General features: G+C 40.2%; 2 long non-coding RNA genes across 2 annotated transcripts in view; both read left to right on the forward strand.

Annotated features, from left to right (window-relative positions):
• LOC309853723 overlaps window positions 1-6293 on the forward strand; it is a 10553-nt gene extending 4260 nt beyond the window's left edge. Inside the window, exons 2-3 of the long non-coding RNA XR_014305896.1 lie at window positions 1265-1330; window positions 6021-6293. This is a non-coding gene — a long non-coding RNA (uncharacterized lncRNA). The remainder of the gene's footprint in view (window positions 1-1264; window positions 1331-6020) is intronic.
• A 12460-nt stretch (window positions 6294-18753) lies between these two features.
• LOC309853726 lies at window positions 18754-24560 on the forward strand. The gene is made up of 2 exons (XR_014305900.1): window positions 18754-18845; window positions 24123-24560. It is a non-coding gene; the product is annotated as an uncharacterized lncRNA (long non-coding RNA).
• The last annotated feature ends 47529 nt before the right edge of the window (window positions 24561-72089 follow it).

Raw genomic sequence — 72089 nt, forward strand, 5'->3', positions numbered from 1 at the left:
CTTTGATTATTAAAATTTTACTAAATGCATTAAACAAAAGTTCAGTGAATAGAAAAAATTCTGATTCATGGAAATTTACGTAACAATTTTTAATGATATCTTTGGATGGTGAAATTTGTAAACTCAGTGCTTTCCATAAAAGTCAAGACTGAGGTTATATTTTATAGAAATGGAGTTACTACTTAAAGGAAATAAGCTGTTTATGCCAAATCACAGGTTTTGATTATTTTTCATTACCCAGTTCTTTCAAAAATTAATTTAATTGGAGGATCAGTTCCAGGCAGGGGTACCAAACTCTTTTAATGACAAAGGGTATACAGGTGTGTGTAAAGCTTGTCATTTCTCATCAGAATAGGAACTGCTGAATATAAGCAGAGGAGAAAAAATTATTTTGTGGAGTATTCGTGTTGTCTATTGGGGAGAGCAAGGAACTGGGTTTAGTGATAGAGAATATTTTGAGGTAAAGAAGATGGTTGTATGACCGAAGGAAAAAAGGCTAACTGAAACAGAAGGCAGCTCTAGTTAGTACAGCCTGCGGTAGAGGAAATGCTTCTCTGTAAACTTTCAAAGGGCTGAAAGTGATTTTTAACATAAAGATGAAATTATATATAATTGTTTTTAAATAACACACTTGTGTTTCCCTGTCACTGATTGGGTCTTATGGAGACAGGGTTTCCTGTGTGACTTGAAGCTGGTGCCTTACAGCTAGTTAGAAAATACATGACAGAAATTGAAGGAAAATGTGAAGCAGTGAGCAGTCTGATTCCTCCCCGTATGCCTTTAAGCTTCATCTTTGTTGTTGTTGTTTTTAACCACGTGTAAAGTTGTTGAATTTAAAGGACAGAGGATTGGGTGCCTCTCCAGCAAGGAAAAATAGAGGAAAAATCTAAACATATGTGCAAATTGGTTTTGTCTTATATCTGTTGTCAACCAAAATTTATTATTAAGGTTTATAATTCATGTATATTAATGATACTCAAATGTATTAAAACTAGTGCTCCTTTTATATAAAATAGGTGGGAGGGTCCCCTATTTAAAAAAAAATATGAAGAAAACATGTCCTTTCAACAGTAATGGGTTATGGTTGATTAATTGAGAAGGTTGTACTAAATGTTCTCTAGTGGAAGTAGCTAGAGTATGCTTTTTGAGAAATGTGTCATTCAGGAATAAGATCAATTGAAGTATTGATAATTAAATTGTAATTCCATGAAGGAAGGAAGTGCAAGGGAAGATGAAGCTAACTATTGCTGTTTTTCTTTTTAAGAATCTACAGTTCATAATGGAGCTACTGTACTGGCTATCGGAAGGAGGAGATTCAGAAGATAGGGAGGTAATACTATCTCTTTTAAAAGAATACTTTCCTCTGTAATCCTGAGCCTTTATTACATATAAGAACTTTATCTACCAGCCAGCAATTTCTTTAACTGTGGGGTATGAAATGATCTGACTTTCCCGTGCTGAGTTTTGAGCTGCTTCTCCTAGGGCTGTGGGCTGTGCTGGGAGAGCGGAGAAACCTCATCTAGGCCTACTCAGCACCCTTAAAATAGCTTCTTTCTGAGAAGTAGACCTGTGACAGTGGCCTCCCCGGGCCTAGTAGACGTCATTTTAGTTGGTGGCTCCTGTGCATGCATTCAGCATGTTGCTTGCCTGTCCTCGTTCACCTCCCAGTCTTTGTTGTCTTCTCTGGGAGCGGACTCTGCGCAGGGCGATCTCCTGCCAGCCTCAGCCAGACTCTGGGTGGGAGCCTCGGTGCTTGACAAGGGGCTCCAGAGCTCTGCCGGGGAGTGAGCCGGGCCCAGCCGGGGCTGCTGTGACGGCAGGGCCTACCACACGTGGGGGTCCTTTTCCTTGTTCACCCCTTGAGCTCCCTTGCCATTTTCCTGGCATTCCTGGGCCAGGGGTAGTGCTTTCCTTTTCCTCTCACTCGGCTGGCTTGCTGCTGCCTCTGCAGCTGTTGCAGGGATTCACATGGAATGGAGGACTCTGTTTTCCTCTGGAAGATGTCTTTGATCATTTACCCGGGTGCTTTTGCATTTTCAAAAATCTAATGTTAGTGTTAAAGAATGACTCTGAGAGTCTCGAAGGACGAAATTCATGCCCAGTTGGTATCCGTACGAAAAGCTGCTGTCTCCTCAATGCTGTGTTGCCACATTGAATATGCAGGTGAAATTAAAAACACAGTAAAACCCTTTTATGAAGGACCAATGCCTGAGAATGTGTATATAGGCTTAAGTAGTGGAATGGTATTTATAGCTATTTTTTTTTCCTTTTTAAGAAAAAGATATACTTTTCTAGTCACCCAAAACATCTGCATCCTGAACTATACCTATGGAGGGGTATATTTATATATTTATGGTGATATATATTTAATAGGACAATAAAGGGTTTCATGGTGTCCAGTGATGACAATTCAGAAATCAGTAAGCAGGGTGGTAGCTAAAAGCAAGTTCTTCCAATTAAAAGGACTAATATACATTTAAAAAACAAAACCTGCAGAAAGAAGACTCTTTGATCTTTAAATAAACTGATTTTTTTGGTGAACAGAACAAAAAGGTGCAGTATACCGATCTCAGATTCTCGTATTGATGCCGAGACAGAGACTGTAAGCCGAGGGAGCAATGTAAATGTAGCCTGGAAAAAATGGTGGTATCGGCGATTACTTAGAAAGCAGTTTACATTCACAAAACAATTCCATATTATGACCTTGACCAACTTTTACACTTCAGATACTTGGGTTATTACTTCAGTTTTTAAAGTATCAGTCTGTAGCTTGGGTGTAGAATGCAAGGGTATTTTTGAATTGACTGGGTCTTGCTGGTCATCTTAAAATAGGCTACAATATTACAAAGTTGAAATGTAATATGTATTAATAGAAGGAAAATATAAAATCCAATATCCGGGCAACTGAGACCTTTAAACCTACTTTAAAAGTATAATCGTGACATCTATGACACTATTTTTTGTCTTTGTTGTATGGGCAGAATTATGGGTATTCTACAATCCAGATGTCTTATTTATTAATTCCAAATTTCATTCTCTATAACGGACATTGAAAATAAAAGATGTATGTAGGAGAGTCAAGTTTTGAGTCAGAGGCTAATTTATTAAGCATTTGTACACGTACGTAGACCAGCAGCCTTGATTAATGTAGGACTGTGAAAGGGGACAGGTAAAACAGTTTTCAGTTGAAATTTACTAATGCAGCAGCCATTAAAATTAAATGTTTGTTAACATAATAGCGATGGCGTTTTCTCCTCCTCCTCCTTGTGGTTTTGTCCAACTAGATGTTACAGTGGCAGTTGCACTGACTGTTGAGTGTTTAAATGATGACACCATTATGTGAAGTGATTTTGAAATGAGAGATTTCAGCCAAGAATTACATCTGCTCCCATCTCCCTCAAATCATACTCTCTGGCAGTGCGGATTATGATTGATTTGTTTGTGACAGATTGCAGGAAACAGTCATTGATTTTTCAATATTTTACCTTAAAATTATTTACAGTTGTAACCATGGGGAGGTATTTCCATGGGCTGTCAGCCCCTGAAAGACTAGGATAATATTCCCTGCTCTCTGACAAGACAAATTACCTGTAATGAGTGCAGTAGCTGAAGGGTATACTTTTATTTTAAAATATGTCAATAACCCCAGTGACTAAACGAATATTGATTTAGCATAATGAAGCCTGAGTAATGTGAAAATGAGCTTTTTCAAGGAGCCTGGTAAAGACTTTCTTTTTAGCTGGTTGTGAGAAGCTTTTCATTCTTTTCAACTAGCTAGTGGAGATAAGGAGTTTTATATGCAAACCATCAGGAGTGATAGTGTTGTTTGTGATAACAACCAGGGTCCAAATATTTTGCCTTTACTTTTGTCGATTCTTTTTCCAGATCTTATTTTGAGTCTTACTTTCAGTTACAGAATTTGATTTGCTTGATCTTATCTTTAACAGATTGAGGATTTTCACAATTTCAACATATTTTGCATTAGAACCTCCAGTAATGAATATTAAAATATAACTATATGTACGATCATTTGTAGATGACATAATCATTATCTTAGGACATTTCAAATGGGCTATTGTAGTATTTAATGTGCTATATTTTATGGTAGAGTAATTCCCAGTCCCTGGACATCAGATTACTTTCAGTGGGAATGAAGATTAATTTACTTAGGCATCAGTGCATGTTTTCATTTTTGTCTGACTTCCCTTCCCTTTTTTGAATGTAATTCTCAACTTCTGATGGATTAAGATCCCAATACATAAGGGCCTTCAAATAAGAATAATAGTAGAGAAGTATATAGCTGTATTTTACAATCTATCAAGGAGCCTGAAGACTTTGTGCCTGAATATGTATCTTCATATCTAACTTGGTTAGGAGAAAGCAGGGTAAACATGGCTGGTAGTAGATAGAAGAAAAGTAAGTATTTAAACAAGACGTCAAACTGATACTTCATGGGAATCCAGCGTATTTTATGATAACTAACAGTAATGGCATCTAATTAAAGAAGTTGTAGGTGAAGTTCCTTTAAAAATTCACAGTGAGTTCCGATTGAAAGAAATTCAGATGGCTTTTTGTGAGTGCTAGTTCTCTTGTAGGATGGCATTGGAAATGTTGCAATAAAATGAAAAATATAAACCTGTCTTTTAATGGAAAAAAGGATAGACTCTAGAACAAAATATTACCATTTTTTTCTTCCTCAGGATTTTGCCTAAGGGTGTGACACAGATGATCTCTGTCACTCGTCTTAGTTGTGTTCTGCAGTAGATTGGATGCTTTATAAAATATTGGTCCCATGGTTTCAAATGCTGTAAGGTTTCATTTCTCCGTCACCCCCTCCCCAGATTCTTTCCCTTTCTCTATTAATGGATCTTTGAAAATAGAACTGTGACGAATACACCATCATCATATATAAAACTGGTAGCCCACAAATTCTTTGATCATTGATTTGCTTTATAGTTTTTTTGTTGTTGTTAAGTTGATGTAGTATCTGTACAACTCATCCATGGATAAGGTGATATCTGGAGATATGCTTTTCAGAAAAAGAAATAATATAGGTTTTCTTCCTCAATAGTTTTTTAAATAAAACGTTTTTTTTTTTTTTCAGACAAATCTGGGCTAATGAAAAATTTATATTGTTGTTTAGTTTATTTTGGAGTTAAATAATACATGTATTATACTCAGCATCTCTTGACCCCATCATAGAGTTAAAACCTGTGTGTTCATTTTTTTTACAGTGCATGGGTACAACTACTTAGGTAAAGCAAGTTTTAATAAATATGTATTTAAAGGCAAGTTTTTTGGGGGGAAATTATTCTCTTTTGGATACGATGCCCTTCTCCATTTTCTCACCCCTTAGGGGGGAAAAATACTCTGCCCCTGTTCTTCTTTAGGGAAAAATTATTTATATAGAGTGTTTTCAGATTATGCAAGTCATTGCCTGGGGTTAGTTAAAACATTTATTTTTTGAAAAGGAGAAAATGCCTGTATTTTAAAAAAATCTTTCTTGTATTTGTATCTATTAAGATAAACAGTTTACTTTGATACGGTACATACCAATCTACTTAGTTAATTTTTTTTTCCAGAATTCATTTTGCTGTGTTTGGTCTGACCTTCTATGATAACTTAATATAGGAACAAATTAGCATATAATTCTATTTTCCATGTGACCTCAACCAGTTGTAGAATCGTACCACTACTTTCGGAGGGCAATTCGATAGTGTACGTAGACTGTAGCATTAAGTGTTTGCAAATGTTCAGTGCATCCTGGCTAATGTGACATCGAAAAGGTTTCAAAGTCAGTGGCAAGAGGAAATACTCACCCCATTACTAAGGTATGAAAACACCTCCTAAAGGTAGCATTTTTAATTAGTGTACATAATTGATTAGTTAGTGATTTATCTTCCCCCAAGCTGAAAGCAGCATGGGGAAGTTGAGTGCGGCCAGGGAAGTCTGAGATATTAGGGATTGACGGTGACAATGATCATGACAGCTAAATGGATCTTTTTTTTTTTTCCTTTTAGATTCAGCTGTTGGGGTTTGAAACTTCCTGTGGTCTGTTCAATCTACACGCAAAGGACCTGAAACAGTCAAGTGCTCAAGAGGTTTAAATTGTTTTGGATATTCCTATTTATAGACAAAAATATTTTTCCAATTCAGATCCTCAGTTGTTTTGCAGAAGAAGGTCATACTCTTCTTGATCATCCATTTTATTTGAAATGATTAGTATTGTAGAGTATTACCACTTTCTGTTTGAATCTAAGTATAGAAAAAATAAAATTGTTTCTATATATTGACTTTTTTTCTAAAATGTCTTTATTGGATCAAATGAATGTTTATACTTGAAAAAGAGGGGTCCCAAAAAATCCCTCCCTCTGTCATAGTGATTCTTCTAGCAGTCCAGCGTCACTGATACAACTATTACGTTTATGGGAGAAGAAAGACTTGAAAGGAATCCAGACATATATTTTACTTCTCTATATTAGTCCCCCTGGAATAGAACATTTCTGCTCACAAAATCTGTTTGCTCAACTCGGTTACCAGAAAATGTTGCCTTAACCGGCAGATCATTTGTTATGTGTTTGAATATTTGACTTATGTAAAGGAGGTGACATCCCGTTCTCTCACAGAGTTCTTTTATTTGTGTAGACCAACTAATAATGGGTTGCCTTGCCATTGGGAAATGCCTTGTTGTGACCTGTGGCAGCTGTAGGAAAACAGAAGGATGCCTCTGGCCTGTGCAGTGTGAACACTGCGAGGGGGCCTATCTGATCAGAGACAGTCCTCTGTGAGGGAACTGGGGAGATTCACAGATGCTGGTGACACCTGTAGAAACGGCTGTGGGTCCCTATTTTGTTCTTGACCCAGTTTGTACTCTAGCCACTTCTGTAGTTTCTACAAAGCATCAAAGGGGCTGTGATGTATTCTCAAGCTCGTATCTCAATATGGCCAAGTAAATTTATTAGACTAGAATATTGCTTCTTCTGAAATTTTTAACTAAACTTTGTATTTCGAGATAAGTAAAGGTTTCACATGCAGTTGTACTAACTAATGGAGGAATCCCTTGTACTTTTTACCCAGTTTTGCCTAATCGTGACACTTGTAATATGTAGTGTCATAGTATCACAGCCTGGGCGTTAACACTGATACTCTCAAGATTCAGAACATTCCCTTCACCACAGGGATTCTTCCTGCTACCCTTTCATATCCATACTTGCTTCTCCCCTGCTCTTCTCCTTAATCCCAGCAGTCACTTGCCTGTTCTCCATCTCTATCATTTGGTCTTTGCCAGAGTGATCTATAAGTGGGATTCTATTGTGTGTTACCGTGGGGGGATTGGCCTTTCTTGCTCAGCATATTTTTTCTGGAGATTTGACTTGCCCTTCTCAGGAATTTATTCTTTTTATCATTGGGTAGTAGTCCAGGGTATGAAGGTCTGCAGATTGTCTAACCATCACCAGTCGGGACTAAAGGCTTGTTTCCGGTTCCTGACTGTTATGAACAAAACTGCTATAAACATTTGTGTACAGGTTTTTGTGTGAACATAAGTTTTCATTTTTCCTGGGAAAAATGCCCAGGAGTGCAATTGTGGGTCATATGATAATTACACGGAGTCTTTCTTTTTATGACTAGACTTGATTTTGTGTGTGTGGAAGGGGAGACAAGGCGGACATAGACATTTTTGCGGTGTCTTTGCTTTAACTGGATTTGTTTCTGATTTTAAAATATGCAGACTCTCTCGAATAACTTGTAGCCAGCTATCAAAAACAGTTCTCCACAATCTAGGTTTTGTTCTTATTTTTAGAGAAATACTTTTGAAAAAAATTGCTTTTTTTTCCTTTTTTTTGATAAATAATTTGTTTGTAAAGGTAGACATATACGGTAGGAAGGATGGTGCAGAGCTGATGGGTTACTTGGATAAATATAGGGGGAATTTTCTAAGTGTTAGTTGAGACTTGGTATTCGAGGATATATTGTAGTAGCTTCTGATTGGATAGACTCGTGCTTTAGTCACTAACCTCTTGCTGGCAGTTTTTATTTGTAGAATTAATTCATTATCTTAACAGTTGTTTTTCAGTAGTGTTGCATTTCATGCTCATTTGATTCGACCACAAGACTTGTGTTTGTAAGAAAAAGAAGGAAATAAAAACCAAAAAGCGTCTTTTCCTAGTACACGAGCCTTAAAAATGCAATGATGCTTACCAGAAGAAACCGCTCTGTTCCCAGCCCTAGTGGAAATCATACTGTTTTATTGTATTTACCTCAGCACAATGAGACATGTACAAAACCATGTATGCTATATTTGCGGGGAGACCCAGTGGAAAGATTTTTCAAGGACCATTTTTACTCTGATTTTCACCATTACATATTTTGACTTTAGAACTCTTACCAAAGACTGAACTCCATTTGTTTTTAGAAGCATCGATGTCATTTACTGGTTAAAATGGTCCTGCTAACAAAAGTCAATATTATAAATCTTTAACTTTTTCAAGTGAGGCACTAGGCTCAGGGGACCCCAATCTTTCAGTGCTTCTAAATATAGTTTCTATCTCTAGCCTGTTATGTTTATGAGCACAGTGATAGAAATGACCTAAGACAATAAAATGGTCCTTGCCCTTAAAAAGGACCTGGATTAAAGATAGCATGTTATGTATGCACATGGTATCTTTTAATACCACTAAGTCACTCATCATTAAGCAGCTACTGAAGCACCCCACGTTCCAGGCACTTTTAGGTGCTGGGAACCGAACAGGAAAGAAGGCAATAATACAGCCCCCCCACCCCCCAACCTTCCCTTAGCCTGGTCTTCATAGGGCATAGATTAGGGAGTGAGGACAGGGAAGAAAAAGAAACTGAGAGACCAACATGACTGCTCATGACTAGAAATCCAGAACCTTCAGAACTCAGGAGAAAGCCCAGGCCAGATGGAACTGGCAGAGCAGGCCTCACGGAAGATGGCAGAGTGGAATTTGAAGGAGAACATACATAATATGGAGGGTATCAGCAAAGAGACGGAAATGAGCTCGTGTGTGGTTTGTTAAAAGTGGAGTGGAATCTGGTCTGGCTAGAATGTCCTGGGGCATTGAAGGGGTGCGACACTTGCCCAAAAATCTTCCTGTTTTAGGAGCTCACCACAAATGAGGCATGCTGTTTAAAAGAGTAATACTTGATTTTAAATACATGGGTTTGAGTGAAAAAACAAATGGATACTCTTCCTCCTAAAACTAGGGCTTGGAAGTATGTTTCAGCTTTTAAGCCTCCATCTGTGTGTGTGTAAAACAAAATATTTTATTTCCCTCCTTTTATGTTTGATAAGGAATAAGAGGTTTTATACTATTCTGGTGTCTTAAATGCGTAATCTACTAAGACTATCATACTAATTAAGATTTTTGTTTATTTTGGGCTTTAAATAGCAAAAGAACTTAAAGTTCTTAAAGCTCCAAAATGAAAAGTGCAAGATCACATATAGATAAAAGTTTATATCAAGAGATTTGTAACCCATAGAGAGAGCTGATGGCTTTACTAAGGAACTATTTTGAGTAAGCTAAGAAAACAAGCATTGCTGCTCATTTTTTTTTTAAGTGCACGAAGTGGTAAGACTGTTAAGGGCCTTTTCTAAATATGTGCCTTATTTTAGGAAAGTAAAGAAAGTTAATAAACTAGGAAGTTAATATCACCAAGGCCCCTTGAATTTGAGAACTTGGAAAAGACCTAAGGGTCTATTAGAGTTTCTTTACATTTGTAAAAATCATAGATTTGATCAAACCAATTTTAAAATCAATCACCAAAATTACGGTACTCAGGGTTTTATATGTTGTAATATTGATGCCAATATACCTGACTTTATGGCATCGCCAACACAAATCATGTTTTGTGGAAGGGCTACACTAGGTCGGTGACCTAAAAGTTTTGAGTATATATGAAGAGGAAGCATTGCAGAATCATCTTGTAATATTGTTCAGCAGTTTAAAAAATAAAACAGTGCAGTTTTAGTTTTTTAAATTTTTTTTACAAATACTGCAAATCATAGGTTGGTTACCACTAGACTTCCTGACTCTGCCATGATTGCTGTATTCTCTGTATATTCTTTTAAAATACCAGACACTTTATAATTTTGTCTATAATTGTTTATATATATATTCTCCACAAATTGTTTTTAGAACAACTTATTGCTAAATTACCTTAACCCACTTGCCATCTTTAAACTTTTCTGTATGAACACTGAAGTGTGAGTTGCAAGATACACTGGTAGAGTATTTTAGTTTTTCCAGGAGCCTTCTTATTCAAAATAACTTTCAAACTCAGTGTGTAAAAATAGCAGCCACTTCCTCCTGCAGGCCTTTGAAGCTGGAAAAGATTCATGTGATATATGAAGAAACTGAGTCCCAGCAAGATGAAATGACTAGCTACTAAGTAATAACGAGGATCATTAGAATCAAAAGCAAAAAGCAAATGCATGGAGATGGCCTGTCCCCAGTTCTGGGAATTCGCTTTAGGGTTGCTTGTATCACATCCCTATCCTTGGTGTATCTTATCCTATGTATGTCAGAAACAAATGTCTGCTTGCCATCTGTACATGTCATACTGACATTTGGGCACCAAATAGGGGTCTAAGTACCAAGTTCAAAGGTGTTAATCTCAGAACTGCATTTCAGCCAAGAGAATATTGCATTCGTTCACTACTTTTTACGCCTCCTTGCTGTACCCAAGGACTGTGATAAATCCGGAAACCAAATATGAATCCGATATGTTCCCTGAGTTCAGTAAAGTGAGAATAGAGCTCAGGCCTGGAGGAGAAATGGTGAACAGCACACAGTGCTTGCTTGTCGAGTGTAGGGCTGAACCTCTACTGATGAGATGGGCGTCAACAGACCGTTTCACCCTTTCAACCCAGCACAGTAAGAGGGAGAGCCAGATGCTGTGGGACCACAGGGTTGCAACTCCTAAAACCAAGCCTTACAGATGGCAGACAATGTCAAGGAAGGCTTCCCAGAGGAGAGAGGCATTAGGATTGAGCCCTGAAGGAAGAGGGCTCCAGGCAGGGAGAAGGAAAGACCAAAGAGCGGGAGAGCCTGATGCATTTGGGAGTCTGAGAAGTTTGAGCAGAGCAGCAGGGGTGTGGGCAGAGATGGGGAAGTTTGAGGAGAGGCAGCAGGGCCAGGCTGCGGAGGGCTTTCATCTGCCTGGCCAGGAGCTTGGACTTCATCTTAGGTCCGCCTGATCAGGTGTGCATTTTACAGATACCTCTTTGGTGGTGGCGGGGCGGGAAAACACTGGAGACCAGCAAGATCAGGTGGAGAGAGACCAGTTGGCTGATGGTTGCTGGTAAGTGCTCAAGAGGGAAGGAATAGTTGTCTGAGTAGGGGAGAGGCCAGGGAGGAGAGGTGTTGAAGGATTGATGGGAAACACCAAGATGCTAGAAATAAAAGGGCTTGGTGACCGGTTTCACATGAAGGTAAAGGAAAAAATAAGACCACAAGGGTGTCCACAGGACTTAAGCAATCAGGTCGTGGTGTCAGTGTTCTGGGACCAAGGTGAGAAGGTCTGATGGGAAGAAAAGACACCGTGTGGGCCAAAGAGTTGGGTTTGACATGGTGGTAGAATAGCCAAGGAGTTTGGAACTCACCATCTAGTAAGCAGGCAGGGACCAAATCTCTTCTTCCACAGTGATGCAATTTGTTTCTTCTCTTAATGGGAAAATTTCTCCAAAAATGTGTTTTCTCTCCTTATTAAGCGTTCTTTATCATGTGATACAGCTGTGAAAAGCAAGTCTGAGATGGAACGGTTCAATATTACTAGGCAATGTTTGTTTTGAAAAAGATGGGTTCAAAAGTATGTAAAGAGAGTAAAGTGAGTGTTCCCAGCCACAGCTGTCCCCCAAACATGAAGTGTACTAAGTTTCAGTTGTGCATAAAAAAAAATTTTTTATGATTTTATTTATTTATTTGTTAGAGGGAAAGAGAGTCAGAGGCAGACAGAGGGAGAAGCAGGCTCCCTGCTGAGCAAGTAGCCTGATTTGGGACTCAATCCCAGGACCCTGGGATCATGACTTGAGCTGAAGGCAGACACTTAACACCCTGAGCCACACAGACATCCCATGCATAGAAATTTTAAGATAGAGAGTGGCAAAAAATTTCCAAGGCAAAAAAAAAAAAAAAAAAAAAACACTGGAGAATATTTTTGTTTTGGGAAATTGATGACTTTGGATTATAGTGTAAATTTAAGTGATTAGTACGTAGTGTTATCTGGATCTTAATACCTCAGACATTCATTCCACAAGTACTTACCAAACACCTACTAGGTACAGGATACCGGACAGCATTGGTCATAAAGTAGAGACCACAGTGGGCATGGTCCTTCCCTCACAGAGTTTATAGTCTAGCTGATGGATTGTTAATTGTAAAGGTAGATTTTTATGATATTCCTGCCTGTATCTGCTTGATGTAACTGACATACTTCCTGAGGAAAACTTGGGACTCTCAAATCCATGATGTTGAACCAACCTTGCTCACGTGACATAAATCCCATTTATACAGCTATGGTGAATAATCTGCACTTGTGTTATGTAATTCTTTTTATACATTGTTAGATTCAATTTGCCAGTATTTCGTTGAGGTTTTTTTTGCATCTCTGTTCATGAGAGATATTGGATTTTAGTTTTCTTTCTTCTATAATTTCTAAACAGCTTTTTTCTGGTTTATTTATTTATTTATTTATTTTTTGGTACTATGGTAATTCTGACCTCATAGAATGAGTCAGGAAGTTTTCCCTCTTCTTCTGTCTTCCAAGAGACTGAAGAGAATTTGTAGAATTTATTTCTTAAATGTTTGATAGAATTCACCAGTGAACCCATCTGGGCCTAGTATTTTCTGTTTTGGGAGATTATTGATTATCGAGAATCAGTTTCTTGAATAGTTAGAGTTAGGCCTATTCAGATTGTTTGTTTATTCTTGGGTAACTTTTGGCAAATAGTGTGTTTTAAGGTATTGGTGTACTTTATGTTAACTTTGTGTGCTTGGGTTAACTTTGTGAGCATGGTGTTCATAGTATCCCTTTACTATCCTTTTAGTGTCCATTGGATCTGTACTGATGTCCCCCTTTCACTTATATTAATGATTTGTTTTCTCTCTCCTTTTCTCTTAATTAGCTTGGCTAGAGGATTATCAGTTTCATTAATCTCTTTCAAAGAAATAGTTTTGGTTTCATTGATTTTTCTCTATTGATTTCTTGGTTTCTGCTATATAATTGGGTTCTGCTCCAATTTTTATTATTTTTCTTCTGATTATTTTGGATTTAACTTGCTTTTCTCTCTCTAATTTCCTAAGGTGGAAACTTAGATTATTGTTTTTAGAACTTTCTTTTTTTCTAATATATGCATTCAAAAGCTATGAATTCTCCTCTAAGTTCTGCTTTCCTTCATCCCACAGATTTAGCTAAGTTATATTTTCATTTTCATTTAGTTAAAAATGTTTTGAAATTTCTCTTGAGATTTCTTCTTTGACCCATGTGTTATTAAATTTTCAAATACTTTGATTCTTTCAACTATCTTAATTAGTTTCACTAAATGTAATTCCAGTATAGTTTGGGACCATATATGGTAGGAGACCTATTCTTTTAAATTTGTTAAGGTGTGTTTTATGGCCCAGAATGTGGTCTGCCTTAGTGAATGTTCCATGTGAACTTGAGAAGAATGTGTATTCTGCTGTCATTGGATGAAATAATCAACAGATGTCTATTATATATCTAGTTTATTGATGGTGCTGTTGAGTTCAACTATGTCCTGACTGATTTTCTAACTGCTGGGTCTGTTCATTTATGATAGAAGGGTGTTAAAGTCTTCAACTATTAATAGTGGATTCATTTATTTCTCCTTGTAGTTCTATCTGTGAATATCCACCCATCCATCAGTGAATTCTTAGGTTCTCTCCATGTCTTGGCTATTATAAATAATGCTGCTATGAACATGGGGGTGCAGTTATCTTTTTAAGTTAGTGTCTGGTTTCCTTTGGGTATATTCCCAGCAAGTGCATTGATGGATTATTGGTAGTTTTATTTTTAATTTTTTGAGGAAACTGCTATTTTCCGTAATGGCTATACTATGTTGTAATCCCACCAACAGGGCTCAAGGGTTCCTTTTTCCTCGCATCCATGCCAGCATGCGTTATCTCTTGTCTTTTTGGTGATAGTTATTCTAACAGGTGTGATGTGAAATCTCACTGTGATTTTCATTTGCATTCCCTAATAGCTAGTGATGGTGAGCATCTTTTCATGTATCCGTTGGGCATTCCTATATCTTCTTTAGTAAAAGGTCTATTCTAGTTTTTGGCCATTTTATAATTGGATTATTTGTTTATCTTAGATTTTGCGTATCTGTTTTGTTTTGCTATTGAGTTGTATGAAATCTTTATATATTTTATGTATATTAGATATTAACTTCTTATCAGATATATAGACATTTCAGATATATGAAAATACTTTTCCCCATTCCATAGGTCATCTTTTCATTTTGTTGATGGTTTCTTTTGCTGTGCAGAAGCTTTTTAGTTTGATATAGTCCAATTGCTTGTTTTTTATTTTATTGCTTATGCTTAGGTGTGATTTTTAAAAATTTTTTACCAAGACCCAAGTCAAGGAGCTTTTATCCTGTGTTTTCCCCTAGGAGTTTCATGGTTTATATTTAAGTCTTTAATCTATTTTGAAGTAATTTTTGTGAGTGGTGAAAGATAGGAGTTTCACTCTTTTACACTGAATTTCCAACTTGCCCAGCACCATTTATTGAAGAGACTACTTTTCTCCAGTAGTTATTCTTGCCTCCCTTATTAAATATTCATTGCCCATATATGTTTGGGTTTATTTCTGGGCTCTAAGTTCTGCTCCACTGGTCTATTTGTTTTTTAACAAGTACCATACTGTTTAATTACTGTGGTTTTATAATATAGCTTAAAATTAGAAACTGTGATGCCTCCTGCTTTGGTCTTTCTGAGGATTAATTTTGGTATGCAGGAGATCTTTTGTGGTTTCATAGAAATCGTAGGAATGTTGTTGTTTTTTTTTTTTTTAAGATTTTATTTATTTATTTGACAGAGAGAGATCACAAGTAGGCAGAGAGAGAGAGAGGAGGAAGCAGGCTCCCCGCTGAGCAGAGAGCCCAATGCGGGACTCAATCCCAGGACCCTGAGATCATGACCTGAGCCGAAGGCAGCGGCTTAAACCACTGAGCCACCCAGGCGCCCCAGGAATGATTTTTTTATTTCTGCAAAAAATGCTGTGAGAGTTTTGCTAGTGATTGCAACTGCATTTAATCTTTTGGTAGTATTGACATTTTAACAATATTAACTTTTTCAATCCATGAACATAGGATACCTTTCCATTTATTTGTGTCTTTTTCAATTTCTTTCATCATTTTCTTATATTTTCATCAATGTCTTTGGCTAAATTTATTCATCAGTATTTTTTTGTATTTGGCGCTGTTAAAAATGGGATTGATTTTTTTAATTTCTTTTTCAGAAAATCTGTTGTTAGTGTATGGAAATACCACTGATTTTTTTATATTAATTTTGTATCCTGCAATTTACTGAATTCATTGACACAGATGTTTATTATCAGCTTGTGACAAGACAAACACTAAAGATTAGGAAAAAGACTGGAGACACTTATAGCAATTTGACATTGCCCTGAAATCTGAGGGCATGATTTTGTATTTTACAAAAATTCCAATCTACAGAAGAGTAGAGTTAGAAATAAAATCAAATAAAAACAAACTGTTGGTCCATCACTACAGATAGATGGGAAAGCATGGGACAAAGAAACAGTTGAGAAAATGGTGATTTGGGGTAGAAACAATAGACTTTTGCAGGTGTCTGGAAAGTGCCCTGAGTGCCCAGGGAAGAAGCTGGAATAGCTGGAATACAAATACAGAGAGAAGGATGATTAGGGAATTTCAGAGCAGACATGATAGGAAGGGTAGAGAGCATATGGGAGAGCAGAGGCACCCCCCCATCTTCCTTCTACCTCACCTCTGCTGTCAGAGTGATCTTTCTGAAATGGAGATCTGATTTTATCACACCCTTGTTTAAACCCTTCAGGTAGAAGGGCGCCTGGTTGGCTCAGTGTGTTAAGCCTCTGCCTTTACCTCAGGTCATGATCTCAGGGTCCTGGGATCGAACTCCGCATCGGGCTCTTTGCTCAGCAGGGAGCCTGCTTCCTCCTCTCTCTCCACCTGCCCCTCTTCCTACTTGTGATCTCTCTTTGTCAAATTTAAAAAAAAAAAAAATCCTTCAGGTAGATACCCTTCTGCTTAACACTCCTTTGCCCCTCAGCACCATTTGCAAGGCTGCTCAGCACCGGACCAGGGGACCCCCTTAGCATTGTTGTCCACCGTCCCAGCCAAACATCCTCCCCGCTCAGCGGCTGCTTGCCGGGAACAGACCCCAGCAGGCATTGCTACCTCCTCACTAAATAACTCTGAAACCAGCATTGGGAGAGCTCAGGGATGGGGCAGAGCAGGGAAGAAGCTCACTGAGGTTAGCCCACAGGCTGTAGTTTGTCAACCCTTGCTCAAAGGAGAGAGAGTCTCCCCATTCTCCTGCCCTGTCTCTAAACAACCTTCCAGAGACCTCGCTGGCTTTACCTTCCCTGAATCTCCCCCCTGTAACCCCCAAATAGTACAAACAGTGTGTCATCTGCTTCTCCTTGTCTCTCAGTAGCAGAAGCTTGAAATGTCCTTTACCCGTAAAGTGAAAGATGCATGGCAGGCACTGAACACCGTGGGAGTGTTTGTAAGTTTAATCCTTAACCTGGGTCTTCATGAGAGATGGCTGAGATTCCCACAACGGAACTGTTTGGGAAGGAAATGTTGCCATGAACCGATTCTGGAATGACAGTCTCACTCTACTCAGGTTCAGCTGGGCTGTGTAAATGTTGGAGCCGGAGAGTCAAGTTAAACTTTTCCTAAACTGGGGTACCACTGGGACTTCAAGGAGATGCATGGCCATGGTCTAGATAGACTGTCTAGAATTCGCAGCTGTGTGGAAAACGGCATGGTTTACTAATGTCTTTGAGTTAATAGAGCAGTAGTCGGTAGTACCTTAAGGCAGTAGACGTTGAAGGCAAGCACGCTCATTTCCATGGTTATATACTCTAGAAAATACTCAAACCAAAGAGTCACGTCAATTAAAATCCAAAATGATGGGGTTACTAAAACTGTGACATAACCAACACCAAACAAGGGGGTAAAGGAAGATACAGACTTTGTCACCTGCCTCAGTCCCCAAGCGGCCCTGTGGAGGTCACCTTGCCTCCCTATCTCCTTGATGTCACAATTCAGGACGTCCTCTGTCATCGTGACCAGATAGGACCAGCTAGTAATGATGCTACAGCCCAGGGAGGGGTGAAGCTGTAACCCTGACTTGGTCCTCATCATCTCCTCATGCTATTTGGAGACTGGCCACAGTCCCCTACTCACAAAGCAAACCAGCATTTCCTGCTCTTAGTTGCAGTCCTTGTCAGTGCATCCTTTGTAGCTGGCAGTGAAGCAATGTCCTTGAAGCTTTCCCACTCTTTCTCTTTCATTGTGTGTTCAATATCTAAACATTCCCAGGAAGCACTGATGATATTCCTGATATTTCCCGCTTTTAATTTATAGGACCTTCAAACCACTTAGAAATTATATTTCTGGGCCACATCAATTTAGTGAGCACCTACCAAGTCTCTATCATGTAGTATCAAATCAGAATAGTGTAGAATATTATTTTGTTGTAATACAGATGCATAGGCTAGCTTGGTTTTCCTATAGGCTCTTCTCATGAGTGTGACATGTAGCTATTTAGACTTTACCAGAAGGATATAAGCTAGTGACTTTAATACCTCCTTTCTCACCTTTTATCTTTGGACATTTCTTTTTGCCGCCGAAGTCCATTTTGAATAAATGTATCCAGTCTGAAGAGGATGGGTTTTAGTTTATTCTGATGTTGTGTGCTTTTATGCTTGAATTATTTACTACGGGTTTGGTTATTGACCTATTTTATTTGTCATTTTATGACATACATATTTTCAGTGGAGACGCTTAGGCTAAGCTATATTTATTTATACCACAGTACATTAACCATAAAACTATCTAACTACAGTAAAACCACGGTAATCTGGAACCCTCTAGGGAGTGAGTTATACAAGACAGCCAAGTTTTAAGAATTAACTTTAACTATTTGTGATGGAAGCCTTTTTAAAAATGGATCATGCATTTCCCTCTTACCTTGGAAACTGAGTCTCATTGAACTTTGATAGTAACTCGTGGTCATTGGTGAGAATTATCCTGTATAACAGCTCTCATTTAAGGAGTTTTGTTTTATTTTATTTATTTTTTAGTCTTTATTTTTCTCAGTTCTTTTTCTCATTTGTTAACATTGTCCTGTTTCTTCAGTTGCTGTCAGCTGTATTCCTTACCCGCCCAACCCATAATCTTTCTTCTGCCCTTCACATTGCTGTTTTTATGCTTCTGTGCACTTGGGGACCAGCGATGGCACTCGTTAGAATACAGGCAGCCCCGAGAAAAGATGGGGCTGTATAGTATATAGTATACACATACTATAGTGTATACACATACTATAGTGGCGTATTAACTGGAAGCTGCTCTTGTCCCTCCAGAAACCCCTGTTCCCTCACATGTCTGTGCTCTGTATATTTTAGCCAACAGGATATTTAATTGAGGGGCAGCTGCTCTAACTCCTCCCCTCAACATCTTCTCTGCTTGGCAGGACTCTGCAGAAGTCCCCTACAGGAGAAGGGAGCTCTGGGCCTCGTGTCTGCGACCGAAGGCAGCTAGTTGAACACTCCTTAGAAGAGAAAATCAGGTTTAAAATAGACCTCATTTTAGTTCAGAGTTTATTAAGTGATGACTATATTGTGATAATATCCTGATAGTTTCCTTTTCTTCTTTATCCTATTGCTTCTTCTTCCTTTTTTATAAAATGCCTAAGCTAAAACCTTAATTCTAAAAGAATCTCTGGTCAAAACTGTGGAGTCCTTAATTATTCTGATTTTTTTACAAGGTTTTATTGATTTATTTGAGAAAGAGTGAGAGCATGATTGGGGGGAGGAGGGGGAGAAGAAGAGAGAGAAGTAGACTCCCCGTTCAGTCCCAGGACCCCAGGGATCACGGCCTGAGCCGAAGGCAGATGCTTAACAGACTAAGCCACCCTGGGTCCCCAGTTATTCTAATTTTTTAAATGCACATGATTATGGATGCATTATATACATCTTTAACTTCACATTCTTTGCACAATAACAGAATGAAAAATGCATTGTTAAAGGTCCCAATAGGTGAATGTTAGACAAGAAGTCTTGGTTCTTAACGTTTCCATGATGCTTTGCCACTTCTCCAGTGTTTTCATCATGTTTTCTTATCGAGTCGTTGAAACAACGCAAGGATTATATTGTCCCACATGTCAGTACCTGGAGATCAGAGGTGTGGGGGCACCTAGTGACCTGCCCAAGGTCATACCACAGTGAGTGCCTTCAAAACTGGGCCCAGATCCTCTGCTTCCCCCGCCAGTGAGCTCCCTCCCGCACACTCCCAGCTCCTACGTAATTGGTAATAGGTGCAACTTAGTTCCCAATGTGCAGACTGGAGCTACCGGCCTCTCTGAATAGATCAAGCATGAGATCATCCAAAGTGAGAGGAGGGAAATTCGATGAGTATATAGATCCTGAGGGGAAAAAGTCTGTTGTCCTGTTGTCTTCAACCAGCCCTGATCTGCTCCTGCCTTTCTGGGATCTGAAGGACCTGCTGGTCAATAATTTAAGGATCCTGGGACAAAACACAGATGCTTTGGTTATTATGTGAATAACTGTCCAGGATTTTAGGGAGCCTTGTATTGTTTTACTTAGTTGTGTTTGGACATAGATTAGTACTGTTAATGAAATCCTTATTTTTCAGAACTAAGTAATAAATTATTTTGGACTCATTTCCTACCCATTCCTTAATACAAACAATATCTTCACCACTTGTGTCTTTATTTTTAGATCTTAAAATTTGAGCTCTTCTTTGGGCTGGAAATAAGATAATTGGCAATGCTGGATTTAATCTGTCATTTACAAATTCTGTGGCTTTTTGTTTTAAGAGTTGTTAATGATTTAAAAAAAAAAAAGAATTGTTAATGATAGGCCATATTAAGCCTATGGCCGGTAGTTTTGAAGGTCCGATAAGATGCTGTCTTTATTGAAATAAACCTTAAGCAGATGTATATTTTTCTTTTCATTTTTATGTGTAGGTGTGTATTTGCGAGCAGACTGGAAATGCTTCCCAAGGAGTCTCCCCAACCTCCCAAATTCTAAAATACTCTCATTATCTACTTTAGTTCTCAAAAAATCAGAAATTTAGGTTGATCTATTTATATTAACAGACGGGTACTATCAAGTTAATCCAGTAATAAAGTTCATTTCTCAAAGATGTTACTAAAATCTTCAAAATATTAAAGACTTAAACCCTAAAAATTGGTATGGAAATGATTACACGTTCCCTATTATTTTCCCCCTCTCTCCCAGAGTGATTAATTTCACTTTCCGTGTCTTATTCCATGAGCTGTAATGCTTTTGCTGAGGTTCCTAATTCAGTGAAACCTGTTTAGGGGATCATCTCTGTTAGAAAGACAGCTGCCGAAAAGGCATTCACTTTCCGAGCATGGATTTTAGATTATGCCCAATCAAGACTCGGAACTGGCAGAACACCTGTCAGAGACGTTTTTCTACAAGGAGATGGTCTCTTTAATCAGATTTCATTGCACTTCAGAAAAAGGTTCATTTAAAAATGTGGGTAAAACAGCATCTGCTTTTATGATTCATCCTCACCATACTTTTAAAGCTGAGAAACCAATTTAGAACTTATTTATGACATTGTTCTGCAGTAGAAGGAGAAAGTGCAACAGCGTGTTGAAAAGGAAGAACTTTCCCAGACGTTTGGTTTGGAACTTTCTCTTGTGACAGAAATGTCAGAATTTATTTTGAGGGTTTTGTGTGTGTGTGACTATAATTAACGACAGGAATTCTTACGGGTAAACTTTTTAAATGGCTAAGCTAAATTGTGAATACCCGGAATGAAATCCGGGGAGCCTTCCTCTGTTGAAATCCGTTGCATTTATCTGGGAACAATGCAAAGCATTATTGATACTGACTGGTGTTTAGAGAAGCTACGCTTGACTTTCAACTCTGCTCTAATTAGAGGCACCGTTAAGTACATAAAATGTAGGTACTTCCTCACATCTGCACACTCTACTGAGTGTAACTATTAGAAGACAAACTTCATTCTGCAGACCGGAGTTTAATGGTATAACTGTGCAGACCAGAATATCAGTTAATTTTCAAAACATTTTATTCTACACCAATTAGCTCAGGTCCTGGAGGGCAAAATGACAAGAGGTTACTCGTTCACTATGTATTTAATTAATTGAAAAATGCTCAAATTGCTTTTACAGTTGTTATTAAAAAGTAGAATCAGTGTTGCCAGTGCTCAACCATAATTGGAACCCCAGGGAATTAAATATTTAGCATTAGTAATGTAACAGCACTTAGGACACAAATTTCTATTTTCGTAATGAAAGCTATACACTGTGAGTACGAGTGGCTAAGACGACAGCCATGACAAGTGAACCGGCCTGGGATATTTCAATAAGACACCTCATTGGACAGCAAGTCTTACCACATTACTCGTTTGTAAGAGATCTGCAAGTTTAATTCCCAGTAGAAACCCGTTACCCAAGTATTTAGATTCCTAATTGCATGCAGGATGAACAGTTGGGCAAATGTCTTGCCATAAGTGGCTGAAATGTATAGTACTTTCTAAATAATCCTTTATAAGTTCATGCCTTTGTCAATTTAAAAATAGCAGGACTGTCAGGGAATAAAGATCTTGTTTGTTTTAAGTTTAATTACATTTTAAGCGTAAATGCTTTCAATGTTACAATGAGAAAAGTTGGATACTGGGCTCTAATGAGCCGCGCTGGTAGACGGCTGAAGGCCCTAAGGGATTCCTTCCGTAAATTAACTGGATAAAAGTACTTGGTTAGGATATAGTTGATGGCTGAGCCGTTCTTAAAACCCAGTTATAGAGCTGTCTCTCCCTCCTGTTTTCATTCTAAACAGGCCCTGTAGAGACTTTAACAGCTGCCTGTTACAACTGTTCAACTTGTCAAAATGTATTATATTACTCCACTAATAAATAGCATTAAAGGGTATTTGACTTCATTTCTCATTTTCAGAGGGGATCAGGTTGATAAACACAACTGGCTTAGGCTGGCCTTATTTTAATTTGTTTATGTCATCTAAGTAATATTGAAGGCCCGTTGTTTGAATTTTGCAAACATTTTCCAGGGGACGTGAAACTCACAAAATAGTATGGACATTGGAAACAATTAATGGAGGCTATTTGTTGTAGTCTTTGTCCTTGAAAGACGTAGGACTTTGACATTTTTAGCCCACATTCAAAGTGTTTGCAAAACCATAACTAAACTGACACCCTTTGAAACACAACTAGACCAATTCCCTTGCCACTCATTCCATCTTTTCTTGGGGGTGGTGAGCTGCAGGATGACTCGATCTCCTAATTTTCTCTCACTTGCCATTGTCTCTATATCAGTGTTTTGAGAATGTATCCAAACTGACCGTGATTTTCTTCTATTTTATGTTTTGTAATTTTTAGAAAAGTACATGCTTATTTTAAAACAAAAAGTTGAGGGGACCCCTGGGTGGCTCAGTCGATAAAGTGTCCAACTCCTGATTTCATGGTCTCAGGGTTGTAGGATTGAGCCCCAGTTGGGCTCTACACTGAGAGGGGAGTCTGTTTCTCTCTTTCTCCCTCTCCCTCTGCCTCTCCCTCTGCTCACGCCCTCTTCTCTCTCTCTCAAATGAATAAATCTTTAAAAAAATAAATAAATAAAACAAAAAGAGAAAAGAAAAATGTAAGAGTTTATTGGATAAGTTCTCCCTTTCTCCTTCACCCCTGACCCAACTTACCTCTGTGGTAGTCACTTTTGCGAACAGTTTGATAACATGTCAAGCATTAATGACAATTTCTGTGCATATATACATGCTCACATGCAGGTATGTATGCATGTGTATATATTATATATAATATATTTAAAGAACAGAATTTGTAGATGTCTATGACTTGTTTTTTCCCCACCTAATTTGTCATAGACATTGTCCTATACTGGTGCATAGACATCGTCCTATACTGGTGCATAGATCTTCTTCCTTTTAATAGCTAATTGCCATTCCAAATTTTGGAGATATGAAATTTATTTATCTACTGCCTATTGATGTCATGTAAAATCATCTCCAGTTTTTTGTTAGGGCAAATAGTGCTGCAAACTTCTGAGTGTGCCTAGGTGTGTGTGTTTGTGGTATGCATGTATTTGTGCATGTGTTATAGAATATTGAACTAATATTTATTTATAAAAGATTTTATTTATTTATTTATTTGTCAGAAAGAGTGAGAGAGAGAGAGAGAGCACAAGCAAGCAGAGTGGCAGGCAGAGGCAGAGAGAGAAGCAGGCTCCCCATTGAGCAAGGAGCCCGATGTGGGACTCAATCCCAGGACACTGGGATCATGGCCTGAGCTGAAGGCTAGGACTTAACCAACTGGGCCACCCAGGTGTCCCTGAACTGATATTTAGTGATTACTCTGCGCCTGGCATTATTTGAAGCACTTTCCACATATTAACTCATTTCATCATTATAATAAAGCTTTAAGATGGATTATTACCCCCATCCCTCTTCTACATAGAGGAAAACTGAGGACAGAAGGTTAAAGAACACCAGGGAGAAATCAGCAGAGCCAGACTTCAAACCCTAGAGTTTCAGCACACCAGAGTCTGAGTTCTTACCCAATACAATGTGCCTGCAGAAATATCTTGTGCTTTTTCCTTGTAGTATGACTTTCCTTATTGGTGATTTGAATGTAGTTTTATGTATTTATTGCCCTTAGGTTTCTTCTTCAGAGAGGTGAACTGTTCATGTCCTTTGCTCATTTTCCTGTAACATTATCGTCCTATCAAATTACAGAAGATCTCTATTGAGAATGGCTACTGACTCCTTGTTATACTTTTTTTAAAAGATTTATTTATTTATTTTAGAGAAAGAGTGAGTGGGAGGAGGAACAGAAGGAGAGGGAGAGAACCTCAAGCGGACTCCCTGTGGAGCATGGAACCTGACATTGGACTGGATCTCAGGACCCTGAGAGTATATACAACTTGAGACAAAATCAAGGATCAGATGCTTGACCGAGGCACCTAGGCGCCCTTATTCCTTGTTATACTTTTTAAAAATTTTTTTCTAAGTCCGTTGTTGTATATATACTTGGTTTTATTTTAATATTGCCAAATTTTATTATATGAATTGAGGTATGAGAAAGCCTTTTACTATCTCAAGATTAGAAGTGTGGTTTCCTACATTTTCTACTACTTTTAATTTTTTTGATGTTTTGATTTTTAACTCATGTGGGATTTACTTGGGTGTGTGGTGTGAGATAAAGATTAAACCTTTTATTTCTGGTAACAACCACAGGTTCCTTCTGTAAAGCATCTGTTCTTTTTTCTCCATGGTTTCATATATGACCTTGGGCTAATGCTATATTCCACCTACACCTGTCTCCAGATTGCCAGTTCTTTGGAATATTCCATTTGTCTAATCCTGCAACATCACACTTTTTTTAATCATTAGAATGTAAAAGAAAGCTTAAATCTTTTAAATTTAAAAAAATAATCCTTATCAAGAACTCTTAATCTTAAATTATAAAAGCAATATGGACTTATATTAACCAATGCAAATAGTTTAGAAAGGTATAAAGTCATGGTAAAGAGAGATGTCTATGTCCTAATTTTCAGAACCTGTGAATATGTTCCATTATGTGGCAAGGGGGAATTAAGGTTGCAGGTGAAATTAAAGTCACTCATCAACTGACCTTAAACAAGGAGATTATCCTGCATTTTCCAGGAGGACCAGTGTAATCACAAGGGGCTTTAAATGTGCAAGATGGAGGCTGCAAGGTCAGTGTCAGAGTGGTGCAATTTGAGACAGATCAACTGAGCATTGCCTATTGCTGGCTTTGCAGTTGAGGGAACAGGGCATGAGCCAAGGATGATGCTATTTTTGCTTTTCTGTGTTGGACTCTGTTTTCTCAGTTCTATGTCCTCTTCTTTCTTGCTTCTCATTTTCATGGAGCACATCCTTCCACTGCTTTCTAAAGAAGTCTACATGGAAATAAAATATTTTTGTCTGAAAATGTTTTTACTGTAGGTGTCACACTTTTCCAAAAGCTCTATTTTACACTCTGATGGCTCCTGTTTGGTAACAGCCTGTTCTTGTTTTATAGCTATAGCATCTTCTCTTATTTCTGAGGCTATTAATAATCTGATGGATATTTTTTTGCTTTATTTTTAATTTGGTAACTCTGTGATAAATCCTGACAACAAATGTATATGAGTATTATTATCCATAATTTACATTTGACAAATTCTGGGAAAGCCCGAATTTGAACATAGGCCTGTCATAAAAGGCCATCTTGTTTTATCTGACTTCTAATAGATTTGGGGAGCTATTAGGAAGGATTTTTCTTTTTTTCTAGCCAGTGGGAGAAGTTTGCAAAATTAACTCATGAATGATATTAGGGTTGTTTTTTGTTTTTTTTTAGTGATTTCCTAGACTTCACTTTTGTAAGTTACAATTATACTCAATACCTAGGCCTGTAGTTAGTTTTCTGACAGTGGTATAACAAAGTACCACAAACTGAATGGCTTAAAAGAGCAGCTATTTATTCACTTATAGTTCTGGAGGCCAGAAATTCAAAATGAATCTTACAGGACTAAAGATCTGGTCTTTGGCAGGGCTGGTCTCTTTTGCTAGCTCCAGGAGAGAACCTGTCCCTTGCTCCTCCAGCTTCTGGTTGCTGCTTTTGCTCCTTGGCTTATGTTAATAATTTTATTTTAAACACTATTTTCTTTCATTCCCTGCATAGTCTCCATTTCTTCCAGATCCCATTTTTTCTGTTTGTCTGGGTGTTTTTCTTCCATGTTGGAGGATCTCCTCCAATGTCTTGCAATATGTAGCTATAATATTTAAGACGAAGTTCCTAAAAAATTGATTGGAAGCCCTGTGTACATTTATGGAGCTTGTTGGTAGATGAGTTTCACTTTGGGATGATCAAGTGAGATCAAGAGTAGGACACTTAATTGACTGCATCCCCCAGGCTTCCCGGGGCAAAGGGGAGGCATCCTCTTCTAATTTGTACAATGTATCCATTGACTTTAGGTATGGGAAATGGGTTATTATCATTTCTTTCTACCAGTAAAATACCTGCTGGTGTTTAGAACAATCACTGAGGAATGTCAGTATGTCAGACGGAGGCCCGTCACATGAAGGACTTCTATTGGGGATGTGCTGTCATGAGAAACGGGAAATTAGAAGAGTTTCAGTCAAGGGTTTAGGTCAAGCAGTCTAGCACTTGTTAGAGGGGATTTGAAAGATCATGAGTCAATCTAACGGTTACAGATGTAGAAAGTTTCTAGAAAAAAATAATGAAGCAGAAGGAAATGAAAGGAGATGAGACCCCAGTTCCTAAAATTCTTCCAGCTGAAGCCTCTCAGAAGTGGTTTGGGGTGAGAAGTGGGAGAAGGAATGAACGTGTCCTGGGGAAAAGAGGACTAGTTCACAGAAAATCCAACTAGAGTCAAATCCTGGTGAAGTGTTGGTTGGGCTTAAGATGAACAAGAGAGCTCAGGAAGCAAGGACAGCCCTGAGAAAAAGCCTTGTTTCTGGAGTGCTCCTGGTGCTGAGAACACACAGTGTTTTCGGGAATCTACATCCATCTTTTGCCACTGAGCATGGCCTCCAGGATGGTGAAAAGAATACCCGCAATCAAATACATCATCTTTCCTCTAAGCATCCTCTGCCAGTTCTGTGCTCTCCCAGAGCTTACATCCTTGGGGAAGAGCAACAGATGCACAAGGGGTCCTGGAGGAATGGGATAGTTTCAGAGAGAGAGATCAGTCTTAAGCTCTCCTTTAGCAAGGTCCTGATCTTTCTGGCCCATGGCTGGCCTGATGGCTATTGCCAGTTGCAAAAATGATTTATGAGCGCGTCCTGTCCTGCTAGTTGGTAAATGCCATAGGAGCAGGTGCTACCCCTTTCAAGAGGACTGTTCTCACGGTGCCTTATATGCAGTGAGCAGGTGCTCCATTTATGCTCACTCGGGGGGAAGACAGGGCAGCCCGAAGGACAGATTCGTGAATAGAGACTTGGACATACACTGGCTGGCTCAGGAAGCAGAATAAACAGTAGTCTAGGGATGACATCATTTCTGGCTTTGGGCTTAACCCACGCCAAGTGAAAAGGACTGCTAGGACTAAGTGTCTTAGTTGTTTAACTGTGATTAGTGTACAACTTAGAATTTCTGCACCTGTTAATAGAGTGAATTCCAAGGAAAGAACTCTCATAGGAAATAGTTGGGGACAAGGCAAGTAAAAAGGTGTGTGAAACCCCATACCCGAGCCCCCACCCCCTTCTTATTTGCTGAACCGAGGCACAGGAAGGTCACCCTGGTGGTCATTTTCCAGTTGTTGCAAACTTCTGAGTCCTCGTGTCACTTGGGTCTGATCCACCTCAGTGTAATTACAGAGCTGAGAAGCTATAAGTGTTGCTGGCTGCTTGTGAAGGGTGAGGTAATGATCTCCAGGTGGAAGATTCTGGAAAGACCACAGATACCTGGTGAGCCACCCCCCAGGGGTTTTCGCTGTTGCTGATGGACTTTTCCTACTTCTCCCAGTGCTTTTCTCGGCATCTAGGTCTTGTGTTTGCTGTGCCTCAAGCTCATGTCCTCTTCCTTCAGGGCCTTAGCTCAGCTATCCCCTCCTCAGAAAGTTCCTCCTGGGTCTCTGTTTTCTCACTCCTGGATCGTCTCCTCCTCTGGAAGCTGAAAGCTGTGTCTTTTATTATCACGCTACTCAGATTCTAGCACCAGTTTTGTACATCTTGGTTGAAAGAATAAGTGAGACTAACCAAAGCAGGGCTAGATTTTTCTAGGCTGGAGAACGTGTGCAGTTTTCCATGCGCCTGGCCTGGAGGAAGCTGCCACCAGAAGCACCTCTGTCACCTTGTAATGTTGCCAGATCTGGAACAGCATACCACTTTATGAAGGAGTGACACTGAGATCCGTGGGGAGAGGAAGAGTCTGTCTGCTTCTCCCACCCCCTTCATTCCTCCTCTCCTTGCTCCACATCTGTGTTCCAGCTGTGACAAGTGAATCTCTGTTCTTCTCAGGGGGAAGTGTGTAGATCTGTGCTCTGGGGTTGGAAGCTGAATCACAGTGTCAAATAGTGAGAACTCCCATTTATAGCACAAACACTGCGTGCCAAGCACCACGATACACATGTAACTTGCACGATCACATTTAATTCCTGCAGGGGGGTAGAGTACCACCATTATTCCAATTTCACAAGTAAAAAGGGAGGCTTAGAACCCAAGTTCATTGCATCTGTGAACTCGAAGACCGGCGCTGGTCCAATGCCAGCTGTTTTCCGTGGCTGCATCGCAGAATCGCTGCCTGGAGTCGTGACATCTCTGAGGAAGGAAAGTGCGCAGAGGTCATCTATCCGATCCAACTCTTGTTGGCACAGAAGAGCAATGACATTTCCAGCCACCAGTCTTTCCTGGCATGAACACCAGCGCTATGTGGCTGATGCCTCACAGGATAGCAGGACTCGAACCTGTGGCTTCCTGAGGCAAAGAGGAGCACAAAAGCCAGCCCCAAATCATCTTCAGCAAATGCACAGATCTGAAATAACTCAAATAAGTATAGCACATAGCCTGAGAAAGACCCTGGAGGGACCTATCCTAGCAAATATTTCTTTTTGACTGCCCACTAATGCAAAACACCGAAGATTCCGGCTGCCGGCTTTCCAGAGCCCCCAGTGCCCCTGGGCTTTGTGTTACACGCAGCCTTCCAGCAGCTTGAGACTGCAGACCCGAGTGGCGACCAAGTGGAATAAAAGCAGCAGGGCCCTGTTCCAAGAGTTACTGTACAGAACGAATCCTGGACTGAAAGCACCTTTCCCCCCAAGTTCATCTACTCCTACAGTTCCTTAAGCTTGAAAAGCTTAGAGGGCAAGGGGAATACCATTGAAGTAAGTAGGTTTCACATCCTGGCGATGTTTTCCTAGCTGCCACATGTGGCCCCATGTTAAGGAGCTGAACATTTCTGCATGCTGGTAGTCCCAGTCAGCCCTCCCCTCCCACAGAGCTCCTCCTGACTTCAAAAAGCATTCCACGGGGCTGCGGTGAAGAGGAAATGGTGGACAGGGTTACCACTTACGCTGCCTGAATTCATTTTCCATCCTTGTGCTCTCGAGGCTTCTTAGAGCCACATAGGAGACAGAAGTGCAAAGGGACTTGAGGCGTTGTCTTCAGAGAACATGCTAGAAGCCCCAATATTTGAGTGAGAGACTGTGTTCTCTTAGAAACCACATTTTAAAAAGCATAGCTAAATGCGATTTCAACTGGGAAGGGTCATGGGCCAGAAGCACAAGGTATGCTGAATCAGTTAAGGAAATCCTTGTTACATATACAAGCCTATCTCTTTGCCTATCCCAGGAAGGAAGCAGCCACCCAGAGTGTTTGCCACAGGAGGACGATTCCACTGGTGGCACACAAAACCAGACTGCCAAGGCGCTGCTTACGGAATGGCGTAGGAAATGGGTCGTTTGCAAACCCTCGCTGTGCGTAGCTAGTAAGAATGAATGAGTCTGGCATAAGCCAGACAACCCCTGATCTGAGCAGCCTTAATGGTGGCTAGACTGGTGAAGTTTTTATTTGTTTATTTTTTTTCTTCTGCCTGTGAGTTTCTCTGAGCTCCAAGGCAGCAATACAGTCTTCTCCATAGTTTTCCCTGTTGGACGTAAACCAGCACCATGGTATTTTGTCCTACTTTATATATTGCATGAACATGTGAAGTAGTAGAGTCATTGATATTTTTTTTTTTTAGATCTGCTATCATGGGGCAGAATGTCTAGCTCAGTATGATTGGTTCCGACAGCAGCTGCCTTAAGTCCAACCAACTGGAGGTTAGCAGACTTTGTTAGACCGAATGAACAGTGGTTGGCTGATGTTTAATTAAAATGGAGTCAGGCAAGAACTGTTGGTCATACATCTCGGAGTGTGAGGAACTGTGTTAGATGCTATGGGCATCATGTATGTAAGTCATACATGATGACTTATGTCGCACACTGGAGCCCTTCTGTTTTCCTACTAAAGTGGTATGTACTGAGTCTTGAATCTCACTGAGTTACCATTCTCTTGGGGAACAAAAGGGTGGGGCCCTCTGCGCAGCCCCTGCTCCTGGAGCTGCTCCACAGTGGTCTGAGCTTGACGTGAGTCAGTCCTTTTGGCCTTCCCCCTTCTAACCATGCGGTGGGGGAGGGAGGACTGTGGCCGATGTTTCTCTGTGTGAAGCCAATTGGCCCATTTGGGGCTTACACTCAGGTTCTTAGTCTTCTTAGCACCTTTCCTTAGACAACTTGGCACTTGGGATTGTCAGTGCTAATTGTGAATCATTAGCAGTGGCTTTCTCTAATGGGGTCACCGAGGGAAGGGCTCACTGTGACCGTGTGAGCTTGGTTTTTAGAATAGAAGCAAACAGAGCCTGGGCGTGATGAGGCCAATAGGTTCCCTCTCCCATTCCAGGGGACAGCTCAGTGGATAGTGCATCCGATGACCTAGCCTACGCCAAGATAATATGCATGTATTAGCAGCTAAATAGTCCCTAGAAATTGTAAAGCCACTGCGGCAAGCGTACGAGCTACAACACTATTTTTGGTGATGACCAAAAAGCCACCATGCTGACTTTTGGGGGAAAAACATGTGTCTTCTCTAAAAATGTGTGATTCTCTGGGCTAGTCAGCTCGAATTAGAACAACCTGACAAGTGATTCAGCTGATGGACTTTGTTAGCTCAAGACTGAATGTTTTCCTTATGTTCTTCAATAACAAAGCTTGAATGTCACAAGACATCTCTGTTTAAAGAAAAACATTTACTTTTCAGTGCATTTGGAATTGCTGAGTTATGGTACTCAACTACATGTAATACGCACAGCAGCCTGGATCTGATAGGCCTTAAGCCTGTAACAGAAATGTCGGGAGGGGCCATTAACCAATCTCCAGATCCAATTAGTAACCATATTCAAGTGGCTCAGCTCACTTACCCTCGCACTCCTCCCCCCAGGTTCAAACAGTGTCCCTCATCCAGTGTGGCCCTCCTCTCTGAGCCCAGATATGTCATCAGAACATGTCTTAAACAAACAAACAAACAAAACAAAACCAAAACAAAACAAAACCCCCTTATTTGTTTATTTGAGGGGGAAGGAGCAAAGAGAGAGCGAGAACCCTGAAGCGTTCCCACTGATCGAGGGGCCCCACTCAGGACCCCAAGATCTATAACCTGAGCCCGAATCAAGAGTCAGCCACTTAACTGACCGAGCCACCCAGGCGCCCCACATCAGAACCTTTCTTAACCCAAAAGTCCAAGACAAGTGCCTGGAACTGGCCCCTGAGAAGGCATGTATATGCCAGCTCTCATCCAGCTTACATCAAGAAAATTTTAGCGCATTCCTTGTTTTGATCCACACTGGTTTGTGTTTAGATATTCCCATCCTCTTTGCCTTATGACTTTTGTGTATTATGACTGTCCCCGGTGTCCATTTCCACCCTACAATTACTGCACATGCCCTGGTAACTACCAAGAAGGAAAGGAGATTTTCAAAGTCACATGCAATTTCACATCACAGTATGAAGCAAGGTCATAGTCACTGACACTTAACCGCACTCACTAGACTTTCTTAGTTTGAAAAGTGAACCATATTCAACCTTTTAATTAAAGTTTCATGAAGCCTATTGATTGGGGGGGGAACGTTTTTCAGATCATGTTTGAATACCTCAGGGTACATGTTCTTTAAGCCCAAATAAAGGCTGTCTGCCTATGGGTTTGTGCGTCATCACAACTCAACTAATAGCAAAACCCATTTGAGCCCCCATTATTTGCCAGGTACTGCACTAATCATTTTAAATGTGTTTGGATTCATTTTCTAGGTCTGCCATAACAAAATGCCACAAACCGGGTAGCTTCCACACCAGAAATTTAGTTTTTCATACTCCTGGAAGCTGGAAGCCCAGGATCAAGGTGTCGGCTGGCTTGGTATCTGCTTTCTTCTTGGTTTGCAGATGGCCCTCTTCTCCTTGTGTCTTTCCTATGTGTGCGTACATCCCTGGTGTCTCTGTGGACCCAAATTTCCATTCTTATTAGGACAGCAGTGGGATCGGATTAGGGCCCGCCCTGATGTTCTCCTTTTTACTTTATCACCTCTTCAAAGCCCAGGTGTCCAATACGGTCACATTCTGAGGTCCCGGGGCTTATTGAGGCTTCAGGCCTCCTGATGTTTGTGCTAAGGATGCTGACATTGTCTCCACTTTAGAGTTAAAGAAACAGAGGTTCATAGAAACTGAGCTCTTTGCCTGATGACCTTCATGCAGCAAGACTAGCATACTATTTGCATGTTCCGTATTTCTTATTCTGTTGCATGTATCAGGGATACAATTTTGTTGAGGGAGTGAATTTTTTTTTTTGAAGATTTATTTTTATTTATTTGGGAGAGAGAGCATGCATACAAGCAGAGGGAGGGGCAGAGGGAGAAAGAGAATCTTAAGCAGGCTCCATGTCCTGTGTCTTAAGCAGATACAGGGCTCCATCTCACCACGCTGAGATCATGACCTGAGCTGAATCCGTGAGTTGGGCACTTAACCCGCTGTGCCACCCAGACACCCCAATGGAGCGAATTTTTAAAGGCCCATTGAAACTTCTAGATTTCTTTCAAAGGAGGTGTATGTAGCAAGGCTGTTAATGGAGCTTCTGCCCCTTATCAGCTGTCACTTCACCTTTCTGGCTCTTGGTTTTCTTCTCTGTAAAAGGGGGTGGTAAATGATAGTACCCTCCTTAGAGAGCTGTCACAAGGAGGACCAGAGATAATGTACGTGAAGTCCCTATAACAGTGTCTGTACATAACAGGCATTAAATATGTTGGTAGCCATTATTACTTAGGTGTTGTTTGTCTGAGGAAGATATATTTTCACAATGGGAGAAAGTGATTATTATCACCACTTTTGAACATTTGAAAGTGTTATTACATCCCAATTATTTGGTTCTGTATATTATCAGGATTTCGAATATCATTTTGAGTATGTCATGTCCTTTCCACCGGCAGCGTGTCAGAGACTGGTGTAATGTGTCAAAAGTGATTGAATTCACTGGCTGTGTGTCATAAATGTGACACAGCACCAAGAAACAGACACACAGTACCTGCTTGTAACACGTGCTGGGTGTACCAGTGGGTTTTTCTTGGGGTTAGGTGACGTGCCAGACTGTTGGAGCAGCTGAATGCTTTTCTGGGGAAACCTAAAAGATTACAAGAGATGATAATTATTCCCTAAAATAAAAAACAAAAAACAGTGTTTAAAAGGCCCCACACTCTATAGTCACTCTGTTAAGCTGAGGTCTAAACTGGGCCAATGGAATGTTATAGAATAAGGTCTGCCAGAGGCCATGTTGAGTGGTGGAAGTTTCTCAACAAAGCTCTTTGTGCTTCTGGTCTTCCATGTTTAAGAACAAATTGAAGTCAAATCGAATGAACTGAGGAATACTAGAAATACTTTAGGCTACTGGAGAATCTGTATATTTGATTATTGTTTTGTGAGTATCATTTTTATTTAGAGAAAATAACTGAAATAAATGGTTTAACTGACCCATGCGATTGGGTGGTGAGCCCTGTATTTAGAGGCCTCATGCTTACAATGACACAGAGTGCAGTCAGGAAACTGGAAAACACGAATGTAATAGGATCAGATGACCTAGTTCCAGGGTTGCCTATAAAGGTCCCAATTTCTTATCTCTCCTCCCTTCTCCCAGTAGGTAGATATTAATCACATCATATTTAAAAGTCTACTGCCTGCCTCTGAAATTTTGTGTACATTGAACATATGTAACCAAAATAAGGTCAACTTTATCAAGCAATTGTTACACATGTGATAGCAAAACAAATTAGAGGGATAGCAAAAGAGAATTAAAAGAGAAAGACACATCACTATCAAAAGAGTTAAGTTTATTATTTGTGTGAAGTGTTGTTCGAATTTGCTGTTATTGTTGGCTGCTGGTACACACCCAAGAAATTATTGTGTCCGTCTCTATGGGTGTCTCACTGGAATGTGACCACATGGGAGTGATGACCACTCATCTCTTTCTGGGCCTTTCCAGACAGGTTCCCACTGCCCCATGATCCCTGTGTGTCACACCCCAAGGTCATGGTTTCTGCCTCTAGTGAAGAGTCATGCTGCCGGGCACGCTAGCTCATCCCATCACAGTGCTTCACTCCCAAGTCATGGTGACCCCACCACGTAACAAGCCTCTGTAATGGTCAAACAAATAGAGAGTTATTGGCCTTAATGAAAATAACCAACACCATTTTGTGAGTGTCTACTATGTGTCAAGCTCTTCACACGAATTCTTATTTAATCTTTACAGACACGCTGTAAGGTGGATAATATCCTCATTTTACAGATGAGGTCACTGAATGTAGCAGAGACGATTCTGTTTATTGGGCAAGTCTCATTATTTTTTAAGATTTTTTAAATTTTATTTTGTCAGAGAGAGAGAGCACAGGCAGAGACAGAGGGAGAAGCAGGCTCCCTGCCGAGCAAGGAACCTGATGTGGGACTCGATCCCAGGACCCTGAGATCATGGCCTGAGCTGAAGGCAGCCACTTAACCAACTGAGCCACCCAGGCATCCCTGGGCAAGTCTCATTTTTAAAGACTGTATTCCCCAACTCCCATGCCTTTAGCCTGGGACCACATGACTAGTTCTGGCATGTGTTACTTCCAGAGGTAACATAAGTGAGTATAGGCATAAGCATGGATGCTCCACACTCTGCCTTCCCATCATGGCAACTTGTGTTGAGCTGGTCATGTCAACTCAATAATAGATGCTGGGTTGTAGAGTCAGTACATGGTGGACGGCCACCCTAATGAACTCACCCAACTCATGGAGGACTTTATGAGAGTGAAATAGACATGTATTATGTTTAACCACTTTTTGTTTTGTTTTTGAAGTTTATTTGTTACTGAAGCATAGCCCAGCCTATCCTGACTAATGCATTGAGTCATAGGACATAACTTACTGGTCATGATTTCATGGATGCCGATCTAGAACTCCCGCTAAGATCTATGGCTACATGGCACCCTTTATCCTTCTTAACATTATCTCTTTGGTTAGAACAGGGGAAAGAGCTGAACTGTGTCTGGAATGAGACATTGAATGCCTCTAGAGTATGCTGGTATGGGACATTATACTCTGATTTTCTCTTCTTCCTTCTCACCGCCCTATAAGTGATGATCAGAGGAAACCCAGTCAGTAGTCAGTCTGAATGATATTTACTCTTCCAACCCCAGATGGTTTAACTTGAATGACCCATCCCTATCCATCCCTCTTATGACAAGGGAATTTACCAGAGGGCTGGGGGGGGGGGGTAAAGGAAGGAGTCAGAGCCCTGGATTAGAGAAATCACATGTAAAGTTCATGTGGGTCTGGGTTATAAAATTTTAATTCCTCTAGAGCCTCTAGATGACTCCAAAAGGAAGGGATGAAAAAGATGGCTGGGTTGCCCAGGATAGATTAAGCCAGGTTTGTAGTTAGTTATTCACAAAGATTTGATGATTTATATTGGACCTTCATTCATGTGTTCATTTACTGGGCATTTTTAAGGTCTCCAAATATTAAACAAAGAAAGATCAATAAAAGCAGTGCCCTTGCCCAGCAGGAGCCAACCATCTTGATGTTAATTCTGACAAGTGAACAATTATAACACAGCATGATAGATATTACACTCTATAGAGACAAGCATGGAGTGCCATGTAATTGTCAAAGCAGGCCACCTGATTCAGCTGGCCTGGGCCTGGAAGAGGTAGGAAGGTCTTCCCACAGGAGCATCCCAGCAAGTTCTTGAAGGCCAAATGGTCCAGGCAAAGAACTGTGTATAAAATTAAAAACCAGTGGCATCCTGTCCTTGAGATTCTCTAGGGCAGCTGATCCTTAACCTCAGGGCCTTGAACCCACACAGTCCATGGATAGTTATCAGGTGTTTTATAAATCTCTGAAATAGGACCCAGAATCCTGTGTGTAGCTAAATTCTTCTGACTATGCTTTCCATGTATTCTCAAAGTTTTCCATACCCTCCAAAATTGCTCACTATTGCTCCAGAGGACACAACAGTTCTTTGGGAAATCTAGCTATTTCATGGTTGAGAAATCAGCTTGCCTTTGGTAATTTGATGGTGAAGATAAGCTTATGGAGAATAAAATCACTCCAAAGATTTTTCTGCAATATTCTGACATCTGGGACTTCATAAAACAAAATGGTTTATAATCTCAATGCCAAGGTGTTGGTTGCTCACACACACACACACACACACATCATTTTTAAAAATTCAAAAGATAAACATATAATTAAAATGGGAAGTCTTTCTCCCATCCCTCGACCTTACCATAAAGGTAAGTGGTCTTAGCTGCTTCTTATATTTCCAGGATAAAAAATATCAATTATAGACCAATATATACATATTTTTATTTAACCTAAAAATATCAAAGTGTACACTGCTCTGTCCCCTGCTTTTCTGTCCCCTGTCCCTTCATGACTGGTACATCTCAGAGATCATTCTGTAGCAGCATGTGCTGGACTAGATGATTCCCTGAATGGCGGCCACCAGGTTCTCTTGCTGGGTTGCTCTATCCCGGGTGCCCAGCCCTCTGGTATGATGCTCCTGGAGATTGCTTCCAGACATCCAATACTGCCAATACTGTTGCTCTGGTCTCATCCTCATCCATCTCGTTTAAGGCACTTCGCCGATATTTTCCTAGATTAAATTCCTTGCAGCAGAGTTGTTGGTTTAGGGTGTAAACACTTTCACAAATTTTGGTAGACGGTACCAAACTGCCCTTCAAAACAGCTGAATCAATACATTCAAACACACGATGGACCAAAGTACCTGCGTCTGCTTGCTCCTGATATTACCAAAAATTTTTATTTTTGGCAATATGATCGGGAAGAACCATTCTTTCACACTTGCTTTGATTTGTATGTCTTGAATTATTAATAAGATTGAGGACCATTTCATGCGTTTATTCAATCTGTATTTTTTTACATCTCCATGTAAATTGCCCATGCATACCCTTCGTCCATTTTCCCACTGGGTGTGCATTTTTTCCAATTGAATTATTAAAACCCTTTGTCAGTTAAGGAAATGAGCCCTTATGATGTATGTTGCAAATAGCTTCCCCAACATATCTTTTAACTTTTGGCTTGTTTTTGGAGTGGGGCCATGTTAAGTTTTTTAAATGTATACATATATAAATTTATCAATACCCAGAAAAGCTGTTGAGTTGAACCGGGTCTCAGGATCCCTTTAAGTCTAAAGAAAACTATAAATAGCTAGTTACACTAATGAACACAGCCTAAAGGAACGCACACCCAGAGGTGGGTCTTGGCTGACTTTGGTAGGCAGGTGTAGGGCAGCTCTGGATTTAGCAATTGATTCTTCTCTCCTGTAAGATTTGTCTCTCCTCTATGTTACTCTGGATTCTAGCCACTAAATAGTTGATACCACAGTCAAGACCTGATTTTTTAGGGGTGCCTGGGTGGCTCAGTCTGTTAAGTGTCTGTCTTCAGCTCAGGTCATGATCCTGGAGTCCCGGGAGGAAAGCTTGCTCACTCTCTCAAATAATAAATAAATAAAATCTTTAAAAACAAACATTAAAAGAAAGATACGATTTTAAAAAATCTCTTTATTGTTGCCAGAGTAGTCATATAGCTCATTGCAGTGACTGGATTTTTAAAATCCAGGCTGCTAACGTCATGCCGATCCCTCAAAAACGTGGCAGAGGAGTCCATGAATGTCTGTGGTGGAAGGAAAGTGATTCACAGAGGGCTGAACCTCTCTCAAGGACACTCTGAGACTTCTTGGGGGAGCTGGGAGAAGAAAAGAAGAAATTAGAAGGAAGATATTAAGTTACTTTGAGGTAGCTTTATTTTTCTTTTTTAAAGGTTTTATTTATTTATTTGAGGGAGAGAGACAGAGAGCATGAGCAGGGCAGAGGGAGAGGGAGAAGCAGACTCCCCACTGAGCAGAGAGCCCAATGCGGGGCTCCATTCCTGGATCCCCGGATCATAACCTGAGCCAAAGGCAGACACTTAACCTACTGAGCCACCCAGGCGCCCCAGAAATAGCTTTGAATAATTTATGATCTCGTTTTCAACTTTGGGTGAAACATGAATCATCCTCGTAAATTTTTACAGCTATAAAGCTTACACTATTAAGGAAAATTCAGTCATCTAAATTATGGAGCTTCTCAAAAACCTCGATATACATTTGAATCACCTGATGATCTTGTTAGAATGCAAGTTCTGATTTGGTTGGGGTCTAGGGTGGGACCCAGATTTCTGCATTTCCAGCTAGCTCCTTGTCCCCAGATCTCAAGGCAGCCAGGGTCTAAAATGCACAGAACCTGGGGCTCCTGGGTTGCTTCATCAGCTAAGCCTCTGACTCTTGATTTCAGCTCAGGTCCTGATCTCAGGCTCATGAGATCAAGCCATGGCTCGGGCTCCACGGTCGGCCACAATCTGCCTCAGATTTTCTTTCCCTCTGCTTCTCCTGCTTGTGTGCTCTCTCAAATAAACATTTAAAAATAAATAAAGTACACAGAAACTGAATTTTCCTCCTAGGCTTTCTGGCCTCTGCTTCCTTCTCTCTTTCTCTGGGTACAGATCTGATAGGATTTATGTGCATGCAAACACATGCTTCATATATGTCTTCATCTTTCTCTTTTCTAAAACATTAATTGAGAAATAGGCCATCCATTGTTACAGAAACCACAGTGTACTTCACAACAAACCATTGGGTCCAAAGGCAAAACATTGACAAATTGATACTTTTTGGCTTGGTCATGCCTGATTTAAAGGAATGAACCCCAAAGAGGCTATGAGCATTGGAAACTAACATGTTTAAATTGTCCTCCTTTAAAATATTAGCAGCTGTGTGTGTAAACCAACATTTATTTTCTAATCAAAGGTTTGCGGCAAACGGTTTACAAACGAAAGAGATGAGGGAAGAATGCTTCGAGATGTTTCTAGTAACAAAAACGGAAATAGGATATTTTATGTCTTTAAAACAGCAGACATGAGTCTCAACTAAAAACATTTCATCCTGCTCTGGTTTTTGGAGGAGAAATTGACCACTGTTTGAAAGGCCAGTGTCTGGGCTCCTATGCCAGCAGTTGTAATAAATATTATTGGATGGGAAAAAAAAAATTGAAGATCCAGCCACATTAAAGGAGAATCTATTAACAGAATAATTGTATGGCAAGGACCCCTGAAGAAAAAGCTTCCAAAATTCCATTATCTTAACTGTCACTCGCCACTTTGAGTTGTCTTGGTGTTGTGTGTTTTCATGAATTACCCGAGCTGTTTGTTTTTGCTTTATCAGTCATCACCCTGTCAGCTGGGCCATTCATAACAACTTTTGGCAGCTCATCAGGGGAGTTCAGAGCTTGAATAGGCCCCTATCCACTCTCACACCTCATTGTGTGAAACTGTTTACCAGCATTGCCTTTTTTTGTAAATATTACAAGCCGAGCCCTGAAGGAGAGACGTGTGAAAACAAAATGGCCTAACCTTGTTGCGGTTGCGGAGCTAAGCAGATCTAGGCTGGCTGAGACTCTGCAAGTCCTTGTGCTTTCTGTATTCAGCCAGATAATAACCTCGTCACTGGTCTGGAAGTCTTGTGGATGCTAGTTAATTAGACAATATTTAATTCGACTTAACATTTGTGTCAGTTGTGTGGAAGTGAGACTTTGTAATTAGGGAGTACAGAGCGGCTTCCTGTCACCAATCTGCGCCCATATTCTAATTTAAGGCACACTTTTGCAGTGTATTGTCACCCTTGATGTGCCGAGTTTCAACCCTCCCCACCCCGCAACTGTCTTTCATGCTTGACTAGTAACAAGGTGGCCCATATTCTACAACCAACAGCAAATGGACCCCGTCTCCTGGACTCAAGGGCCAAAAGTTTCTGCGTGATTCAACCACCAGAAACAATTTCCTAGCTGAATTGAATGTCAACAATTTTCTGTGGAAGCTAATATCACCAGCCTGCAAATGGGTATGATTATGTATTTATTTATTTTTGGTCTCTATTTGTACCAACATTACATATTCACAGATTTTTAAAGCATCAAATGATTCTAAGTTTTGCAAAGAAAAACAGCCGTCTCCCCAGCTCCCCTTCCTCAGAGGCGACCACTTTGGGCTCTGGCGGCAGATTGTTTAGAAATTAATTTCACAGTGTGAAATAGCCTGTTTCGCTTTGCCTATTTTTGAATGTTCTATAAATGGAATCAGATTGTTGTGACTTGCTCCTTTCACTTACCATTAAGGTTTTTTCTTTTTTTTAAATTACTCCTTTTTATTTTTAAGTCAAGGTGTAATTATATACAATGAAATGCACAGATTTGAAAGGTACAGCTCAGTGAGTTTTAACAAATGAATACACCCACATAGCTGTACACCAGTCCAACTGTGGAATATTTCTGTCATCCCAGAGAGTTCTCTGGAATACTTCCGCAGTCAGTACCCCTCCGAGAAGCAATCGCTTTATTTTATCATCGTTGATTACAATTACATTCTCTAGAACTCCCTATATGGCATCCTATGGTAGGTACTTTTTTGCAAATGTCTTTTGCTCAAAATGATGTTTTTAAGACTCCCGCAGAAATCTATTCCTTCTAACTACCAAATGATATTTCCACTGTGGGATGGACTTGCTGGTGGTCGTTCCGTTGTTTCCAGGTTTTTGCTATCGGCTGTCTCTTTATTACCGAGGGGTAGAAGTCCTTGTATTCCTAGATAACACGGCCTTTGTCAGAAATAGGCTTTGCAAATATTTCTCCCCATCTGTATTTCGTCTGTTCTTAATGGTGTTGTTGGATGAGCACAGATTTAAAATCTGGAGTACGTCCCATTCATGATTTTCTTATGATGAGTACTTTTCGTATCCTGTCAAAGAAATCGTTGGCAACCACTAGATCATATCGATATTCTCATGTTTTCTTTCAGAAAACATTGAAGCTTTATGGTTTCAGATTTTTACAGTAAAGCCTTCTCTCACAACCTATGTTTTTCATATGGTGTGGGGTAGAGAGCAGTTTCTTTTTTCTTTTCTTGCAATTTTTTAATGGCTAAACAATTATTCTAGTGTGATATGTTGCAAAAATTTTCCTTTCCCCATTGGATGTGTGTGTGCACGTGTGTATGCCCACGCCTTTGTTAAAAATCGGCTGACCACGCATGTATGGATCTCTTTCAGGCCTTTATTCGGCCTCATTGACTTGTTTCTCTAGCTTGATGCAAACAGCACAGTGTCTTAATTATTGTGGTTTTAAAGCAAGTCTGGAAAGCACGTGGTATAAGCCTTCCAAATGTGTTCTTCTATGTAAGGTTCTTTTTCCTATTCTTATTGTTTTGCATTTTCATAGACATTTGCAATCAGTTTGTTAATTTTTACTAAAAGCCTCTTGAAACTTTGGGATTGCACTGAACCTGTAGATTGATATGAGGAGAACTGACACTTTAGCAATATTAACTATTCCAATTCCCAAGCATGTCACATGGCTTATGTTTTGATTTACTATCTTTCTGCAATATGGAGTAGGTTTTGGAATATGAGTCTTGCATATATGTCCTTAAATTTATTTTTGAGTAGTGTATGTTCATCCTGTGATGGCAAATAAATAGCTTTCAGAAATCGTCTTCTAATTGCTGGTAAAAAACTGAAGTATAGTTACATTTTATATATTGACCTTGATTCCTAGGACTTTGCCAAATTTACTTTTCAGTTCTAAAAGCTTTCTGAGGTAGGTTTCTTAGAATGTGTTATATATACAATCATGTCAACTGTGAAAAAGACATTTTGCTTCTTTTTAATTTGTATCCCTTTACATTTTTCTCACATTGTTGGGCTAGCTAGCACCTTCAGTATATTACTGAATGGAAAGGGAGACAGTGATTATATTTTTCCCGAACTAAGAAGCATTCAATATTTCACTATTGAATATGAGATTAACTGTCACTCTTTTATATATGCCCATTATCAAGCTGATGAAATTCCCTACTTTTCCTAATTTTTTAATTTTTTTTAACTTGTGTGGAATTTTGCCAAAATTTTTACATCAAAATATTTTTTTTCCTGTGATTCTATTAATGTGGTGAGCTGCAACTATTGATTTTAGAATGTAATACCAACCTTAGTAACCTAGCCTAAGTTCCACTTATTAGTAACATTTATCCCCGCCATGTAATACTGAATTTGACTTTTTTTTTTAATTTTAATTTTTTATAAACATATAATATATTTTTATGCCCAGGGGTACAGGTCTGTGAATCACCAGGTTTATACACTTCACAGCACTCACTTTTTAAATATATTTCTCAAGGACTTTGTCTTTATTTACTCATGCATCATTTTGGTCTCCGATTTTCTTTTCTTTTAATGTCTTTGTCAGGTTTTGGTAACAGGGTCTTGCTGGCCTTGTCAACCAACTTGAAAAGCAACTCCTATTTTCTCAGTTTGGGGTAAAACTGGTATTGGTGTTTTCTTTAAAACTTCGGTAGAATATGTGAGTAGACCCACCTGGGCCTGGGGTTTGCCTTGTTGAAATGTTTTTAATTATGAGTTCAATTTGAGAAAATAGATTGAAGGTTATTTGCATTTTTCTGTTTCTTTTTGTGCTAATATTGGTAAGATGTGTTCTCTAGGCATTTAACCACTTGCCCTAAACTTTGAATTTATAGGCATAAAATCATCGATGTTTTTTTGTTTTTGCAGACTTGAAGCCATTTTCATTATGTAATAAGATCCCCTTATTACTGGTAATATTTCTCATCTGAAATCAACTTTTATAAAAGATTTTATTATTTATTTGATAGAGAAAGAGAGCCGAGTGGGAGAAGGGTCAGAAGGAGAGTGAGAAGCAGGCTCCCCACTGTGCAGAGAGCCTGATATGGGGCTCAGTCCCAGGACTCTGAGATCATGGTCAGAGCCTAAGTCAGACACTTACCCACGTGCCCCTGAAACCAACTTTGATATTAACAAAGCTACTTTAGCTTTTTTCTGAGTAGTGTCTCCCTGGCATGTCTTTTTCATCCCAATCTGTCTCTTTGTATTTAAGGTGGTAATTCCAGAGGCAGCAGATAGTGGGCTCTTGATTTTTTATCTAATCTAACGATCTAAATGTTAATTACTGTGGTTTACATCAAATGCAACTATTGAATTAAAAACTGTCATCTAACCAGCTACTTTCTATTTGTTCCACTTGTTCTTTCTGTCTTTTTTCCTTTTGGCTTGCCTCCTTTGTGCTTAATAGAGCCCTGTTTATGTCAGCATTATTTCCACCATTGGGTTATCATGGACACCTCTTCTGAAAAAAAAAAAAAAAAATCAGTAGTTACCTTAGAGTTTACCATATGCATCTTAAGTAATAAAAGTCCACTTTCAAATAATCTCGTTTTACAACTAGTGTAAGGACACCAATACATCCCCAATGTCTTGCTCACGTTCTTGTTCTAATACTGCCATAGATTTACTCTTACACACGTCAAAAAAACACAAGAGGACTATTTTTGTTGTAGATAGTTATCTTTCAGAGCAGTTAAAAACCATACAAAATGAATGTTGAACTTGGTTTACCTTTAGATATGTCATTTCCAGTGTTCTCAGTTTCTTTGTGTAGATTCCAGTTTCTGACAGCTATTAGATTCTTTCTGCCTGAAGCACTTTCTCTAACCTTCCTTACAGCATGGATCCGTGGCCAATGAGTTCACTCAGATTGGGTTTGGGTTTCAGATTAGCAGAGTCTTTATTTCTCCTTTTTTTGGAAGACATTTTTGCTGGGTATAGGATTCTGAATTGACAGATTGTTGTTGCTTTTGCTCACACACAGAGATGTCATCCATGATCTTCTGGGTTACATAGTTTCTGAGGAGAGGTCTGTGGTGATTCATATCTTTCATCTGAATTCTGATATATGGAATGTCCTTTTTCCCCTGCCTGTCTTCCTAATCTTCCCATTGTCCTTGCTTTGCAGCAGTTTGAATACAGTATGCCCTTGGTGTGGTGATTCTTGTGGAAGGGGAACATTTATTCTGCTTGGTGTTCTTTCAGGGTCTTGGAATGGTCGTTTGGTATCTGTCATTCATTTTAGAAGATTCTTGCATATTATTTCTTCTTATCATTTCTTCCTGGCATGCCAATCATACTTGGTTAGATCTTTTATCTACATATCCCTTGGATGTTCTGCTGTATTTTCCCTCCACGCTCCATCCTTCCCCACTGTTCTGCAAATCAGTGCCAGAACTGTTATGAATCTAGTTTACGTATGTGTGAGGCTGACTAAAGGAATTTGGTTGCTGTTGTCTCCTCTCTTCTTCTCCAAACCCTTGTGGGTTCATCCCTTTAAAGGATTGTTTTCTGCCATTTTAGGAAGCTGAGAGTGGAAGTAGATGCATGTGTGCAGCCTGCCATTTTACCAGGAAGTTGACTTTAAATTTCATTATTTAAATTAAGCTTAAGTGGTATTAAGGACTATATTTTCTATTATCTTCAGAATGAACTAAAAAGTTTTATAGCTTATCTTCTCATTTAGAAAGAATTTTGCATTCTCAGAAATAGAGTAATTTGCCCAAAGATGCAGAAATAGAAAATGACAGAATTTGGTTCCTTCACCAGTCTGTGCTGAGTGCCTTTAGCAAATGGGAAGATAAATGCTTTTAGATAATATCTTTGCTTCTAGTCTCTGGAATTCTTCATGTACTACTATTACCTCTCCAAGAATCTTAATCTATTAATCAGCAAGTACATATTTAATGCTTATTATGTGCCCCAAATTGTTTTGTTCACTGTGAGAGTATAAAGAATATAACAGGGCTATTTCTTTTGGGGAGTTTACATTTCTCCAAAGAAAAGGCTCCCCAAAATGTGAAAATAAGTTTTATGGTCCACAGTGGTATCACCATTCCAAAAAAAAAAAAAAAAAAAAAAAAGCAAGCAAGCAAGCAAGCAACCTTGATTTTATCCAGATGCTCAGAAACCATGGAAAACACATTAAAAACAGTGATGATTATTCAAAAGTTTGCTCAGCCTCTGGATTACCCATGGAGGTTTTCACTTTTCCTTTTTACCTCTTTTTGCCCCTAATTCTTAGCTGTTGAACTGTTTATAAATACTTCTTCCACAGAACAAAATAAGAGGATTGTTTACAAACTCAAAAGTTCTTTATAAAAGCTTGAAGTGGAAGGAGTCTCAAATTTTGGGTCACACTCAAATTCTTGGTCCAGATATATATCACCTGGGAGAGATATATACATACACACTTTTATTCCAACTATCTTCCTTCCCCAATCAATATGGTTAATTGAGAATTAACATGTATTAGAGGTGTCCCCTAGTATTTCTGGAATAACCATGAGTAAATAAAGAGTGTAATTGATACAACATTATCTTTAGATTGTCTCGCACAGTATCTCTCTCTCTCTTTTTTTTTAAAGATTTATTTATTTATTTATTTGAAAGACAGAGATCACAAGTAGGCAGAGAGAGAGAGGAGGAGGAAGCAGGCTCCCTGCCTTGCAGAGAGCCCAATGCGGGGCTCCATCCCAGAACCCTGGGATCATGACCTGATCCAAGGGCAGAGGCTTAACCCACTGAGCCACCTAGGCACCCCACAGTATCTGACTCTTAAGGGACACCTAACTAATATTTATTGTTTCACTGATTGAGTGAATGAAATGAAAGGAATCCTAAGGAACCTTCTTCTGAAGAATAGTCCCCATGAGTTTGTATTTTGATTTGAAGAGATACAATGTGCATCAACATATCTCAGGGAGAAAGGACGCCCTCTAGGATCAAGGGGCTATATTCATTTATAGTCATGTCTACCCTTTGCAGTGCTGTAACTGGCAAACAGCAGGCACTCAATAAACATTTGTTGGATGCAAAAATGAATTATTTGACAGTATATAGTTTGATGCTGGAGAAAGTCTCTATGCCACAGAACAACCTATTCAAGGGGAAATTCTGGACAAAACTAACTAACAATAGAACAGTTTTTGAGAAAAGACTTGATAATCTAGTGGTCAGATCATCCACTCTGGAACCATGCAGACCTGGGATCTAGTACCGACTCTGTCACTTACTAGCTAGCTATGTAACCTTAGGAAAATTGCCCAGACTCTTCAAGTCTTCATCTCCCAGTGTGGGGCAGTTTCAGTATGTTGTGTTTGTTGTAATGATTAAGTAAGATATTTCACATCAAGAGCTTCTTTTGTGACCAACCACCTTAAGTGCTCAATGAGTGGTATATACCGAGTTCTTGTTACACAGAGATTACAGGAGTTGAGGCCGTGGCCATTTGGATCTCTAGAGAATCTTAACAAAAATAGGGAAACCTAAAACAGAGGTGTCAACAACCTCTGCTCCTCCTTTCTTGCTTTAGGGATTTTGAGTGACCTTTATTTGGCCATATGGGTGTATGGAAAGGTACAGGATGGGAGGGGAGCAAGAAATCCTTTCCACTTCTAGAGAAATGCCCTCTATCAAGGATTTATGCTGACAAGGCAACATAGGCACACCCTATCAGCTAAGGATGAAAACAGCCACAGACAATGGGATATGACACAGTAATGAGTTCTCATTTGTCAGGTGTCAGCTTGCGGATATGGTCTAAGGATACGGTGTTCAATAATTCTTAAAAATTGGTAATAACAATATCATTTACACAGCAGTTCATCCTACAGTTTTACACACACACTATCTGTTTTAATTTCCACACAATGCTATGAGGAACCTGACATAACTGTCACCACTCCCATTTTATAGATGAGTCAATACATTCTGAGAAGTAAAGTGACCAGGTACAAGGCCACTCAGCTGCTCCATAATTGACCTCAAACTTGAACCCAAGTCCTCACTCTGAGTTCATTCTTTTTTTCCATGAAATTCAGCAGGCTCTTTGTCCTATAGAATCCATCTATTTTAATTGTGAAGTATGCTTGCAAACATGCTAGATCCTTAAGCATTTTCATTTAGTAATTGGTAGTATCAGCCTGTTTTTTAAACCTTATTCTCTTTTTGTTCTAATGGGAAATGAAGGTTTTCTTCTGGATACCCCAGATCTTTGACGATACCAGTAAGGAAACATCCATACCCTTTGGTTAAACCATGAAGCATGAGGCCGTGGTTATTTTAATCAGTTACACTGTGGAAGGTCAAAAGCTACTAAGCAGAATGAACCTCAGGACAGAGAGCTGTGAAACTCCACAAGACATAAACTTACCAGCAGATGGGGTCTTGGTGGACCTCCCTGATTGTATTATCCTTTTCATCCTCAACTTTTATTCCAAGTTGTTACCTAGAATAAATCACACTATTTCTAATTAATGCTTTAACTGTCTTTGCTTTGAATGGAAAAGAGGGAAAATATGTGGATACCCCTGTAATAGCACAGGAAATATGCCTAAAATGGAATATCTTTTGTCATCATGACTAGCATTCATCTTTACAGTCCTCCAAAGTAAATAATTACCGTATAGTTGGCTTTCTATCTACTTGGATTGGCGGCATCCTTTGAGTCTCCAGGTGACAGGAATTCTCTCCAGAAACCATTCTTAAAATTATTGTCAAATTCCTTAATGAGGAATTCAAAGCTAAAGTGGCCAGACTCTATGTTCAACCAGTTGGCAACAGGCGGATCTTCTCCCTTCTGGATTCCTCAGAGAGGGTTGTCTGATAAAGCTCTGAAGAGCTGTTGGCCATGCCAAGTCTTCTGGTGTGAGGGCAGCTGCCATGCCACAGTCTATCCTGAGCCTGTCTTGTGTATTTCCAAGTACTCAAGCATGTGATCTTTACACACACCCATCCCCTCTGATGAGATGATGTAGTAATCAGGAGCATGAGGAGGTCACAGGCACCATAATACATTCATTCTCTAAATAATCTCACTTTCTTCCAGCAACAGTAATTGGAATTGGGAAGAAATGTTAACACCTGGCACGTTTCAAAACAAGAGCGTGAATTGGTGACCTACTTTGTCCAAGGTCACATAGCTAAGAAATGGCAAAGTAGGGACCTGAACCTAGTGCTATCTACTCCTGACTCAATGTTTTCAACATTCACCCTCATTGTCTCCACCAAGATAACGAGGTTCCCTGTGGTAACTGCTGAAGGCTGAAAAACACAAGGCCTGAGAGAACTTCAAAATATGAAATGATAACTCTTTGCCCACTGAGATTCTTATTTTAAAAAACCCAGAGGAAGATTATATTAATATATTTATTTAATATTTATGTACAATATTTACATTTACAAAACGCTTTAGAGTGTAATGGAATGGGCAGAAATTTTTATTTGGGCATATAATTGTCTTTCCTTTCATATTCATTTATTCCTTTGATTTGTATAATATGTTCTCCACTTGGTCTTCTGAGATCATGTACAATAGTAACAAATTTTAAATAAGATTAATAAAAGATTACTTCGTATCACTCACAGGGAAAACTGACTAGGGCCATGCCGGGCTCCGTTCTTCATAAACGTTATGCAAAAGAGTATAATACCATCCCCAGAACACTGTCTATAACACCAGCTGTGCTTATTCATGGCGCTTTAAAAATATATTGAGTTCCTATTCCTCATTTATTTTGTGGTATTCACTTCCTGCCCTTCAGGTGGTTGGGGAGCTCACCATTTCAGATGAGGAAATGACTTTGGTAAGCATCCTCTCAAGCAGCCACACTACAGCCTTCTTTCACTGCTCACCAGGCAAGAAGCCTCTGCACAGCTTTCTTGCTGGCAATTCCTTCCACCTGGAAATCTTTTCCCCAGATGGTCACATAACTGCCGGCTTCAGTTTCTTCAGGCCTGAAATCAAGAGACGCCTTCTCCAAGAGGCCTGCCCCAACCGCAGATCCCAGAGAACCCCCTGTTCGGCCTGTAACCTGGCCTGTCTTCTATTTTCTCTTTAGCACATGGTCCTTTGTGTTAAGAACCCTAGAGTTCCGGGGTTTGGTGAGAATAGATTTTAAAAGCATACTGATAAATCCCTATCGTGTCATTTTTAAATGGCCACAAGCTGCTTTAAAATTCATCTTTTAAGGAATCTCTTCAGTGTAAAGTATTCAGAGGGTTTGCAATACATTCCCTGTCTTTTTAAAGACCCTTATCATTACAGAGGAGGGCATGCAAATGTGTGCCTGGGGCAAATGCCTATATTTAGGTCAACCTACAGGTTCTAAATAACTTGTATGTGTCATCAGTGGGTTAAAAGTTATTCTCAAAACAATAATTTCTCATTCTTGCTTGCATGTGTGTGAGTATTAATTTTTTTCTTTAAAACTTATAGGCAGGAATGCTTTACTCAAGTGTGGTTTGAAAGATCAGGGTAGGGGTGCCTGGGTGGCTCAGTCGGTTAAGTGTCCAACTCTAGGTTTCAGCTCAGGTGGTGACCTCAGAGTCATGAGATCGAGCTCCATATCAGGCTTCACGTTCGACACAGAGTCTCTCTGAGTTTCTCTCTCCCTCTTCCTCTGCTCTTGCCCCCTCCTTAAATAAATAAATCTCCAAAAAAACCACAAAAACAAAAAACAGAGAGAGCAAGAAAGATCAGGGCAGTGGCCTGTACTGAGGCAGGGGGTTGGGGGTAAAGCAGGCTGGTCAAAGGGTTCTCAACTGAGGCTGCTCGTTAGTAGTGTTATATCCTACCAACCAGGACCAATCTAACCTGGATCTTGGGGGGCGGGGCATGAGCTCAGTGAGGCATCACTATGTTCCCCTGATTTACAGTAAGGGATGAGAACCACTGTGGGTCAGCAAGCAGTTAGCATCTGGTCTTGAGGGGAGTGAGCGACAGTTCTCCACCTCTGCTTCCCCCAGGCCACCACATAGAGGTGCCTAATTCCTGTTCAGCTCAGGATCCCTCTCTCCACCTGTCCGTGGTTTCTGGAACTAGCCTCGCTGTCTTCAACACAGTGTCCAGGGATCCTAGCGGTGTTTCCCACATCCCAAGCCACCAGCTGGGGCCCTGCTACAATCCAATTGGATCACCCAAATTACAGCGGAGCCCCTCTTGGCTTATCAAAGCCTGGCGAGGCCTGCTGCTGCCGAATCTCCTGACAGGTCCAGCTCTTCAAACCATGGGCCCCTGAACAGGACCTTTGAATTTATGAAGCAATGAGTTCGCTTCTTTAGCAAAGTTGCACAACAAGGAGAAGGGGTGTGAAGAATGGGGACCATTAGTGCCATTGGTCAACCCCAGGTGGGAGGCCAACAGAGGAGGTACTGATGGAGTGTTTCTGGAAAGAAGCAGACATCGTAGGAACATCAGCTACACAGGGAGTTTCCTTTGATCTGAGGTGAGAATAAGATGTGACAAAATCACAGTGATGATTGCATTGCCGTGAAGTGTCCAAAATGTGGCAACTCAGCGTGGCACGAGAAAGATGTGCAAACTATTTAGATCAGTCACTAGTGGAAACCTCGCAATGCCACTAGCAGGCATGAGCCAGAGGAGAGAAGGGGCTTGGCTGAGATCCTGCCCTGGATGTGTAGGTCTACATGGCAAAGCTGCCTTCTCCCATGGAAGCAGGGGCTACTGCAACCACAGCTGGCGTTATTAGAAGGCCTGCGCAGACCCAGTGGCACCGGGTGCCCTGGGTTCATACCTTGTCTTCTGGCACAAGGGGCTTCAGTTCTGAATCCCCTCTTCCCGGGGCACCTGGGGGGATTGCATTTCCCTCACCCTTTGAAACATGAGAGGACATGTCATCCATCACTTCCTTGTGGAAGCAGTCAAGAGCCACTCTTTTATTTTGTCATTGTTGTTGTCCTTCATACCCCCCTCACCCTCAAATTATGAACCTCATGTTCAGATGGTGGCACCCAAAGATGGCGAAACCTCGGGTCCCCGGGGTGACCCTACAAGAGCTCAGCCCCCTGCTGACCCACACTGGGTGAATAGCATGAAAGAGAAAGGAACCTTGATTGTGTTCAGCCTTGGTGCGGCGGGGGATGGTTCTGAGGGCTGCAGAGCCTAGCTGATTCGGACTCCTTTGAGGACTTTCCCCATGAAGGTGCCCCGCAAGTTCTCTAGAACTTTAATGTTTCCCTCTAGCCTGGTACAGTAGAGGAAGCAGTTTTGTTATTGGTTTGTTTCCTTCACCGAGAGGAAAAGATTTCGTGCCCCTACCCTCTTGTGCTCATCTAAGTGGATGGAGGTGAGGGGACAGAGAATTCAGCATCTTAGTACAGTGCATGAACTCAACTCGTAGACCCATCTGGCTCGAGGATTTTCATTTTTATATTACAGACGAAGGAGAGCTCCAAATAGGTTAAGTCACTTTCCTAAAAATCCCTTAGCTGGGAGACGTCAGAGCTGGGACCAGAACCCAAGCCCATCTCGACTTCAAAATCTGTGTTCTTTTCCCACAGCATAAACATACAAGCAGTGAGCTCTTAACTCCTAGCTTGTTCATGCTTTTCTCCTCCCCATAATCTCTTTCAAATAATCTTTAGTTAGGTCAATCTACTATTCAAAGCTATTATTCTTAGAATTATGTCCTTCTTTCATTCCATCCAGATTTGTTTTTACTGATCTTTGACACCTGAGGGGCTACAAATCTGTGTGTTTGTTTAAACTCCAGTCAAACACACTTGTGTTTGTTTTAAGTTGGAATATCACCACCAGGATATCTGGAAACGCCTCCTCTTCAGCAGCTACAGGTTTTCAGAAACATGAGGGCTGCCTTGTATGGCAAGGATCTAGGAGGAGAGAAATGGAATGAGACAGAGAGGGGAAGGGTTTATTTGTGAAAAGGGGAAAATGAAGGTTTACTCAATTAATAGAGGCTTTTTGGTCCAAACATCGTCTCAGCTGTCATGTCCATGACCCTTAGAAATGTACAAGGCATCTACTTCAGGAAAGGCCCCCGTGCCTCCCGCTGAGCCTCACCAAAAAGACGATGAAATAGCAATGCATGGGGTGCCTGGGTGGCTCAGTGGGTTAAGCCTCTGCCTTTGGCTCAGGTCATGATCTCAGGGTCCTGGGATCCAGTCCCGCATCGGGCTCTCTGCTCAGCTGGGAGCCTGCTTTCTCCTCTCTCTCTCTCTGCCTGCCTCTCTGCCTACTTGTGATCTCTGTCTGTCAAATAAATAAATAAAATCTTAAAAAAAAAAAAAAAAGAAATTGCAGTGCAGATCCACACATCACTCCCTCCGTGTACGTGGGTTGGTTCACTTGGCTTTGGAAGTGCATCCAAGCTGCCTTGTTCAGACGGTGGAGGGCGAGCCTCGGCCTGCCATCTCTGACTCCTGACATGACTTCTCGATGGAGGGCCAGGATTTTTCTCAAGTGTAACAATATTAATTATCAAGTCACTTTAAAACACGTGTGATGTATGTGTGCATTTATTTCACAGGAACGGTATAAAGATTAAATACTTAATGAATCCATTTTTCATATCAAGGATATATTTGCCCTACGCCTAAATATATCTCTCCCTTCTGTTTCTCATGAGAAATATAGCTATCTTTATTATGTAATCAGTAATATATCATTCCTTCTAAGCAGGATCTAATTTTAGCAACATGATGAATGGCCCAGGAATGTATTCCACTGCCCTCTGCAGAAAGGAATATATATCAGACCTGCTCAGGTGTGTGTCATTTCTTGATATCAGGAGCTTTCTGCTCCCCAAGTGGCAGCACAGGCTTTTCTGGCTAAAAGCCCCCAAGTTCTGTCTGTTTCGGTTTGTGCAGACCCCGTTAGGAAACAACCATGTGTGAAAAATTTCCAGGTTGCTGGCTCCAACCAATGAGGGATGGGGCTCTCCTGAGCCTGTGTTTATGTCACCCGCTAGAAAAGGAACCAATGGGATTTTGGTTTTTCCTTCTTCAATTCATTTCTGTGCAGGAATGGCTTGCGGGGGACTACCCTCAAGTCCCCAGCCACCATCGCTCAATTTTTCCCAGTTTGTCTTTAAGCCGAGAAATTTCTTTAAAATGCAGGAATCACTCTAGTTTGACTAGCAGGATAAGGAAGGAGTACCTTCTTTTTTCTGGAGCTTCCAAAGAGAAAATGTTCATTTTTCTTCCAGGCTACCTGTGAGTTTTCTGGCAGCTTCTGCACATTCATCATAGGCACCTGCAGCCTACGTTTTGATAAAGTTTTAATTTTAAGATGATTTTAAATTCATTTTTAATTTAATCTGTAAGAGAGGCAAAACAGTACTCTATCCCCATTTTGCACCTAAAAGATTGAGGTTCTGATAGATTAAAATGTGACTCATTCAAATTTTGAGATATGGCCCTGTAAGGACCCAAACCTACAACTCCATATTATACTACTGACTATGCTTAATATTTAAGGGTATCTATAAAAGATAGAAGGTAAAATTTAGGTTTTTGTGGGGTTTTTTTTGCAACAACTGTATATGTAAAACTGAAATTCTTTGTGCAACTGTTGTATTTGTTGATTCTAAGATGTCTTTTTTTCTTCCTCTCATATTCACGCCTTTTTTTTTTTTTTAATATTCACACCTTTGAACCTGGAGTACATCCTACAGTTAGTGGTTGCAGCAGACTGATTCTTAAAAGGTCCCCAATAATCACCCCCTTCTTTTTCTCCATGCCCTTTGCAATATCACTTTGTTAACTTCCCATCAAACAGGTCAGTTTCCTCATGACTTGAAAATGGGTTGGTCTCATCTTTACTTATTCCTGTAGAGGGCGCAATTGGTGCCCTAGCCATTCTCCTTTGCTCTTACCTACTTCAGCCTGCCTGACTTCCAGAAGCACCTGCGTTTCTTTGCCCTGAGGGCCATCTCTGGCTGCTGTGATGGCTTAAAGAACATGTTCACAGATCCTTTGACACTCTTCCCTCCTCTCTTCTTGAATGTGGGCCAGACTTCATGACTTGACTCGCTTCTATCAAATGGAATGTGGTGGAAATGACAATGTGATTTTGAAAACTAGGTCATAAAAGGCACTGCGGCCATGCTCTGTCTTGGATCACTCACTGGCATAAGACATACATCGTGAGGACCCTGGAGTTGTCTAGTGCAAAGGTCTACATGGAGAGGAATTGGCCAACCACTTGAATGGGTTACCTTAGATCCTCCACCTTTAGTCAAGTCTTCAGATAATTAAAGTCCTGCCGATTTTTTCACTGCAACCTCAAGGGGAAACTCAAGCCAGAATTAACTAGCTAAGCTATTCCAAATCCCTAACCCTCACAAACAGTAGGAGATAATAAAGGTGTATCATTATATTAAACCACTAAGTTTTGGGATAACGTATTGCTCATCAATATAAAACTAAACCCATCCATGTGGCAGGCTGGAAATGGTGGCAGATTACCTCTTGGAACCATTCCTCCACCAGTGACAACAGTAGGTTGTATAAACACCATGGATTCCTCACCTCTTGGTTAGGATAACTGAATTCCCATTTTCCCAAGGAGGATTACGTTCCAGTTGCCCAGAATAATAACTGACTTGATAATAGCCTTAATTGGCCACTTGCCCTTCCCTGTCTCACTTCTTCACTTCCTTACTGGTGTTTCCCTAACTTTCTATATTAAATACCTGCTCTCAAGTCCTTATCTAAGAATAGCCTCATTTGGGGGAATTAGGAATGCAAACTAGGTCAAGTCCACATAATCAGTTGCCAAGGCCCATGCATTTTCACTTAAAATTCTCTTTCCATGGCTGCAGTTCCATAACACCAACCTGAGCTGATGCAAAGAATAAAAGAAGGAATGGGGTTGCCTGGGTGGCCCAGTAGGTTAAGTGTCCAACTCTTGATGCCAGCTCAGGTCATGATCTCAGGGTCATGGGATTGAGCACTGTCTGGCTCTGCACTCAGCAGGAAGTCTGCTTCTCTCCCTCTCCCTCTGCCCCTCCCCCTGCTCTTTTTCTCTCTCTAAAATAAATAAAGCTTAAAAAAATAAATGAATGAATAAATAAACAAGTGAATGAATGGGTAAATAAATAAAATAAACCACAACAAAAACATCCTTCCACTTCACCCATACATAAATATGTGGGAGAACATATGCCTCCTCTCTAATTTTTAGTACAAGTTCAAACTCAAAACGAAGAAAAGAAAATCCACAAGTGTCAGAAACAGACAAGATACTTAGCTGCAGTGATAAGAGGGAGGTGAAATGAAGATGCTCCTGTGTGAACCAATAGGACAGAAAGACATTAGCAGCTGAAGTTTGAAGCACTGTGAGGAGGAGTGTGTGGGCCTGAGTTGGCCCTGTGAGTACTAGGAGCAGGAACCAGGTTACTTGTATGAAGCCAGGGGTCCTGAGGAGCTTATCTAATATCCCCTGAGTCAGGGACTAGTGAAATCATCCATTATTCTAGGGGAATATCAAGGAAGCTTGTAATTTTTCTAGGCCATGTGAGTAACAGAAATCACCCAAAAGAAATGGAGGTTTGTGTCGCAAATGGTGGAAGTCCTGGTACAATTACTCAGGTACCCCAAACTAAGAATTTTCCTAAAATCTCGTCCAGAATTGGTAAATGTAAAAACACCCCACAGGGATGCTCTGTAGTGCATGAATCTTCTACAGACTCCCCTTTTGCTGTCATCTCCATAATGAAGAGTCTACAGGAAGAAAGAAAAGAGGAGAGGAGAGAGGGGAGGGGAGGGGAGGGGAGGGAAAAGAAGGGGAGGGGAGGAGAGAAGAGAAGAGAGGAGAGGAGAAGAGAAAAGAAACAAAATGAAAAGACAAAAGGTAGCCAACCACAACAGAGGGGACAGATGGGAAAATTTGCATCTCAAGGACTAGAACAACAATCAAAAAAGACTTTCAAATGAATATTTAAAAACATTTCAAGACATGAGAAAAGGTATGGTAACATGAACCAAGAATAAAACTATTTGAAGATGGGAAGATTTGGAGAGGGGGTGGATTCTAAAAATGGGAAAAAAAAAAAGAATGAAAACCTAATAGGACAATTGGACTGTAAGTAGATATGGTTGATGAGAGAATAAGTGTACTGAAAGACAGATCAGAGGAAATCACCCAGAATATACACAAAAGATAAAGAGATGGAAAATATGAAAGTTGATTGAATGAGAAGGTCTTACATATGTCTGAAGAGTTCCAAATGGAAAAAGAAATAGAGCAAAAGGCAAAAAGATAATAGTCAAGAATTGCCTTGAAGACAGGAATCTTCAAAATTAAAGAAGTACACCAGGTACCATGAAATATAATTAGAAATAAACCCACTTTTAAACACAGTACTTGAACTGGAGAGTATCAGCCTTAAAAACTGACAGAAAGATTAAAAAACACATTACCTACTACTAAGAGCATACTTCTCGAAAGTAACAATAGCTGGCAGAACACAGCTATTGTGTTGTAAATGCAAGGATAGGTGCACAGGAAAAACGCACTTAAATGCTGGCAGACACTATAATGTCAGCGTGGAAGTAAGATAAAGTTAACTTCAGACATCGTAAGACTATTTTGGCAAATAATACTTTGTTGAGTAGTATGTGAAGATTTACTTTGGCAAAAAGGGAAAAGAAGTAAAACACAGCATTTCAGGAATGGATAGAGGTATGGCTAAAGCTAGCTAAACCCTCAGTAGTATCATTTAAAATGTCTCCTTTATATAGGGCACCTGGCTGGCTCAGCCGGTAGAGCATGATACTCTTGATCTCCTGATTGTGAGTTCAAGTCCCATATTGGCTATAGAGATTACCCAAACATAAAATCTTTTTTTTTTTTTCTTTTAAGGCTCCCTTATGAGATTAAAACAAAGGTAGAAATAAATTTCTAAGTCATGAAACCATGGATGATAGGAGAACAGAGCAGACTTAAAGCACATATGATTTAAAAAGAGGTCAGTGATATTGATTAATTCTAATTTTAATTAATTCTAGACTTTAATTAATTCTAGACTTTAATATTAAGGTGAGGGTAGCCCTGAAGGATAGAAATCAAAAGCAAAACTTACATAGCAAAAGGAGAAAAATGTAAAAATGTGAACTGGAATGTCCCCCACCAAATCATGAGAGTAGATTTTTCTTGGAAGAGAGAAGTGGTGATTGTAACCAGGAGGAGTGGGGGTGGGAGAACAAAGGAAACTTCACATTATCTGAATGTGTTATATTTTTAAAACATGTAGAAAAAGAAAGAAATAGCACATGACTTGTATCTTTCTTTATCCCTTTGCTCATGGAATAGGACCCTGATTTTTCCCTGATATTCAAGAACCCTAGTAATTTGCCTCCTTTTTTCTCAGCCAGCTTAGCTTCTCTCAGCCCACATCTCCCCCTTTCCATCAGGCCAACCTCCTCCTTTTTCATATATAATCTTTAGGGTTTGTGCCTTCATTATCCAAGTTCTGCCAGTCTGTAAAGACCCTTTCTCCTATCCCCCAACATAGAATGGTCTGTGGCATATAATGCAAACTATATTCTGTTAATCTATCTATAGATAGATGGATAGATATATCTGGTGGAAAGACAATGGGGAAGAGGAAAGGAACAAAAGAAATTTTGACCATTCTTTGGTAGATAAATTGCACAGATGAAACAATGATATAAGTTGCCCACCTCAATGTTTTTATTTTTTATTATCAGTAGGCTCCATGCCCAATGAGGGCTTGAACTCAGGACTCTGAGATCAAGGGCTGCACATTCTACTGACTGAGCCAGCCAGTTGTCTCCCCATTTCAAGGCGTTGTTGTTTTTGTTTTTGTTTTTGATTTTGTTTTTGTTTTTAATTGAACTCAGTGATCTGAAATGTATTTGAGACTCAGAAAAAGTTGGTTAAGAATATGGGGCTTTGGTGTCAGACAGATCAGCTCTTAAGATCAGTTTAGCCATGTTATCACTATCTTTACGGCTGTGGACAAGTGACATATGTAGTTTGTGTTTAAATTTTGTCATGAGTATAAAGGGGAAAATAGGTATGACAGGTAAAGGACTTAGCACAGCACTGGCTTGCAGTAAATATAGGATTTTTATTAGCTAAAATATATAAACCCAAAGCCATGCATGGTGTAACCTAGTTCTCCCTCATTGCCAGCCCATAACAATTGCATTTGTCTGCCTTCCAAAAGTTAAATGCGGTCATGTTATTATGTTCACCAATGACATGTAAGTATAAAGACATACGTGATTTCCTACAGGATGTGGAAGACCTACTGAGCAATTTGACCCTCCCCTTTCTCTACCTGGGACTGTGGAAGCATGTATTGAGCCTGGTCTGTGAATCATCAGGTCAAGTAGAACCTTTCAATTACCCCAGGGAACACATGAAATGCATAAGAAACAAACTTTTGTGGTGTCAGGACTCTGAAGACTTTACAGTTATCTGTTCCTGCAGCAAAACCTAGCCCATCCTGACTAATACAACACACAGAAGGTCATATGTTTCCACCCCCAGCTTCAAAAAGAAACACCTAAAGCCACGCCTTAGAACTCATCTGCTCTGGTACACAAATACCTCTGTCCAGCCTGATGTGGCTTCCGTTCTCACAGGATTCGAGAAACAAAACACTAGAGGGGGTACAACCCGAAGTCAGCCGTGATTCCAGGGAGAGGAAAAAACAACAAGACTATACAAAGAAAAGTTAGGGGGGCACCTGTGTGGCTCAGTCGTTAAGCGTCTGCCTTCGGCTCAGGTCATGATCCTGGGATCCTGGGATCAAGCCCCACATTGGGCTTCCTGCTCGGCAGGAAGCCTGCTTCTTCCTCTCCTGCTCCTCCTGCCGTGTTCCCTCTCTTGCTGTGTCCCTCTCTGTCAAATAAATAAATACAATCTTAAAAAAAAAAAGGAAAGAAAGAAAGAAAGAAAAAGAAAAAGAAAAGTTAGAGAAACCAGGAATAGGAGCTAGGGAGCTCGGGGGCTGTCTAGGGTAGGTGGAATGAATTAGGTCTACTAAAAAACTTCAATGTCATGTCTGTATCATGGAGGTATTTCTATTTACTATAGTTTTTATTACATTTTCACTTTGCTTATTCATTGTATTTATATTACTATCCACTTTTTAAAAACTGCACTTTAAAAGAAATGTTTATGATCTCCCAGGCATCATGGGGAACAGTTTAAATCTGTAGCAGGTGCTGAGCACTCCCAGCAACCCTCTGAATCGGCGGGCCCTGGCACATCTCTGGGGATGGGAACGTGGCTGTGCTCAGAGATCTGTAACTGTCCCAGGTTCGTGCAGCCGTGGCAGGAGGGAAGTGTCATGGGAAGCCAGCCTACCCAGTGCCAGAATCCTTGCAGCATGGACCCTCCATGCATTTAGCAGAACGCCACAGGCTGACCCTCAACAAAGACTAAATTATGTTTCAGGAAAGTCTGAAAGGCTGCAAAACATGTGTGACATTTTGGAAATTCTTATCAAAAAAAAAAAAAGAAAAGAAAAGAAAAGAAAAAGACATCTGACTGTAACAGGTACTGGTGCTTCAAAGGGTAGAAAGCTTGGGTTATCAGGAAAAGCCACATGTGGGAAGCAGCTCTCTCCCCCATTGCTGGATCAATGAGACAGTCTTGAATTTCCGTGATCTTATAAAGGCAGCAAGAGTGATAAATATAAATCTATTAAAGCTCTTTCATTTAGTACAAGGAATCTGTATTCTTCGACCATATAACTTTTTTTTTTTCCTGCCTCTTTCAGACAGAAGAAATTGCTGGCCACAGCTGAGTCATTTCCTTGGTTCTTTACAATGTGAGGAGACAGGTCTGGGGAGTGCAGGGAGGGTTGGAGGGAAGAGAGAGCACTCTGCTGACTCCAAACGGTTGCCCGAGAGGCCCCCCGTTGTCATTCTATCTCCATAGTTGCTTCCTTATGGGAAGGATGGCTGCTGACACCCAGGAGTCCTTACCTGGAATGAAAGGAACAGAGAAGTAACAAGTTGGGCATCTCAGAGATGTTTCATTGCTTATGGAAAATTCTGCTGGAATGACATCTCTGGGGGCTCCTCTCTCTTGGCCTGGAAAACCCGCATTTTCTCCCACGACCCACAAGCAAGATTGCTTGGTCATTGGACATTGATTGTTTTCATTTTTGCAGACCACTCAACAAGGAAATGAATGTGGTCATCGTGGAAGTATAGCACCGTTGTTTTAACGTGACCGTGGCAATTTCAGTTTTCTCGAGAGGGACAATCAAGGACGTAGGGGCCCTTTCCCTGAGCTGTGTTTCTGACCCCCATTTTCGCGGGTATTGCGTCTTAAGATACCTTCAGACCAATTCAGATGGGCCAGAAGTTGTGGGGGGGGGAGCGGGGATGAGAGCAGATGCTTACTATCAGCCTGCTTCTGACAATTCCTAATGTAATCCATATACTACACATACATTCTAGTTACACAATTTATGAGGTATAACAAGGGGGGGAGAAGTGAAGCCGGGATATAATTGTGACTGATGTGAAACAGACATGGAGAATGAATGGCCTTACAACATTTTCTTTGAAGTTTGTTAAAAGCAGTAAAGTGATATTCACTATAAGTGAAACCTGCTGTTACAGATATCCACTGGCTTGAGGAGCGTTTGCTCTTTACTCTATTTCTTGAATTTTAATTTGCTGCTCGAAGTTTTTGAAAAATCTTCTTTCGATCTCTGATGGAAGAGAAAGAGAGTAGAAATCAAGCCCCCACTATGTGTTCATCCCGTGCTGGCCCTTGACATTCGGGGCTGGTGTAAGAGCAGCAGAGCCCACAGGAGTGGTGTTCATTTTAATTTCTCTTAAAATCAGAAGAAAATAATAAATGTAATAATGATATAATATGCGAGCATATTAATTAATTTGTATAACAAGGTTAAAAATTAATATAATAATAATGAACCTAGTGATGAATCCCACCTGGATGATATTTGCCCTTTTTTCTCTTTTTATGGGGGAAAGGGCCCATGAAGGCAGAGCGCCAAGGACCCGCGGATTTCAGAATGTCGTCCTGCTTTTATAACTTATCTCATTTAGTTCTCCTGGGTTATTCTAGAAGACTGGAAGACATGGGGAAAGTGATGTTTCCGAGACTCAAGGAATCTTTCGAAGGTCCTAAAACTAGGTAGTGGGAGAGCCAGGTCCTCAGACAATTGTCTAATTCTTTGTCCCAAAGAAGATCGCAATGCATTGGCAGTTCTGCTTCTGAACGTCTGGTGTTGGGCATGAAAAATGTCACTTGTGAAACTGAGGGTTGCTGGGGGGAGGGGGTTTGGGAGAAGGGGGTGGGATTATGGACATTGGGGAGGGTATGTGCTTTGGTGAGTGCTGTGAAGTGTGTAAATCTGGTGATTCACAGACCTGTAGCCCTGGGGATAAAAATATATGTTTATAAAAAATAAGAAATTAAAAAAAAAAGAAAGAAAAATGTCACTTGTGTATTTGCTAACTAAGAAAGGAATGGCAAATCAACTTGGAGATTGGCACATATTTTTCCACACAATGGAGGAAGATGTCTAGAACTATATGTAACCCAAATGTCCCCATGTTCACCTGTTCAAGGTCAGGACTTCTTCGTATGATCAAATAATGCTCTAAGCACCCACAGGAGGTCCAGACCCCAGCCTATGCCTATCACCTGCCCTATCTTTCTCCTGGGGTCCCTGAAGCCCATTTCTGTGTTCTACTAACCAGTCCTGGTTAGTATGCTGCGTCTCAACTGACTGCCTCTCACCAGATAAGTCACTTTTCTTTTCTTTTTTTTTTTTTAAGATTTTATTTATTTGACACGCAGAGAGAGAGAGATCACAAGTAGACAGAGAGGCAGACAGAGAGAGGCGGAAGCAGGCTCTTGGCTGAGCAGAGAGCCCAATGCAGGGCTTGATCCCAGAACCCTGAGATCATGACCTGAGCTGAAGTCAGAGGCTTAACCCACTGAGCCACCCAGGTGTCCCCAGATAAGTCATTTTTGGGGCAGGTTCTCCTCCCTCATGGATGCACACCCCTGCCCTATTCTCCAAAGTACAGCTAAGACAGAGCTGGGACATCCAACCAGGTTTTTACTGAAGTCTTAGGGGATAGCAGACAGTGCAAAGGGGAATGTATGACTTATACCAGGGCTGACCAACCATCCCAATTTGTCCAGGACTAAGGGAGTGCCCAGGAATGTTCAGTTTTAAAACTGGTAGTCCCAGGCAAGCCTGGATGAAATGATCACCCTGCTATAAACTGCAGTAGTGTCTCCTGCCCACAGCTCTGACTTGACCTCACTTAGGGGCTCATCTTTGCCATTAGCCTACCTCAGCTTGGATAAGCTGGTTTGTCTCCAACCCTGAAAGCTCTCCAAGCATGCTCTTTCTCCTGATTCCAGACCCAAATTTTCTCCATCTAAGAAAGAGGAAGAAATCTGTCCTCTAGTTTAAGACCAACCTCCTTTCCTGCTGCAGCCTGATCAGTAACAGTGACACTTCTTTCCTTGTGAGGAAAGCCCTATGCTTTTCCAGTAGCATGCTTTGATTTTGAAAAAGAACAAAAACACTCTTAGAAGGTAGGAATAAAAAAAGACTTTCTCAATCTAATAAAAGCATCTTTGAGAATCCTATAGCCTTAATAATGAGAGATGCAACACTTTCCTCTTGGAATTGAGCACAAGGTAAAAATATACTATTCTACTTCTTCTGTTCAACATTGTGTTGGAGACTGTACAATTAAGGCAGGAAACAGAAATAAAAATATATAGGTCAGAAAGGAGGAAGTAAGTAGTAAATCTGTCCTTATTCACAGATATCCTGATTATGCACACAGAAAATCCCAGAGTAACTACAAAAAAAGAGTGCCAAATATGTGAATTTAGCAAGGTGCTGGGGTACAGGGTAAATGTAGAAAAATTAATTGTATTGCTACCTACTAGTAGCAAAAAATTGACAAAGAAATTTTAAATGTTTTTAATATTATAAGAAATATACCCTTAAAATAAATTTAATAAACTGTGTAAGACCACCTTACTGAAAACTATAAAATATTGCTGAGAGAAACTGAATGACTTAAATTAATGAAGAGATATAATATCCATGGATCTGAGCACTCAGTACAGCTAAGATGTCCAATTCTCCCCAGACTGATCTCTAAATTAAATGCAACCACAATAAAAATCTCAATAGGCTTTGGTCTACATTGACAAACAGATTATAAAACTCAAGTGGAAATGAAAGTGGTCAAAAGAGCCTCAAAAATAAGAACAAATGTGGAAAACTCATACTACTTAATTTTAAGACTTACTAAAAAAGAACAGTAACAGTAAGGATTTAACATTTAACAATTTAACAACTGCCACTGGAAGAACTAGATAACTAGTAAGGGAAAAAAAAAACTTTGACCCTTACCTCACACCACACAAAAATTAAGATGGATCATGGACCCCAGTGTAAAAGCCAAAACTATAAAGTTCCTAGAAAGGAATATAGGAGAAATTTTTCTTGACCCTGGAGTAAAGACTTCTTAGAAAAGATATCACAAGAAGTAACCATAAAATTTAAAATAATGATACATCAATTTCATCAAAATTAAAAATTTCTGCTCATCAAATCCCACCATCAAGAATATGAGTAGATGGGGGCGCCTGGGTGGCTCAGTGGGTTAAGCCTCTGCCTCCGGCTAGGGTCATGATCTCAGGGTCCTGGGATCGAGTCCCGCATCGGGCTCTCTGCTCAGCAGGGAACCTGCTTCCCTCTCACTCTGCCTGCGTCTCTGCCTACTTGTGATCTCTGTCAAATAAATAAATAAAATCTTTAAAAAAAAAAAAAGAATATGAGTAGACGAAGTACAGACTGGGAGATATTATTCACAAAAAATATATGTGGCATAAAACTTCTACCTAGAATATATAAAAAACTTTCATAACTCATTACTAAAAAGACAACACAACTTTTATTAAAATGTGCAAAAGACTTCAACAGACAATTCACAATAGAAGAGATACAAATGGCCATAAGCACATGATAAAACACTGTACATCATCAGTTATCAGGAAAATATTAAATAAAATCATAATGAGATACCACTACATATGCAAAAGAATAACTATAATTTTTAAAGACTGGGCAATTCCAAATGTTAGTGAGAATGTGGAGTGACTAGAATTGGACTACATCACTGGTAAGAATTTAATGTGATACAACCACTTGGAAATCCGAAATTTTCTTGTAGAGCTAACCATATACTTATTCTTTGGTCCAGCAATTCAGCTCCTAGCTGTATACTTAAAGGACAGGAAAACATAGTTTGTAAAAAGATGTATAGAGGAGTGTTCATAGCAGCTTTCTTCATAATAGCCTCTCATTGAGAGCAGCTCAAATATCCATCCTTTTGGAGAATGGATAAACAAATCGATATATTCCTAGAATGAAATACTATCCAGGGATGCCTGGCTCACTCAATCAGAGGAGCACGTGACTCTTGATCTTGGAATCATGAGTGCAAGCTCCATGTTGGGTACAGAGATTCCTTAAAATAAATTAGGTTTTTATTTGACTGAAAAGAAAACGATTCTAAAAGGCCTCTGGAAATATAAATAGGCAAGAGTAATTAGGGAAAAAATGGAAGTAAACTTTCTTCTACCAGGTATAAGAGTTAACTTATTAAAGTTGGAACTGAAAGAGGGAGATCCAGATGAACATAATTAACAGTCAAGACAAAAACCATGCATGATTATGGCTTGAGACAAAGTAAAGGTAACATTGAAATAATTGGAAAAAAAATTGGATTGTTCACCAGACAAAGTTGGGACAACTGAGTATCTATAAACAAATTTGGCTACTTATTACACACCTGAAAATACAACAAATTTAAGATGGATTAAAGGTTAAACATAAGAACAAAACCATACAAGTACTAGAAAAAAATAGATTACAATTTCTTAACTTTGGTGAGACAAGGCTTTTGAGGAAGATTTTTGAAGTGTATCAACAAAATTAGACACTAAAGCAGGAAAGGATTAACTCCTTAAAAATGAAAACACTTCTATATAATAGAGACCTTCAAAGTAAAAGGTAAACACTGGGTAAAGTACTTGTCACATTTATGGCAGACAAGATGCAAATATATTCCATATTCAGATTTTGTACGGCTACTTCCAACTGAAGTGAAAATAACCCATTCAAATGCTGCTGAAACATACAAGAAGATTTGCTGGCTTCCCTAACTGGCAAGTCCAGGGATGGAATGGTCCGAAGCTCTCTTCATAAGGAAGCCATGTTGGTTGCCTATAGTCTAACGCCTCCTACCCTACCAGCTTAACAGTCCTCTGGGAAAGAGTGCCACTCTCCAAAGCTCTAGCAGAAAGGCTTTTGGAAGGATTTTGGTCCAGCTTGGGTTCCAGACCAGACAGGGATCCTGTGCTACCTTTTTGGCTGGGAGAGGGGTATGTCAGTACCATACAAAATACCTGGAATGCATTTTTCATAGTGATTCTGTTATCAGAAGAAAGGAGAAGAAATGCAAAGGATCAAACCCAGCAGATTTTCACTAACATATGTAATGAGTTTTTACAAATCAATAAGAAAGAGAATTCTCAAAATGACATGAAAAGCCATGAAGATTCGTCATTAATTACTTTTCCTGAATCCTCTTCTGTTATATTTGTGCTGAATACTTTCCAAGGTTGTAGTTAGCTAATTTTACAAATTAAGTGATAATATTTTATCACAAGAGACTCATATTTTATAATAAGCTCCCTTGCCTCTTAGGTTAATATTTAGAATATAGAAACCTTCTGATGACAATGTTGTAATTCAAAGGAGTATCTCTAGTTGTGAGAATTTGAGTCATGATGATTAAGTACAGTCCCTTGGGCAGAATGAATGCTCAAATCTTTATTTAGCTAGAGTTCAAAAAATTTTCTCTTTTCATCTTTGAACAGTAAGGGAGGGACTTGTTCTTATTATTTTTTTAAAAAAGCCTATAATTTTGCAGTGATTTTATGTGCATGTTTCTAAAATGAATTTAGGGATTCAAACTTCACTGATTTTGTTTCAAATTTAGTTTGTCTCATTGAGAGAAAAATTAAGTTATTACTTTTATATGTTTTACTCATTTTTTATGATTGTAAGTTTTACTTATTAGATTTCACATTACTGCTTTTTAAAAATATAAGCTGTATGTTTCAGTCCTGAATGAGAACATTCATGGAAGAAAAAAAGTTTAATTTTTAAGAAAACAGAATTCCTATGAACCTAGAATCCTCAAACCCACAAAGAATGACTATTCTGGTTTTTCATTTGTTTACTTTTGTAAATAGTTCACATAATTTTTATGAAAGATGGGGGAAAGAGAGAAAACTAACAGCAAGGGGTTAGCTCAAGAGAATGCCTCTAAGTTGTATTCCATTGAGTAAATAAAGATATATGCTCTACCATTCACAAACTGTGTGTTTGGACAAGTCATTCATCTTCCCTATGCCTCAGGCTCACCATTTATGAATGGGGATTACAATGGTACCTACCTTACAGGTTGGTTTTGAGGGTGCAATGAATTTAAGTAACGCAAAATAAATGCACAGTTGGCTACAATTATTATTTGGGGTCCTCGCTCCCTCCCGCTGTTTGTCTGTCTTTTCCTTCCTTCCTTCCCTCCCTCCTTCCTTCCTTCTTTTCTTTTTTTCTTCCTTCCTTCCTTCTTTCTTTCTTTCTCTCACAAGCTCCATGCACGGCATGGAACTCAACAGGGGGCTTAAAGTCACAGCCCTGAGATCAAGACCTGAGCTGATATCAAGAGTCAAATGCTCTAAAGGACTGAACCATCTGGGGGCTCCCAGGTCATTTCTAATCTTAGCTCAGCAGGCTGATGCTATGTAGCTGATGCTGTTCAGGGCCCCTTGTCAGATTTAAAAGTACTTCCTGCTTGACAGAATGCAGTTAAATAGAGTTGAATAAACTAATGTCCTTGAACTCAAATTCCCTGGAAATAGGTGTTTCATCTATGGATAAATAAATGGTCACTACCATTAATCAGAGGTGTAAAGTGTTCTCAGAGTTCCTTGCTACCTCTCTATGGCCCTGATTCTAGGACCATTTATCCGCTGTTGTTTCTTTCCTCTACTAATCTGTAAGCTCCAGAGAGCGCTATGGTTTATTCACTCATAATTCCCCTGGATTCGCTATGGGTCTACCACAGAGGGGCTCCCTGAGTATTTGCTGAATGAATGAGTGAATGATTGGGCAAATGAGCAAACCACTGAACGGGCATATGGCCCTCCAGCCCTCTTGTTTATCTGGCACTCCACTGTCAGGTTTGAACGGAGCGCAAGTCAGAACTAGAAGCCCTACAGGCTAACTACCCGGATACCAAAAGCACGTTTCATCTACTTGAAATCTGTTAAAAGATCATCCTTCACAAATTCTTTTAGGCTTCTTAAGAAGAGGAAATTCTGTCATCATACAAGCTGCAGCCATGAATTTCAAAATTTCTTCTTTGAGAAAACATGAAATATTATACCGACTTAGATAAAAATCTTTTGGCTACTTTTTGGGGGTCATTCACGCATATAGATTGTCAAAGATGAAACAGAATGGAAAGGTGGTTATCAAGAGGAAATGTGATTTAAGTTGAGGGAATTAAAAGGCAGAGAAGGAAGCAATAAACATGGTCAAATTTGCTGAATATTTTTCTCTGCCTGGAAAAATATATTCCCCTGATATATATTTGATGCCAGACCAGAATGAAACATCGGCTCAGATCGGAAAGATTTGTTTTTGCTTCAATGTCATGGGTGAGGTCTCTGGTATCTATTTCTCTTCGGTGAAACTTATCTTATTTCGACTTGGGTAGGATGGATTTGAGTTTGGCTGGTAATTCACCAAGATGCTGTTTCATGCTGGCATGGTTGGTGCTGTGGTGGTTATCAATCATATTTTGGTATATAGCTTATACCTCTAGCACCAACACGAGATTCTCTTCTGGAACAGGAGATGGAGACCCAGCATAGGATCAAATGGGGCAGACTCTATCAGAAATGTCTGTTGAAGAAAGAGATCTTTCTGTGGGGTCCTGCCCTGGTCCAGGGGTCCATCATTCAATTCAGAGCTGAAAGAATGTGGACAACCCATTGGGCTTCTGGAAGTGGCTAATTTAAACCCTTCCCCCTCTGAGTTCAGAATCAACCAAGGAATACCTACAGGAATCACATAGGTGAAAGTCAAAACATTTTTATTGCTGGCATCATTCAACTAAAAAATACAGCTGGAAACTGTGGCCCCGTAATTGGGCTTCTACATTTGCCTGTTACACCCTGCTCCAAGATAAGGTGTTGGGACGGCCCTTTGGTACAGCAGACACTTTCTTTTTCAACTACAAATGGGACCACTGTCTCCCATCTAAAACTTCTTTAGATCAGATCAACAGACATGACACTCAGAGAAGCTCTGGTCTCAACCAAGGGCTTGGAGCATTGGATTATTTCTTGAACACTTAATGTAATCATACCCCATATTAGAAGCCCCCCTGGGGAATTTTACTATTCCCTGTATCTACTTGATTCTTTTCCATACTTACCGAATAGAGGAATCAAAATATCAATGCTGTTGTTGACTGTATTGTTTCATTTTATTGTTTTGTTCTCTTGACCATATGCATGTTAGTTCTTGGGCAGGTGGATTCATTCCTTGGCTTATTCATTTACTGATACGCTTAACTAATCTTTACGGAGCATGCGTGCCACTGCCCTGAACCCGGGGTTACAAAGAGAAATCATTCTCAATTCTGATCTTTGGGAACTCAGTCTGGGGTGGGGGTGAGGGTGGATAGGGAGTGTGCATAGAGATATTTTACAATATGGCCAGGTAAACCAGCTCATAGAAACACGCGGACTTAGATGAACACTCTGTCCTAAGGTGCCGGAACTTATCCTAGGTCTTGGGTGTCACTTAACCTAGGTCTTGAATGAAAGGCGCAGGAAGAGTGCCTTCCTGTGTAAAAGAGAGGTCTCCTCTAGTGTGAAGGGGAGCTGGAGGCACAGCAAGGAGATGTGAAAGGCAGGCTGGGCCCAGGCTGGGCTTTGTAAGATGGAGGAAGCAGGTTCAGGCCTCATTCCATAAGCCACAGGAAGCCAGCAGTGGTTTTAAGCAAAGGTGTAACTCGCTCAGTTTTTATTAGGGAGATAACTCTGCATTGGAGGGATGCGATTCATTCTTAGCAAAGTTAATCCTTAAAGGGCAATAGGCATTTGGCCGCTGAGAAGCCCGGCTTTTAGCTTAGTGTTCGGAGGGTCTCAAGTGATATTGATGTAATTGAGCTTTTAGCCAAAAAAAAAAAAAAAAAAAAAAGAAGAAGAAGAAGAAGAAATTGTAATAGCCAGTATGTTTAAAATGAAAAGAACGTGATTTGCCTTATAAGAAAGCACCCCCAAAATAAATCTTTAATTTAACCTATGAATCTTTAATGGCAAGAACGCAGCATAATACTTTGAAATGGAAACTTGAGAATCAGGCGTTGCTACATCAGCCCTACCATGGGTCTGAGCCGTGTGAACTATTGACTCCTCCTGGTGGCAGCAGATGTGTGTCATTTGCCTGGTCAAAACAAGGGAAATGAATCAATGGCGTGGAAAAGAGACAACAGGGGCAGCCCGGAAGGAAGGGATGGCAGCTGAAATGATCCTGGTCGTGGCTGGGTCCCTGGCCGTCGGTGGCGATGGGGGGAGGAGAGGCAGCAGAGGGAGGCCTCAGGGTTGGGGACAGGGTTGGGACCAGCTGCCACCACTCCTAGTGGGAAGGTCCCAGGAAGGGCACTTCTGACCATCCTAAACTCAAAAGGTAGATCACACTGATAGGTATTCTAGAATATCCACCGGCAGTTTCGAAAGGAAATTGTTTTCATTTTTTCAGTTCTAAAACTCCAGCCCCATAAATGCTTTCTCATAGCAATCTTTCAGCTCCATAAGGTCTTTTGAGCCTCCCCAGAACCCCTTTGCCCATGGGATTGTACTTCATATAAACGGTGGACAACTCAACGGGAGAACCAGCTGGCGGCACCACATTTCTCACTTGCGCTTTCCTGACTTAAGTTATTTAAAGAGTCATGAAGACATGAAGGTTAATACCTGTGAGATATTAAATGGCAAAGAAGAAAAGTCGATCGAAGGCCATTTTAGATGGACGCCCCTAGAAGAAGAAGCAACAGAAAGAAGCTTTTGGTTTCCGACTCATGGCAATGGCTCAGAAGCGGGATGGGAAGATCAAGGGTCCAGGCTTAAGCATCCACGTGCTGGACAGCCTAGGACATATCCCTTACCCTTCCCAGGCCTCAGTGTCCCTTCTGGGTAGAATGAGAAGATAAACTCCAAAAGATCTCCGGGATCTAGTGGGGGGCAGGGTTCTTTATGAATTCATGGGTCTGAAACATTTTTGTCTTCGTGGTCCTCTCTCTCTCCTCCAATAAAAATTAAATTAAAAAAAAATATATATATATACGATTTACTATGGCTTTGGTAGAATAGAAATATGACCAGGTCCAGATTGAATTTGTCTTCGTGCCAACCGTTGAGGGATGTACTTGCTTTTTGCAAGAAGTGAAGCATTCTAGCACCAGGGGGCTGTGCCCTGAGTGGGGCCGGGCAGATCTGGGCAGGCAGGTGAGGCAGAGACTGAATTTAGCTTTCAGGGAGTCTGGAATCCGCCTTGCACTCAGCCACTTCCTGGCTGTTTGGGTTCAGGCAAGTTACTTCACCTTCCTGATCTTCGAATTTCTCCAAAGTCAGATGAAGATAATAAATCATAAGACTGTGTAGGATTTTGGTGAGGGCTAACAGCGACTCTACCTCCAAATTCAGGCCTGACATTGAGTAAATTCTCAATACGTGGGGACTGTTACTCTTCTTATTGTTTTATTGTTGTCACGACCTTCCCAAAGTTCTGACCGGTTTGGAGAGTGTGGATGCTCAGCTCAGAGTTGGCTCGGAGCGCCTGCCTGTCCCTCCTGGAGGCATGAGGCCTAATTCACACTAGCACGGCTTTGAGGTGTCTCTCCAAGAGCAGGTGTCAGGCTGGGGAGGCAGCTGGTGGCCGTCCCCAGCTTTATGCACAAGTGGATGAACCTTGTTCATGCTCAGGGTTTGGGAGAAGAGCAATTTCAACGTGGTGCCCCATTGCATATGGGGACCCCTGGGCTGTCACAGAACCTGGCAACTACTGTTGGTGCTAAAAGGCCAGAATCATTATTTAACACACTTGATTTCATTTTCAAGTATTCCCCCCCGACCTTTTTTTGGCTATGTATTCAGATTCGTAAAATTTAAAAATACCAACAGTACACGATTTAAATACCTGACTTTGTCATTGCGCGTTAGAACCGGCGAACAAAAGTGTTCCACGAAGGGTGTGCGTGCGTGCTTGTGTTTGGGTCTTTTGCTATCCTAAAGTTTCCATAACTACATCTGTTTAAGATTCTGCGGGTATGGAAAGCGCCTATTGTGGATGGAAGAGGGCTATTTCTGCTGTACCAAAGGCCAATCACACAGGTCAGTGGCACCCCCGTGCTCAACCGCTATTCTTTGGGCATTAATTTTAATGTTTAAATAGCAAGTGCATTTTCCAAAGGCTGCATAAAGCACTAGATAAGTAGAAGACCACTGGCTTGGGAAGAACGAATGCTCAGCGAAGCCTTTCGCATAGAGAGAATGCTGAATACCTATACCGTTAGTTACCATCAGAATCAGTTATGCTTGTCTGACTGATGGACAATTTTTTCCCGACCTGCTCTCTTTGCAAGTGCCCTATACTGTCTAGACAGTTGCATATTATTTATACATTCATTTCAGATTTTATGGCTTTTTTTTTTTTTTTCCACTAAAGTTGTGTGGGTTTCATGCAGCCCAGGAACTATTGGAAATGCACTTCACGGAAAGCCATATAATTGTGCCAGGTGAATGCCTTCTTTCTTACAGTTGTGTCACC

Source organism: Mustela nivalis (assembly GCF_964662115.1).
Source record: "Mustela nivalis genome assembly, chromosome: 18".
In the NCBI taxonomy this organism is placed as follows: Eukaryota; Metazoa; Chordata; class Mammalia; order Carnivora; family Mustelidae; genus Mustela; species Mustela nivalis.